This window comes from Glycine soja, chromosome 12 (genome assembly GCF_004193775.1).
Source record: "Glycine soja cultivar W05 chromosome 12, ASM419377v2, whole genome shotgun sequence".
Lineage (NCBI taxonomy): Eukaryota > Viridiplantae > Streptophyta > Magnoliopsida > Fabales > Fabaceae > Glycine > Glycine soja.
In genome coordinates, this window is record NC_041013.1 from 13,304,996 (window position 1) to 13,359,267 (window position 54,272).

Below are 54,272 nucleotides of genomic sequence, written 5' to 3' on the forward strand. Positions count from 1 at the left end.
GTTTTTGTGTAGGACGTCGACTATACGCCGGTGCTCAAGGTTGGTGAGGTCCCAACACTGCTCGGGTTTAGGTTCGAGTTGCAGCTTGACGAGCTTTTCGATGGGTTTTGGGCCTCTGTCAGAGGTGTTGTCGCACAGATTTATATCTAATTCATCTTCCAAGCTTGTTTGGTAGACAGTCAGGGCTTCGATTGGAGACCCTTTGTCTATGCTCATGACTTGAGTACCTTCAACAGTTGTGGGGTGAGGCTTGGCAGGCTCCCTGGTGGAAGGATAGGGTGTTACCTTCAGGCTCTCTACATAGCACTGTCGTGCTTGCTTTTGATCTGCCCTGACGGTTACAATCTCCCTGATCTAAGTAAGGAATTTCATTTTCAAATGCAGCATGGAGACTATGGCTCCAAGCTCTTTAAGTGTCTTCCTGCCGATCAAAGAAAAATATGATGTACCTGCATCAATAAGTAGATATCTTATTACAAAACTCCTAGAGATTTTCCTTGACCGAAAGTGGTCATTAGGTCCACGTAGCCTCTGGTCCATACTCTCTCGCCTGCAAAGCCAAGGAATGGACCGGCATGAGGGTGGATAGTGTTTGGGGAGACCTCAAGCCTCTAGAAAGTTCTCTAATATAGGATATCAGTTGAGCTACCCTAGTCGATGAGGACCTTGGTCACCATAAAGTTTGCAATAATGATGGAGACAACCACGGGGTCGTCCTGGTTGATGGGGTTGATACCCTTGAAGTCCTTATCCGTGAAAGTGATAGGAGGGAGACTTCGTTGTAATGGAACGTCGACAAAATTGATGTCTATGTCCCGAATAAGGTGAAGATGGCATATTTAGGGATGGCTGGACTGTCCTCCATAGGAAAATCTTCTTGCAATAGTGTTGATTACACCTCTAATTTTCTAAGCAGGATCTTGTTTTGGTGGAGGTTATCACTCGCGTCTTTGCTATTGGTGTCTCTGTCTACCTCGATCTTCCGCTCTATCCCTTCTTCTGTTTGCATTGTGATTCCTCTACTGCTCCTCTTGGTGTCCTCCGGGTCTTGCTCCTGCTTGGTAGTTGTACGGCCTTTTAACAAACTAGGCTAAGTACCCATCTTGTATAAGCTCTTCTATCTTGTCCTTTAGGGCTTAGGAGTCTTCTGTGTTATGACCAATACCGTGATGGTACCTGTAGTATTTGGTCACGTCTAACCCTGACCTGGGAGGTTTCATCGGAGATAGCCTGATGGGTACCTCCAAGTTGAAAGCTTCCTCCAAGATTATAGTGCGATTGGTCGTCAGGGGTGTGTAACGCTTGTACCTGGACCCTTTTGGAAAAGGTTGGCACTTGTCTGGCTTATGCCTGTTGTTCGACTTGTGTAAGTCAGTCTAGGTGTTTCCTTCTCACTTGTCACAAATCTATCTGACTTATCTAACTTCATTCCTGAATCTGGACATTTCTTCCATCAGGATGTAGCCTTTAGCTCGTTCACACAACTCATCCATGCTACAAGGGTTTTTTTTTGCACAGACTGTCCCCAAACTTGTTAGGCCGTAGGGCGAGGAGCACAGAATGCAACTCTACCTCTAGGATAAGATTTTGGACCCAGACGACGGTAGGCCTAAATCTGTCCATGAATTTTTTGAGAAACTCATCGTCTACTTATCACAGACTGGCCGAGGTCATGTGGTGAGATTGTTATTTGTCATTTACGACTAACTTTTGTATAGAAAAGTTTTATAAAATGTTTGTCTTTTGCCCAATTTATGGTTCTTTTTGTAAGGTTGTACATATTTTTAGGTTTAGTTAATTTTGTTCATTAGAAATGCCCAACATTGGGAATTTAATGTGTTTCAACTTCAATTTCAGGTAAAAAGGATGAAATTTGTGAAGGCTAGCAACTGGTGTCTCGCTAAGCGAGGCTTGTGCGCTTAGCGAGAATCATGCGCTAAGCAAGGCAGCGCACCCAGCTCGCTCAGTGAATATTCACTAACTCGCGCTAAGCATGAAAATGGCGTTGACCGAGCCTTCAAGGACAGAAAGCCCTTTTTAAGGCTGAAGTTGGAAAAATCAAAGAGAGAGTGTGCATTAGAACGTAGAGAGCAGAACAGAGGCGCAAAACAGAGCAAGGAAGCCAAAAACCTCAGCTTTCAAGAGGAGTTTAGGTTTAGGAGTAATTTCTAGGTTCCTAGAGGTGGAGGAGACATCCCCACCACTGTGCAATATGTTATTTTCTTCTTAAACCCTCATCTTGTAGCTGAAAGGTGTTGCCTTGTGACGGAAGGCTAAGTATCTGTGTTGAAAAATTCTATTGGAACTTGATGTAAATTCTTAACTATTTATTTAAAGTTGTTTTATGTGTTCATTGCTTCTATCTGCACTTAATTATTGCATGTTTTTGGTCTGATCACCCATTGGTGTGTAAAGTTAGGATTTTTAGCATTGGAAACTGTATTAATCCTTAGAACTAGATATAGCAGGACTAGATAACTGCATTGCTAGACATAGAGTGCAGGGTTTTAGTTTTTTATATGCTGTGATTGTAATGTTGTTCGATTAGGCTAAGTTCAACGAGACATCCGACAACGAGGTTTAATTAGAATTAGTCCATTCACGCGAGGAATTGGTGTTTGGTATTTTAGTCCTCAACATAGAACACAAAAATAACATTAAATAGAGAAAATTATTTTAATTACATCAAGCGTTCAGTAAAAGGAACCAACATTTAAATCATCTGTTTTCTCTCCCATTTTGATAAGCGTATTTGTAGTTCTTTTAGATTTACAGCATATACATCTTTTATTTAATTTTGTTTACATGGATTTATATCAATGTCTACTTGTTGAATGAAACTTCACCAAATGACACAAGTTCCCTGAGTTCGATACTCGATTTCTTACCGTTTTATTATTACTTTAACGACTCGATACACTTTCCGATAAAGTTTAGGACTGTCCTAAAGCCTGAACAAAGTTTTTTGGCGCCGTTGCCAGGGAACTTCTTTCCCTCAGTTTGTAGGCATCAATTCTTTATTCATTGATTATTTGTCTGTGTGAATATTTAGTTAGTTTAGAAATTTGTTTTTGTTTTCTCTTGAATTGATTAACCACTCTTCTTGCCAGTGCTTTGTATGTGCCGTAGATATTTTGCAGGTGATTTGGTTGATTTAGACTTGGGGATTGAAGCTACTTGGAGAAGAAATAATGCAGAAAGGTGGAGAAAAATTTTGCAAGAAAGGGCAGTACCAATTCTAAAGGAACCTCGATCTTCTGAGTCGTCTTCCAGTTTTCCAGAAACAAGGGAATCCGAAACTGCAGTGCCTGAAGCCGACATAATGGCTGAAGAGTAACCCTTGAAGACTATTCAAGTTCTACTGTGCCGTAGTTTTTCACTAGCATTGCGCGGCTAGAGGTTCAAGCATAGAATATTACCTATCCTCATTCACTAATCCAGCTGATACAGGGCAACCTATTCCATGGTTTTCCCAATGAAGACCCATATGCACATCTAGCCACTTACATTGAAATTTGTAATACAGTCAGAATTGTTGGTGTGCCGGAAGATGCTGTCAGGTTAAGTCTGTTTTCATTTTCAATCTGGAGAGGTGAAAAAATGGCTTCATTCATTTAAAGGCAACAGTCTAAAGACTTAGGATGAAGTGGTTGAAAAATTCTTGAAGAAATATTTCCCGGAGTCCAAGACTGCAGAAGGAAAGGCTGCCATCTTTTCCTTCCACCAGTTTCCAGATGAATCCTTAAGTGAGGCCTTGGAAAGATTCTGTAGCTTGCTGCAGAAAACCCCTACTCACGGATTTTTAGAACTGATACATCTCAACATATTCGTTGACGGATTGAAGCCACAATCAAAGCAGCTCTTAGATGCTTCTACAGGGGGCAAAATAAAATTGAAGACTCCTGAAGAAGCCATGGAATTAATTGAGAATATGGCTGCAAGTGATTGCGCAATACTGCGTGATAGGACTCATATCCCTACCAAAAGAAGTTTGCTAGAGCTTTCATCCTAGGATGCACTTTTGGCACAGAATAAGTTGCTGTCCAAGCAGCTTGAGACATTGACCGAAACCTTAAGTAAGTTGCCAAACCAGTTTAATGTCAATCAACCTTCACATTCCGTTGTTTTGCAGGTAGGAGGTTGCAGCATTTGTGGTGGAGCTCACGAGTCTGGCCGTTGCATTCCCATTGATAATTATGCACAAGAAGTGAATTACATGGGAGAGAATCAGCCATGGCAAGGTTATAATGCAAGCGGATATTCTGGTTTTCAACATGGTGGACCATCTAATAGGCCTCAGCAACAAGGGCAATAGAGAGCCCACCCTGGCAATCAATTCAAAAAAGAGCAGGGTGGACCATCTAATAGGCCTCAGCAAAAAGGGCTTAGTCTATATGAGAGAACCACAAAGCTAGAGGAGATCCTTGCTCAGTTTATGCAGGTTTCAATGTCCAACCACAAGAGCACGGAGTCAGCCATCAAAAATGTTGAAATCCAGGTGAGGCAGCTGGCCAAACATATTGCAGAAAAATCTTCTAGTACTTTTGGAGCGAACACTGAGCAAAATCCAAAAGAAGAGTGCAAGGCTATGATGACCAGAGGTAGGATGGCCACCATGATTGAGGATGAGGAGAGGACAGTTAAGGAGAACCAGGAACCAGTGTGTGAACTTGGAGAGGAAGAGGAAGAAGAAAAAGATGACTAGCTGAGAGAGACACCAATAATTGTGAATAAGAAAGAAATAAATGAAGAGGAGAATAAAGAAAAACAAAAACAAAAACAAAAAAATGAAAAAAATGAAAAAGAGAAAGAGAAAGAAGAGAGGAGAAAAAATAAAAGTGAGTTGGCTTGTGAAAAGAAGAGAGAGCCTAGTCCATCCACAGGGAAAAAGGTGTTATACCCTTTGGTACCCTCAAAGAAAGATAAGGAGCGGCACCTAGCTTGGTTCCTTGATATCTTCAAGAAACTGGAGATTACTATGCCCTTTGGAGAGGCCTTACAGTAGATGCCACTCTACTCAAAGTTCTTAAAAGATTTGCTAACCAAAAAGAGCAACTACATACATAGTGACACCATTGCTGTGGAGGGAAATTGTAGTGCAGTGATTCAACAAATCCTTCCACCAAAGCACAAAGATCTTGGAAGTGTCACTATACCATGCTCTATTGGTGTTGTGTTTGTTGGCAAAGCTCTCATTGACTTGGGAGCTAGTATAAATTTAATGCCACTCTCTATAGGCAGGAGGTTAGGAGAGTTGGAAATTATGCCAACCAAGATTACACTTCAATTAGCAGATCGTTTTGTTACTAGGACATATGGAGTTATTGAGGATGTTTTGGTTCGAGTAAAGCATTTCACTTTCCTAGTTGATTTCATTGTAATGGACATCAAAGAGGACTCTGAAATCCCTTTGATCTTGGGACGTCCTTCCATGTTAACTACCAGCTATGTGGTAGATATGGGAAAGAAGAAGCTGGAGATGGGTATTGATAATCAGAAGATCAGCTTCAACTTATTTGAGGAAGAAAAGCAGTTGTTAGACCAAAATGTCTGTTCTGAGATGGATGAAGTTGAGGAGGAAAAGGTTCTGAAGGTTGGAACCAAGTTTGACCCTGATCCATAAAGTAAGATGCACCAAGCTAATGACGTTAAACGAGCGCTTGCTGGGAGGCAACCTAATCCTTTTTAATTCTATGTTTACTACATTTAGTTTGAGAATACTTGTTTTTGATTGTTTGAATGATTAATCAACATGTTTTGCATTGTTGAATGGGGTTGATCAAGCTTATCTGGAAGCTATGGATGGAAACACTTAGAAAAAAAAAATTTCAGTCATCCACTCGCTTAGCGCGCCACGTGCACTAAGCGAATGATCCTTCACGCACTGAGCAAGTCACTACTCGTTCTAAGCGCATCAACCCCTGTTCATTGGTTGAAGGGGTCTCGCTGAGTGAGCCGTGTGCGCTAAGCCCAAAAACTTCTCTGGAATTTCATCTTTTTGGAATTGGTCTAAGCGAATCATCTTGCTAAGTGCACAACTGCATCTCGCTAAGCGCCCCCTGTGCACTAAGCTCAATTCCTTCTTTGTTGGACCTTATTTTCGAATTGGGCTGAGCGGGTCATACCCGCTTAGCCCAAATCCCTCTCGGGTTTGGAATTGCGCTAAGTGAGAACCACTCGCTAAGCAAGCCCCATTACTGCATCAGGAAGCATTTTATTTGCTAAGCCGACCCATGGCCCGCTAAGCGAGAGTTGCAAACCAATTAGAGTTGCAGAACTCGCTAAGCGCGACCCTTCGTGCTAAGCCCAATTTCTTCTCTGGAATGTCATATTTTCGAATTGGGCTGAGCAAGTCTACCTGCTAAGCGCGTGAGTTTGAATTCTGAAAACTCAAAAGTCATTGAGTGCTCGTTTAGCGAGTGACCTACGCTAAGCGAGGCAGTCAAAACTGCAAAAAATAAGGCTTAACTGCCTTAGGCAGTTTTCTTTTGTGCAACTACATACACATTTCTCACTCACTCTTGCACTCATCTGCACTGTGCTTGCATTATGCTCTCTGCATCTTGTGCTTCCCTGTTGCTTCTTTTTCTCTGCAATCCAAGTAAGTGTTCTTAACTTTTCATTTTAATTTGGTTTATTATGAACCTTAGGGTAGATGCTTTACTGTAGCTTCTTCAAAGTTTTGATTTTGTGCTTTGCAATGTTGCTGTTAGGTTAGTCTTTAGATGTTATGTTGTTAGGGGTTTATTTTACACAATGTAAATGCTTTTGTGTTGTTTTGATTAGGTTTTAAGGCCTAATAGAGGCCTATGGTAGAGGGCTGAAAAGCCCCAAGTTTTCTGGAAATTTTGATGTGCTCGCTAAGCGCACCTGTGTGCTAAGCGAGTTCATCAATTTCTGTTGATTTTCTGGGTTTTTGGATGAACTCGCTTAGTTGGCCCTGTCCCGCTAAGCGCGTTCATCATTTTTGTACATATGTTTGAATGCTCATATGAACTCGCTAAGCCATTGCACCTTGGGCTTAGGGAGTATTTAAATTTCCAGTTTTTCTTTTCAGTTGGTATGAACTCGCTTAGCCGGCTTGCCGCGCTTAGCAAGTTAGATGCTTAGGTCAGACTCTTAGAGTCTTTTTGTCTTTTGGTTGTGGCTAAGTGAGTCCTCTCGCTAAGCCACTCAGCCCTGTTGGCTGAATAAGCCGGGGCTAAGCAAGTCAATCTCGCTAAGCCCAAGGTATTTGTGTTTTTCTGTGATTTTGTTTATGCGCTAAGTGAGCCCTGCTCGCTAAGCACAATTTCTTCTTTGTTTTATTTATTTTTGGAATTTTGCTTAGCGAGCATGCTCACTAAGCCAATTATGTTCTAGAGGTCTATGTGGGCTAAGCGCCTGCTGGTGCTAAGCCTGTTTAGTGTGTCATGCTAAGCGAGCCTGTCTCGCTAATCACAATTAGCTCTCTGTTAGAGAATAAGGCTTAGCACTGTGTTGTTTCAGCTAAGCGAGTGTGTCTCGCTTAGCCAGAGTCTTTGTTTTTGTGTTGTTGCGCTAGGCTTGCCCTGCGTGCTAAGCGAGTGCTGTTATTTTCATAAGAGGCGTTAAGCGAGTCAGTCTCGCTAAGCGCCCAGTCTGTTTTTCAATTTTATTTTTCTGTTTTCAGTTGAAATAAAAACCTGTCTAACTTGATTCTTGTGCTCCTTTTTGATGCAGATGGCTTCTAGGAAGAGGAAATCCACAGCCTCCCAATCTTGGGAACCCTATGATACCACCCGGTTCATTTCTGAGGTTGCTTGGGAGCGTTATTCTCAAAACGTTCACTCCCGGAACATCCTTTTGGAGAGGAACGTCATCCTTTATGTTAATGATTATGATGAGTTCCACAGAGAACTCGAGAGGCGTTGCTGGCACAAGGCCTTGACCAGGCAGTTGGATGGGCATATTGATGTGACCCTGGTCAAGGAATTCTACTCTAATCTCTATGATCCGAAGGACAAATCTCCGAAGCAGGTTAGAGTGAGGGGCAAATTAATTAAGTTCGATGTTGAGTCCCTCAACACTTTCCTGAAGACCCCAGTAATTCTGGAGCCTGGGGAGCTGTACACCACCTACACCAGATTTTGTCATTCGCGCCCAGACCCTCAAGAGTTTGCTGCCAGACTTTGCATTCCAGGGCATGGATTTGTTCTTAATGATGAAGAAGTGCCCTGGAAGCTCCCGAGGAAGGACTTGATCACCTTAGCCCAGACATGGAGTGTACTCTCATACTCCAACCTCGCCCCTACCTCTCACAGGTCCAACCTTAATATGGACAGGGCGAGGTTAGTCTATGGGTTGGTTATGAAGATGGATATGGACGTGGGCTCACTCATATCACACCAGATCTCACAGATGGCCCAATCCAACTCCTCTAGGCATGGTTTTCCTGCATTGATTACAACATTGTGCATAGCCAGAGGAGTCATCTCAGATTCTTTGAGTTTCGAGTCTCTCGGCCCAGCCATTAATTTGGCATATATAAAGAAGAACTGTTGGAACCTGGATGACCTTTTGGTCACATTTCTAGGGACCCGCAAGGCCCGGGCTAGAGGATCTGAGGGCCCATCTTCAGCTCCTTTTTCCTTTTCTACTCCAACTCCTTCTACTTCAGCACCACCACTTCCACCTTCTCCTTCTCTAGTTCAGACCGACACATCTGCTCCATCATCATCATCATTATAGTGCCGATGCTCTGAGGCCACAGTGCCTATGTTGCAGAGCATCCACCGTGGCTTATGCCTGGTGATGTAGAGTATTCACGCCTCAGATTAGCATAGGCCTATCATTAGTATGGAGGAGTTCATGGCACAGGTGGCCTGGCCAGGAGTCCAACCTTCTCCTTTGGGGGGAGGTGAGGCTTCCACAGCCTAGGAGCCTCAGCCAGAGCCAGAGGTTGCACATGAGGCCACTCCAGAGGCTACTCCACGGACCTCACCAATCACTTCACCTGTTGTAGAGGTCTCTGAGGGTGAAGAAGACGCCGAAGACACAGACTATGCAGCAGATTTACAAGAGGCACAGAGTACCTGGGAACCCTGGCCTACAGCAGCACAGGAGACACCTCAATCAGCCCAGGATACTTCTTCACCTCATGGCTAGCCTGCACTAGCTCAGGACGAGCCCACTGCTACTCAGGATGATTGTTGACAGGACTTTCATTTATTTTTCTGCTTTAGATACATTTTATTTTTAGTTTATGTTTTTAGTAAATTTTTTATGTTCAGTTTATTTAGTTAGTAAATTTTGAAAGCTTGTTGAACAGTTTGCAGTTTGATTAATATTGAAGTGGTTTGGTTTGACTGAAATCTTGTGTTTGTTGAATGAATTGGATTGATCAATGGCATGAATTGAGTGAATTGTAATGCGTAGATTGTATGCTTTGAATAAGTATTCGGTAATTAGAAGTGAAAGAACATGGATTAGATACATGGTTGAAAATGTTAGTTGGTTGACAGATTGATTGCGAAGGTAATCACTAGCCACAACTCGGTGAATATGTGATCTTTAAATGTGAGAGAACGACTAACATTGGGTACTGATTTTTGCATGAATCTTTGATTACTGAATGAATGCATGAGTTTGAAGATGATGAAAACCATGATTGACTGAAATAGCTACTTAGCCAAAAGCTTACCTTGTGCATGAATGAATTATCCTTTACACCCATGTTGAGCTGAAAGTTTGATTGATTGACTAGAACCCTAAGCCTATAAATTGTAATCTCCATCTACCTTGTCTTAGGTTGTAGGAGAGCATCATAGTTCAAGGCAAATTTGTCCCAAATTTGGGGGAGTTTATTGGGTGACAACAATTATGGTAAGAAGATGATAGCACACATAGCAAAATCAATAAACAGCAAGTAAAAGAAGCTAAAAAAAATGGAGAAGAAGAAAGAAATCCCAAAAATAAAAGCTAAGTGTGTGCTATTGTCAAAGCTAAGTGCCTTAAATGAAAAAGGCAAGTAATTGAAGCTGGAATAAAAGAGAAAAGAGGTTGATCTAAGGATGAATGCTCTCCTAGAACTTAAGATTTTTGCATCCTAGAAAAACCACATTTTGTTTGCAGCCCAGCCTTATTACAAGCCAAGAAAAGCCCTTCGAATTCAATTTCTGTGTTTGTGACTGTATGGCATGAGATGAATTGCAAAGATTGAGACTTGTGTTGGTTGTTGATTGAGAAATAGCCTTAAACACTTGTGCTTGAGAGAAACAGTGATCGTGAGGCATTGGCTTGTTGAATCTTCCTTGATATCTGTCTTACCTGCTAGCTTACTTCACTTGTGTGCCTAATTATCATATTCATATCTTTGAAAAGTTTCATATCTTGTGAAAAGTTGTTGATTGAAGCATTGTATGCCACTTCTGTCATGTTATTGAATGCTTGGAAACAAACACAATTTTGAATAACCACTGTGATTTTGTCACTTAAGGACAAGTGAACTGTTCTTTCTTTTGCTTGACGACAAGAAAAACTGTAAATTTGGGGGAGTTTGTTAGTCATCATTTATGACTAACTTTTGTATAGAAAAGTTTTATAAAATGTTTGTCTTTTCCTCAATTTATGGTTCTTTTTGTAGGGTTGTACATATTTTTAGGTTTAGTTAATTTTGTTCAGTAGAAATGCCCAACATTGTGAATTTAATGTATTTCAACTTCAATTTCAAGTAAAAGAATGAAATTTGTGAAGGCTAGCAGCTGGTGTCTCGCTAAGCGAGGCTTGTGCGCTTAGCGAGAATCATGCACTAAGCGAGGCACTCAGCCCGCTTAGCGAGTTGGGAGAATCTGGAGTAGAATCTGAGAAGCATTTGCGCGCTCAGCGCGTCATCAGCTCGCTCAACGAGGTGTTTATCTCTTCCTGCGCTAAGCGCACCCAGCTCACTCAGCAGATATTCACTAACTCGCGCTAAGCATGAAAATGGCGCTAAGTGAGCCTTCGAGGACAGAAAGCCCTTTTTAAGGCTGAAGTTGGAAAAATCAAAGAGAGAGCGTGCATTAGAACGTAGAGAGCAGAACAGAGGCGCAAAACAGAGCAAGGAAGCCAAAAACCTCAGCTTTCAAGAGGATTTTAGGTTTAGGAGTAATTTCTAGGTTCCTAGAGGTGGAGGAGACATCCCCACCACTGTGTAATCTGTTATTTTCTTCTTAAACCCTCATCTTGTAGCTGAAAGGTGTTGCCTTTTGATGGAAGGCTAAGTATCTCTGTTGGGAAATTATGTTGGAACTTGATGTAAATTCTTAACTATTTATTTAAAGTTGTTTTATGTGTTCATTGCTTCTATCTGCACTTAATTATTGCATGTTTTTGGTCTGATCACCAATTGGTGTGTAAAGTTAGGATTTTTAGCATTGGAAACTGTATTAATCCTTAGAACTAGATAGAGCAGGATTAGATAACTGCATTGCTAGACATAGAGTGCAGGGTTTTAGTTTTTGATATGTTGTGATTGAAATGTTGTTCGATTAGGCTAAGTTTGACGAGACATCCGACAACGAGGTTTAATTAGAATTAGTCCATTCACGCGAGGAATCGGTGTTTGATATTTTAGTCCTCAACATAGAATACAAAAATAACATTAAATAGAGAAAAATATTTTAATTACATCAAGCATTTAGTAGAAGGACCCAACGTTTTAATCATCTGTTTTCTCTCCCGTTCCGATAAGCGTATTTGTAGTTCTTTTAGATTTACAACATATAAATCTTTGATTTAATTCTATTTACATGACTTTATATCAATGTCTTCTTGTTGAATGAAACTTCACCAAATGACACAAGTTCCCTGAGTTCGATACTCGATTTCTTACTGTTTTATTATTACTTTAACGACTCGGTACACTTTCCGATAAAGTTCGGGACTGTCCAAGAGCTCGAACAGAGATCTTCTAGTTGCATACTGCGCACTGAAGCATTCGACAAGGGTGTTGAAGCTGTCTATGGATCTTGGTAGGAGTCCACCGTGCTAGGTCAATGCTGCCCCTTTTAGGGACGTTAGGAAGACATGACATAGGTTGACATCGTCATTGGTATATAGATTCGCCTGAGTCATGACGGTGTTTGAATGCTCATTTGGATCTGTGGTCCCATCATACCACTCTAGGTTAAGTTATTTCCACCCCAAGAGTATGTCATCTTCCATAATGCGGTTGACGAAGAGATGCCAATGAGTAGTCCATCCTATTGGATGGTGCATGTGGGACTGTGCATTAGGGGTGTGATTCCACTTGGGTGTGCTCAAGAAATGTGTGAGTCGAGAGCTCGTTGTCCTGGGAATGTCTAACACGAGCCTCTAGTTGATCATGGTCAACCTTTAGCTTTCTCAACTCCTCCTCATGGCGTTGCTCCATCTCCATAATGTGGTTTTGGAGTTGCTGAAGAGTATATGTGTTTGTCATAACTGTTGGTGGAGGGTTGGAGCCTTCAAAAGGGGTCTTGCGTTTGAGGCCAAACCTAGTGCTAACCATGGATGAACAAGAAAGAGATGATGAGAGACCGCGGAGTATGTTTTACCGCAGCCCCACGATGGGCGCCAAATGTACTTACCAAAATTCAGAGCTGGCACACGTTAGGGTGGACACGACTAAGGTAGGCTCTTGGACTTCACACGTTGGCTTTGAGAGACACCTTTGTTAAGAGGACAAGAGGGAAACTTGCAAAACAAAGGACTCCGACGTTCAAGTAAGTATAAGCGTTAGGAGAATAAGAGAGAGTATGAAAACATAAGTATGCAAGCAGGTGTGCATGTGTGTTCGGGATGTGTTGAAGGTTCCACGAAACCTGGTATTTCTAGGAATGGAATAGAGCTGCGGGTCCTTGTTTGTAGGGGTTGTTATAGCCTTTGCAAATAATTATCGACTTATAGATAATAGCCAGTAGCTTTTAGATAATGTTAGAGATAAAAGCTAGTAGATAATTGTACCTTATAGATAATGTGTGACCTTATAGATAATTAACTACATACCAAGAGATAAGAGATAACAAGATATTCAAATAACAAGATATTAGAGATAACTTGTCAGTTAGGGAGCTCGGTTGCTAAGGGTCGAGTGTTCGTGCTCTTGTTCCAGGGCTGAAGTGGAGTGTTGACACGTATCTTTGAGTGCCATGTAGGGTGTCACGTGTATTTTGTGGACCCTGGATAGTACAATACATTTATATGTTATAATTTCTCTCTTACTATTTTTCCCATTTTCTGTTATAATGTCTTTTATCATATTTTTCAATTTTTTTCGCCTTTTACCTCAATTTTTAATATGTTCGAAGTAGAAAGTTTGCTTTTACTTGTTTTATTTGCTTCACACAAAGTTAAGTGCATAGCATTTGACCAATTATTTTGGTAAAAAATCACATTTGACCAATTATAGAAAAAGGGTATAAGAATTTTTGTAATTTCATGTGTTGTCTCTGTTAAAAGGAAAAACCCCTTTTATACAAGGATGTCACAACCAAAAAGAAACTGAAAAATAAAGTGATAAAGAGATGAAATTACATGTGATACCTTTGAGATAACAGTATTTTTTATTTGGTAACCAATTTAATTAGGATCTTAAGCTCCCTAATGGTACCCCTAAGATATCCCCATGAGTAGAGATGTAAACAAGTCGAGCCAAATTAAGTCAAGCTCTTGAAGCTTGGGTTTGACTTGTGAAAAAAATCGATGGTTCAAACTTGATTCATTTATTTAAGGTTAAATTACAATTTTGATCCCTCAAGTTTTAGAAATATTAGGCTTGAGCTTAGCTTGTTTAGTTCATTTATAACATAATTCTTTTCCTTTTATGAATTTTTTCTTAAATAACTTTTTAACTTTATCAATATAATATTTAATAATTATTTAAATACTAGATAATTATCTACTTATAGTAAAATGAGCTTAACCTATGATAAGGGAAATTTAAAAAAAAAATTAACAAAAGATGTACTAGATAATTAATTTAACTTTTTTAAGAGATAAAATTAGATTAATAAAAAAATCATTTACGTAATATATATATGAGCTTACAAAGTTTGAATTCAGCTCATTTAAATAATCAAGCCTAATCTCAAGTTTGGATTTATTTATTTAATTAAACAAATAAGCTTAAAAAATAATTAACAAGTTAAACCCGAATAGTTCACGAAGAACTTAGCTCATTTACACTTAAAACTCAAAAGCTTCGATCCGTTGGACCAGATGAGACTAATTTTTTGTCAGAATTTAATCACACTTAAAATTCTTCGTCCTCCCCAAGAATATTATGTGGGATCAAATTCAGGTTCATCTCTTACAAATTGAGTATGTATTGTCAATTGAGTTACACCTATCAGATTTTGAGATAGGAATATCTAACAACTAATAGAATGCTTTTCACTAATTTCCCAATAACATTTTTCTAGAGAATAACTAGCTTACCGATGTAACTAGTCCTTCTTTATGATGCCCTTTATTTTTTAAGCAATTTCAAACGAAAATGCTAGTCCATCCTTTTTAAAAACACTCAATTATAGTATTACATTTTCAACCATAACACTGGGAAAATAAGCATCATTTTTCATTTCATTTTTACTTTGGTGTTGGTCGTCTATGTGTTTTCTAATGTAAAAAGAACTTTGAGGCCGGGAATAATGCCTTTATCATCAGTTTTCATATTCGAGACACAAGTATTGTCTTGTTATCTATGCTACCTTTTCCTTCAACGTTTACTATTAAAAAGGCACAAGCAAACAAAGCACAAGAGGTTAGCAAAACCCCTATAAGTAAGACACGATAGCAATTGATCGGTGCTTCAAGAAAAGGACAAAAGTACATCTTTGTCAATGGACAATCATGCTGATGTTCAAAGGAATTAATGTTGCACCAGATCTTGGTATATACTCTAGAAAACCAAAAACATAACATTAACAGCTCGTGGACCATGGACACATAATCTAATCAATTTTGGACCACCCTATTCAATTGGACATACATCAACCAAGGGCTAACTTGCTTGAAGCAAAAGCCAAACCAAAGACGATGTTTATGTATCAAGAAAAATAAAAATAAAAAAATCTCAAGATACTGTTTCATTGAGGCACTAATTGATGTTATGTTCACCAAACCAGCTTCCCTCAGTGTTTCATCCATGTCAGTCAAGTAAAACTCATCGATAAAGGGTTCTGTGCACTTATACAATGTAAACAGGACAGGAGATAATTCCTACAAGACAACAAAAAGAAGGTTGATTATGTTCCTATTTGGACAACAATGTACATGTACTATTAAGTTAATGATGTGCGATGGATGATGAAATTTCCAACAAAATTATCCTAGAATTAAATCCCAAGATCAAGCATTTCCCAAAGGGACTTTGTGCTGCTCCTGATCTCATTTACACATATTTTACTTGTTAATAATCACAGGTTTAGCACAATTGAAGAAAAGGCCATTCAAAATAGACTAAGATAGTCCCTTATCTTATTTTTTTGGTTTCAGTTTGATCTAAACTTTGGTCCCTTAAAGCGTCACTATTACACCAAGTTAGTTTAGTCAATTTATCACAGAAATATGGTCAACTTGGTGAAATGTGACAAACTGAGAGATGCCATGTCAGCCAAAATTAATACCGGTTAGTGAAAAAACTGGAATAAAAAAAGAACCAATTTAGTCCAATATACAAGGGGTTAAAGTAAAAAAATTTAAATTTAGGAGACCAAATTGATACCAAAAATTAAGATGAGATATCAAAATTCTATTTAAGCCTACAAAATATTTATGTATTGGTTATAAAGAATAAAGCAGGAAAGCAGGACAATGCAATACCTGAACGACCTTTGACTTCATCTGCAGAAGACAGCAATAATAATATGAGCATTTGTGATAGGAAAATGAAACCAGAAGAGAGAAAAAGGAAAAATATAATGATGATATTATATACCGAAGAATCTATCAAAGCTAGTGTGCCTCCGGGCCAAAGGAGACAGAATGCTTCCCTCACTATATTCACTATAACTCTTGTGACATTCATGAAACTGCATAAAGTCAGGATTCCAAACATTAAAATCCACTAATATCTTATGAAAAATTGTTAGAGCAATCTATCTGTGCTTCTATTAATTGTCATGGAGAACACATTCAAAAGATGTTGGTTAGGACTTGTGAATTGCAAGAGAAGTAGCACCTACAAACTATTGTTCGCTATTTCAGTTGTATGACACCTTTCCTGAAATGTAGCTATAAATCCAAAGACTCCCACTAGAGAAACAAAATTCATGTTTGCATAAAGCTATACTCATCATGAAAAGATTACTCAACTGTGGTAATATGAAATTGGGAAATCCACAATTGATATAATGCAAGAACATTGAAAAATATTAGTTTCTAGATAGAATTCAGTGTTTCAGTTATATGAATCTTCAAAAATCCATATGCCTTTTCGCCTTTTTCGCCTTTGATTACAGTAATCATATCACATATCAAGAAAAGTTTGTTCTCATCAGCACAGAGGAACCTCTTTATGAAACTTCTTTTGGAAAGGTTTCTGACAGGTATAAATCCTGCATGAGGTATGGTCAGACACTAAAGTACTTCTCCCACTGAGGATTTGAACTGTTGTTCACTATATTATGAGAAGAAACCAGCTCATTACTCTAGACCTAACCCTTGTTGGTGAAACAGTGAAACTTTAAAGGAGGATTAAACAGGAAAAGAAAAGGCATACCACAAATGCAATAGAAACAAGATTGAATGATTTAGAAGGCAGGCCTGTGTCTTCCCCATTTGCATGTATCCATCTGATGGGAAATTTTCTTGGCTGTGCTCTCTTTTCCTTATGCTTAGCCACAGCTAGAAAATAGGGTGATAGATCTAGCCCCTGGAACAAACATGTCAATCACAATTCGCAAAACACATCCATACCAAGTATAAGGCTTCTTGTATTCTTGGCAAAATCAAGTTGACCAAGAATAATTTTATGTTATGTTGACTCTCCAATCTCCATCAATATATAGTATTCAGAAAGAAAATTCATTCATCCATTAAAAAGTCACGGTAACTTTGGCTGTGAGGAACTTGTCCGCAAGATATCTTGTGCTTATACCAATAGAGCATCCAATATCTAGAATGTCATTGATCACAGATGATTCTGAATACTGTATATGGTGTTGTTCAATCGCAAGAAGCCAATTGCCACGCAGTATCTTAATTGCTTCCTGTGTTGAAGAAGCATCTGAAGCTGCTCGTCTAGCTATTGACATTGTAGCAGCCTCTGCTTCTTGCTGCCTATAATAATTGAATCCAGATTTTATAATAATTGCTTTTTTTCAGTTTGACAATAAAATAATTACTAATAGATTTCCATTCACATGATGCTTAACAAAAGAGCAAGTCCAGGAGACACCTAGGATTTAAACAATTTCTAAATAACAATAAATCACATAATACATGGGAAAATCTCATAATTTTGTCAATAGAGTGCAAGAACCAGATACTTGTGTTCACAAGCAAGCCACTAAAGTTTCACACATGATAACCTACAAAACAGACTCATTCTTTAACCAAAGCATGTTATTAAGGTGCAATGGTTCCAGCCAAAAGAAAATGTTTCAACAAACATTTGTCAGCTATGTCTGTTGCCATGAATATCATGGATGGGTACCACGTCAGAAGGCACAATCGTATATTTACAACAAGAAGATGGAACTTCTGACACAACTCGTCTAAAATAGAATCAAAACTTTTGTGATGTTTATGCTACGTCTATGTTTCAGTGGATGAAAAATAGCATCATGACTTCAATAAATTTGAACTTATGAAAACAGCACATACTGTATGTATTATGTAACACAAAAGGAAGTGCTGGAAGAAAGAAACACAACCACTTGACCTACCTAACAGGAACATGTTATAACTTATAAGTTATCTTTTTATCAAAAAAACGAGTGGCCAAACTAAACCATCCATTGACATATGGGAAATTTTAGAGTTACGAGTTACCACATACCAGCCATGTAAGATTGCCATCATCATATGCATGGAATGGATTCAAATAATTTGCGAAGTGAATTAAGCAGTCACCCCTTTGTTGATAATGAAATGCACATGTAAAGACAACAATGACTAGAAGGGTAACACAAAAAGTAAAAACAAAAAAGTCAGAAAAATACAATTGTTGGACATTTTAGTGTAATTGATCTCTTTATTATGTTAAAATAAGAGTGCACGCTTGTTTTAATGTAATAACAAGATGTTCGGTTTAGGCAAATTTTGTAAGTTACATGGAAGTTACTAAAACTTCCATCAACGGTTAGAAGTTACATGGAAGTTACTAAAACTTCCATCAACGGCAGTTTTTAAAAGAAAAAAAACTTCCATCAACCGTCAAAAACCACTTGTTCTTTGATCATAAATAATCATTCTGGTTCAGAAAGCATAACGGGTGAAAAAACATACAAGACCAAAACAAAACTCTTGAATTATAATCTTCTGATTTTATCCGATTGAACAATTTTGGTTGAACCCCGAAATTTGATTCAATCTGAAAGTATTATACACGACTTCAGATTTATCCAGTATTATCTCGATTTTCAAATTAATCAACAAAAGATTGAATCAAATCTTTCGAGATGACGAACGATAGTTCGAAGATGACAAGCAAGTTTGCGAAGTTGGACAAGTTTGAAGGGTAGGATTTCAGAAGATGGCAGAAGAAGATGCACTTTCTCTTGACAACATTAAAGGTGGTGTATGTGCTGAGTACACCAATGCTGATGTTTATGGAAGACGAAACTCTGGATCAAATAAGGAAGCGTTCGAAATGGGAGAACGACGATTACATTTGTCGTGGACACATTCTGAACGGTATGTCTGACTCTCTCTTTGATATTTATCAAAATGTTGAGTCTGCTAAGGAATTATGGGACTCTCTTGAATCCAAGTATATGGCAGAAGATGCCTCAAGTAACAAATTCTTAGTTAGTAATTTCTTTAATTACAAAATGATTGATTCAAGACCTGTTATGGAACAATATAATGAACTGCTACGGATTTTGGGTCAGTTTACTCAACATGATTTGAAAATGGATGAATCCATTGCAGTTTCATCTATAATTGATAAACTGCCTTCTTCTTGGAAAGATTTCAAGCATACCTTGAAACATAAGAAGGAAGAGTTGACTCTGGTTCAACTCGGTAGTCATTTCATGATTGAGGAGTCGCTGAGGGCTCAGGAAATTGACAAAGTCAATGATAAAAATGTAGCAGGTTCCTCTTCCGTTAATATGGTAGAGGAAAGTGGAACAGTTAAGCAAAATTACAATGCTAAAGGTAACAAACGAAAATTTCAAGGAAATAAGAACAAAGGTCCAAACAAACAGACAAAATTGTCATGTTGAAAGTGTGGGAAACCTGGTCATTTAAAGAGGGATTGTCGGGTGTTCAAAGGAAAGAACAAGGCTGGTCCAAGTGGGTCTAATGATCTTGAAAAGCAACAAGATCAGATTGTAGTGAATAATTTTAATTCGAATACGAATTCAAATTATGTATCACTAATATCTGATGCATTCTATGTGCAGGATGATGACGTTTGTTGGTGGTTTGATTCGGGAGCAACAAGCCATGTGTGCAAAGATCGTCGTTGGTTCAAGGAATTTAGACCAATCGATGATGGCTCTATTGTGAAGATGGGCAATGTTGCAACTGAACCAATCCTAGGATTAGGTTGTGTGAATTTAGTTTTTATTTCCGGAAAAAGTTTGTATTTGGATAATGTCTTATTTGTACCTGGTATCCGTAAGAACTTATTGTCTGGTATGGTTTTAAATAATTGTGGTTTCAAGCAAGTACTTGAAAGTGACAAGTACATCTTGTCAAGACATGGTTCGTTTGTTGGATTTGGTTATCGTTGTAATGGAATGTTTAAATTAAACATTGATGTTCCTTTTGTTCATGAATCTGTTTGTATGGTCTCGTGTAGTTCTATAACTAATATGACAAAATCAGAAATTTGGCATGCTAGATTAGGACATGTTCATTACAAAAGATTAAAAGATATGTCAAAAACAAGTATGATTCCTCCTTTTAATTTGAACATTGAAAAATGCAAAACTTGCATGTTGACCAAGATCACTAGGAAACCTTTTAAGGATGTTAAAAGTGAGACTAAAGTCTTAGACCTTATTCACAGTTATTTGTGTGATTTGCATGCTACTCCATCATTAGGTCATAAAAAATATCTTGTTATTTTTATTGATGATGCATCAAGGTATTGTTATGTATATTTATTAAATACAAAAGATGAAGCTCTTGATAAATTTAAAATTTATAAGAAAGAGGTAGAACTTCATCAAAATGGGCTAATCAAAACTCTTCGTACGGATAGGGGAGGTGAGTATTATGATCCGATTTATTTTCAATCTACTGGAATAATACATCAAACTATAGCTCCCTATACACCACAACAGAATGGTGTAGCCGAAAGGAAGAATAGAACCTTGAAAGAAATGGTGAATTCCATGTTATCCTATTCGGGTTTAAGTGAAGGATTTTGGGGTGAGGCTATGTTGACAGCCTGTTACTTGTTGAACCGAATTCCTAACAAAAGGAATAAGGTTACCCCATATGAACTTTGGCACAAAAAGACACCAAATTTGAGTTATCTCAAAATTTGGGGATGTAGGGCTGTAGTCAGGCTTACAGAACCTAAAAGGAAAACCATAGGTGAAAGAGGTATAGATTGCATATTTATTGGATATGCTGAACATTCTAAAGCATATAGATTCTATGTGCTAGAATCTAATGATTTTGTTGTTGTGAACTCGGTTATAGAGTCACGGGATGCTATCTTTGATGAATAAAGGTTTACATCTATACCTAGGCCAAAGGACATGAATTCCATGTCGAAAGTCTCAGTTAATATTGAGGATATACCTTCAACTAGTACTGAAACTAGAAAGAGTACGAGAGTAAGAAAGGCTAAGTCATTTGGTGATGACTTTCAACTCTATTTGGTTGAAGGGTCAAGGAATGATATTGAATTTCAATATCAATATTGCCTTAATGTTGAGGAAGACCCAAAGACTTTTAGTGAAGCAATGACTTCAAGGGATGTTGTATTCTGGAAAGAAGCAATCCAAAGTGATATGGATTCCATCATGCAAAATAATACCTGGAAATTGGTTGACTTACCTCCTGGATGTAAGCCATTAGGATGTAAGATGATCTTTAGGAGAAAGATGAAAGTGGATGGTACTGTTGACAAGTACAAAGCCAGATTGGTTATCCAAGGCTTTAGGCAAAAGGAGGGTATTGATTTTTTCGATACATATGCTCCTGTTGCTAGGATATCCACTATTAGACTGTTGTTAGCACTTGCTGCTATCCACAATCTGGTGATTCACCAAATGGATGTGAAAACTACATTCTTAAATGGTGAATTGGATGAAGAGATATACATGAAACAACCTGAAGGGTTTGTTATGCCAGGAAATGAAAATAAGGTGTGTAAACTGATGAAATCTCTTTATGGCTTGAAACAAGCGCCTAAACAATGGCATCAAAAATTTGATGAGGTTGTGTTGTCTAGTGGTTTTGTTCTAAACCAAGCAGATAAATGTCTATACAGCAAGTTTGATACTCATGGCAAAGGAGTTATCATTTGTCTGTATGTAGACGACATGTTGATCTTTGGTACCGACCAAGATCAAGTTGATGAAACTAAGGCATTTTTGTCTTCTAAGTTTGATATGAAAGATATGGGGGAGGCGGATGTGATCTTAGGAATAAAGATCAAACGTGGAAACAATGGCATTTCCATCTCTCAATCACATTATATTGAGAAGATATTGGAGAAATTTAATTTTAAAGATTGTTCTTCGGTAAGTACTCCCATTGATCCTAACCTGAAGCTATTACCTAATAAAGGTGTAGCAGTGTCTCAACTTGAATACTCAAGGGCGATAGGATCACTCATGTATGCAATGATTAGTACTAGGCCTGATATAGCTTATGTTGTTGCTAAACTTAGTAGGTTTACAAGTAATCCCAGTTCTCATCATTGGCAAGCTATGAATAGAGTATTCAAGTACTTAAAGGGAACCATTGACTATGGTTTGACATATACTGGATTTCTTTCGGTTATTGAAGGTTACTCTGATGCAAGTTGGATAACCAATATGGAAGATTATTCATCCACAAGTGGTTGGGTATTCCTCCTTGGAGGAGGTGCTATCTCTTGGGCATCCAAGAAACAGACCTGCATTACAAATTCAACAATGGAATCTGAATTTGTAGCTTTAGCAGTAGCTGGTAAGGAAGCTGAGTGGCTAAGAAATCTGATCTATGAGATTCCATTATGGCCCAAACCTATACCTCCCATGTCTATCAGGTGCGATAGTCAGGCTACTTTGGCTAAGGCATATAGTCAAGTGTATAATGGGAAGTCTAGACACTTGGGTGTTAGACACAACATGGTTCGGGAGTTAATCATGCATGGTATGATATCAGTGGAGTTTGTGAGAACTCAGCATAATTTGGCCGATCATTTAACCAAAGGGTTAAGTAGAGATCTCGTGAAAAGGTCGGTTGTGGGATTAGGATTAAAGTCCATCTGAAATCTCTTATGTTAAGATACCCAATTCCCATCTAATATGACATTAGGTGCTGAATTCAATGTGGAAAGCTTAACATGTAGAGATTGGAACACATCATTGAAAGTATCCCAAAAGGTATGTGTTCGGTTCTGTAAGTTAAGGAGGTTGAAGTATTACTTCTCAATGGTTCTTTTGAAAAATTGCATTTGCAGGTGAAAGAAAGAAAAGGACTACCTATATAAGCATGAAGTTTAGCCGCTTCAAGAAGCTGGGACTTGGCTTTGATATGCTTATGAAGGATAGGGACACGGGCTAGTAAACTAGTGTCGAGCAAGAGTAATGTTATAAACTATTGTGCAGATTATCTTCATGTATTCATTATGAATAGAAAGGGTTCAATCCTTAGTGACACCCTGATATTCGAATATTTGAAACGTGTAATTTGCTAAGATGAAATTCAATCGTTACGATATTTCATCTATGCAGTAGTTTGGTGTATGTTATGACTTTGGTGATTTGATCGGTAATTACACTAAAATGGGGGAGGTTTGTTGGACATTTTAGTGTAATTGATCTCTTTATTATGTTAAAATAAGAGTACACGCTTGTTTTAATGTAATAACGAGATGTTCGGTTTAGGTAAATTTTGGAAGTTACATGGAAGTTACTAAAACTTCCATCAATGGTTGGAAGTTACATGGAAGTTACTAAAACTTCTATCAACGGTTGGAAGTTACATGAAAGTTACTAAAACTTCCATCAACGGCGGTTTTTAAAAGAAAAAAAACTTCCATCAACCGCCAAAAACCACCTGTTCTTTGATCATAAATAATCATTCTGGTTCAGAAAGCATAACGGGTGAAAAAACATACAAGACCAAAACAAAACTCTTGAATTATAATCTTCTGATTTTATCCGATTGAACAATTTTGGTTGAACCCCGAAATTTGATTCAATCTGAAAGTGCTATACACGACTTCAAATTTATCCAGTATTATCTCGATTTTCAAATTAACCAACAACAATCAGGGTACACTAAAGACTGGTTTTGAATGTTGTCCAGCTCCCTATATAAACTTCTGACTCTAAAATCTCTTTCGCCATTTGCCTCCAAGGTATGTTGTTCTTCTTGGCTGTACTGTGCATTCACACGGAAAAACCACATTCACTTTCCGATAAAGACATGTTTGACACAACTTCATTTCATCACCATACCATCAAACATTAGTTCAACGTAACACAACAACAACAAAAATCTTTTCCTACTAGGAGTTGGCTACGTGCATCAAACTAGTGACCTAGCCAATTTGAAATGCCAAGAGCCAACAAAATAAATCAGCTATACAAATGGCAGCACAGTGTACACGGCTCACACCTTGTGGGGTTTGAATTGGTAGATGTACGCAGCCTTACTCTTTTAACTAAAGGCTATTTCCAAAATTTAAACCCTAACCTCAAGTCACTACTCACGCAGCCTTACTCTTTTAACTAAAGGCTATTTCCAAAATTTAAACCCTGACCTCAAGTCACTACTCACTAGGTAGTAACAAGTAAATGGGATGTCTATTGACGTTTGATTTATCTAACATTTCGTATGGATGATCACCATAATATCACATAATTCAACTACTAGATTTGTTATATTCGTATTCTATAAATAGTTATTAAGAAAGATGTGGGAACTTATGAGTGATTTATAACCGTCAAAAACCTAATTATGTGAGAGATGTGAGAGACTAAATAAAAAATGAGAAGAGAAAATTAAAATAGAACAATGGGTGACTTATAGAAAGGGTAAATAGGATTTTAAATAAAATTGGAAATCAGATGTAAGTAAGAATGTTTAAATTATCTAAAATTTGATATGCATAAATAAAAAATGAGAAGAGAAAATTAAGAATGTTTTAATTATCTAAAATTTGATATGCATAATGAATTGATGATTAACATTAAATCAATCATATGATTCAATAGTACTAACAAGTAATTGATTTAAGTAAAAATGAGTATGGATCTCTTAAATAAGGTATGGATTTGACCCATTAGAGGTGATTACTAGATTCTCCGTCAAAAATATTGAATACTTCGCCCAAATTAAATGACATGGTTACCAATTATATGATTCAATAGTTTGATTAATAAATTTACTTTATCATAAAAAGTTACCATCAGATGTGGTCAGTCAAATTCTTCGACAAAGGTGATAAATACTTCACCTAAATGACATGGTTACCCAATTATATGATTCAATAGTTTGATTAGGATTGACATAATGGCCAAGTTGAGCCAGTCCATCAGGCCAAACAGTGAAAATGAACCGACTCAAGCTCGATTAATATTATTTCAAGCTGAAATTTCTTAAGCTTAGTCCAGTCTTATGTCGGATTGTCGAAACATTGAGTCTATCTGGACCAATTTAAAAATAAAAAAAATAAATTTTTGAAAAAAATTAAAGACAAAACTTTATTAATTATGCCTTTTTAAAAAAATTGTGATATAATAAATTATATTAATAAGTTATTATATTTTATTTAATATTTATTATATAGTATTAACCGGGTTAGCAAGTGTCCCATCAAATCAGCCCAACCCAAGTTCATTTGGCTAGCTTGTCGGGATATACAGCCCGGTCAAAAAGGCTCATTGCTGTATAGATTGCCTTTTTTCTAGCCCAGTCTGGTCCTAACTAGGCCAGCCAATCCATCAGACCAAGTCCATTTTGTGGGCCCTGTGTTTATCAATAAAATTTACTTTGTGATAAAAAGTTATTAAGTGTGTAAAAATGAACATAAAATGTCATACAAGGTAGAACGATCTATACATTTCTAGTTTACAAGCAAAAGTTACCATTAGGAAAGTGAAGAATATAGTATGAACCTTATCAAAGCCCTTCTAGAACCATGCTTGAGGACAGAGAACACGGGCTTGAAAGAGATGAGAGCTTGAACGATACGTGAAAGAGGGGTCTCCCCAACCCACTTGGGTCGCTCCAGCTTCCCTTCTTCATACCCACCCATTTGCACCAATGCCGCCACGTGAACCGCCCAGTGCCGCCCTCTCGGTGGCCGGGCCGTGGGGGTGGTGGCATTGCCGCTTGGGGAGATCACTGCAGAGAGGTTCTGAAGTGGCAACGACAGAGCCATTGTTGTGTTGTGTGTGGAACTCGGACAATCGTGGCATGCCAAGTGGCAAACAAAGACATTGCTATTTGCTATGCTTCGTCGCACAATCTCATCTGCGTGTAGTAACATGCCACGTGGAATTTGAATGAAACTATGATATCTTTTAACTGTTCTCTTGAGTAAGGATTTAAAATTTGCTTTGTGTGCCCTTGGAAAATGTATTTTGGAATGTAAAATTCGCCAAATGGTTTTTTTTTTATCTTTTACAAAGTTTAATTTATTTTTTTCGGTTTAATTTTTTTTAAAGTTTATTTTGGTTATTTGTCTTATTTTTTTATTTAGTTGAATTTTTTATTTATTTAAGAATAATGTCCTTAATAATTTAAGAATATTTTTTTATTAAAAATGAAGTGATGGGAAGGGAAGAAAAGTGAACTAAAAAAGTTCATTTTAAATAATTAATAATGTCAATTTTAAATAGACTAAAAGATTAAATTAAAAAAATTAAATTGAACAAACAAGTGATAATTAAATTTTTTAAAAATAAAGAATTAAGTTGAAAAAAAAGATAAATAATCAAATTAAATTTTTTAAAAGATAAAGAACCAAACTAAATCAAGAAAATAAGATAAATGACTTTCGCACTATTAGCATAATACACTAACCAACTAAGCTAATAGGTCAATTATGTTATAAAATAAATAATGTTATTATATATAACAGTAAAAAATTTAATGTATATTTTAATGCACATGTAAATTTAAATAAAAAAATTTGTGAAAATTAATTTTGATATAACTCATACGAATTATATAGTCCGTATATTTTTTATAAATAAAAACATTTACTATTTAAAAAAATTAATTTATAAATAAATTAAAAAACATACAAATTAGTTAATTGTATAAGTTATATCAAATTAATTGTCACAAAACTTATTATATACATTAGAAATTTTACTGTTATATATAGCAATTTTATTTATTTTATAACATAATTGGCATATTAGCTTAGTTGGTTAGATCGTTGTGTTAATACAATTTTTCAAAAATACAAATTTTTAAATAATTATATTATTAATAATAGAGTTTCTTGACTTAATAAATAATATTTTATTTTAAATAATATTATATTTGCATTGAATATATTATAAAATATACCTTAATCTTGATGTATTTTTTCTTTAATTCTACGATTTTGTTAGATATAATGTTAATTAAATACTTGGAGTAACAACTTTGTTATCCATAATGATTCTCATTTAGATCAAATTGAACTTTCCAAATAAATACATGTGATATATACCAAAAAATGTTAAGATTATTAATGCACTGTAACAACAAGTTAGGTTGACCAAATTGTGTCCCAAATATTATCGAATCTTGATTGGGTTAATTCTAGATGGGAGTGGGTATATGAATCAGTTTGACCCATCAAAGGCTCGACCCGCAAAACCTGTGTTTTAGACGGCCTAGATAAGTCCGATTTGTGAAATAAATGGACTCTTTTTCAAGGTTCATATCCGGTCCACAAAAGTCTATGAATAAATGGACTAATCTGTGATCCCAAAAAGTAATTTAAAAAATAATATTTATCATATTTAAAAAAAATGAAAAATGTACAAAATTAGAAGAAGAAAAAATTGATTTCACTTTTTAAAATAAAATCGATCACATTAAAATATTCTAATATTTTAAACATAACAAATTAATTATAACAACCTAATTAAAGAGTGAATTCTTAACGTAACAAAATAATAATATTTGTCCAATAAACTTAGGTAGATTAAATAGGTAGTTTGTGAGTCCACATATAAAACGTGCTAGTTTCTTGAGCGTAAGTACTGGACTAAAAAATTTGATATAAATATGCCAATTAAAAAAAAATTCCTTATCCGCAAGATTGACAAACTTAATGAACCCAGTACATCTAAATCTGTATACCCACCCTTATTTTCAGATCCACAAAATTGGCCACATCAAAACTTGCACCGGGTACATACACAAGTTAACCGGTCCCATCTCATAAACACTCCTATTTTTTAAGTTTATCACAGGAATCTTCATGTTTTTTTTTCACACCATGTTTTCATTGTGTAAACTTTAGTATGTTTGCTGCCACAACTTTAACCTTGATGTTCATTCTTGAATATCTCGTTATAACCCTACATGTATTTATTTACATCGTGTTAGTTATCACTGATTTTAATTCTTAAAAATATTGGTTAGCATTTGTTTAATATGGATTGCTATTTGTTTCAACTTAATTAAACATCTTTATTTTTTTTTTACTTAATTGTTTATATGATAAAATAAGTTTAAATAAAATCTTTGGAAACTTTCTAAAATGTTCTCTTGTGCTATATCTGTATTAAAAATGAAATAGAGAGTGAAAAAAAAAGAACACTAGAAATAAAGTGAAAATAAATTGAATAAATAAAAATAAGAAGAAAAGAAGTTAAGAAATTTCTCAACTCAAATTTGAATGAGTAGAAGGAATAGACATAAATAAAAAAAAACAAAAAATTTGTATACTATTTAAATCAACTTTAACCCATAAAATAAAAAATATATATATATTCTTTTTTTGTAACAAATTTTTTATTATTATTTTATTTTATATTTTGTGAATTATTTATTTAATTTTTAAAACAACTAAAAAAAGCAGGCAAGCGACTCTCCTCCCATACTTTCACACCTGTTGAGGGGGGAGAATTTTTTGAGTTATACACTCTCAATTTCCTTTTCTACTCCTTCTCTTGAACAAGTAGCAATTAGTTTTTTTTCCCTGTTTCATTCCCGTCAGTTTCTATTAATCCAAACATAGTGTTAGTGTTTTGAAAGTGTTGGAATGGAAACACGTTAGTAGTTAAATTAAGAGCTCAATCATTACCACATTTATTCTTTTAATAAAGTTGAACTTTATCCTAAATAAAATGGGCCTGTTGCTCTGATTTATCAAGTACCACAGCATACGCATGCCTCAAATTGAAGGCAAAGTTTGTGAGCTGCTCTTGCTACAGTTAAGAAAAACAGAAAGAAGAGATTCCACATTAAACCAGTACACTGATAAGGATATAGGAACAACCATGCATTATGAATAAATAAAATCCTTTTTAAGCATCTTGACAAATAAAATATCTCAAGAAGATGTGATGTTTCATTGAGGCACTGTTGCTGTAATTGTCACGTGTCTGGGGTCCGTAAGAATTGATGTTATGTTCACAAAACCAGCTTCCCTAAGTGTTTCATCCATATCAGTCAAGTAGTACTCATCCAGAAAGGGTTCCGTGCTCTTAACCAATGTAAAAAGAACCGGAGACAATTCCTACAAGACAACAATGTACATGTAGTAATACTTGTTAATCCCCACAGGTTTAGCACAACAAATGAAAAAGGCATGGAAATATTTAGGATAAAATATGTTTGCATGTTTGCATTCCTTGTACTTTCAATGAAACTTGATTTTAGTCCCCGAACTTCAATTTTGACCCATTTTGGTCCCTGAATTTTACAAAAAAATCAATGGGGTTTTGTCCCTCTTCACGGTGAAAATCATCTGTGATTCGAGAAGAAAACTACTGTTTTCCTAAAGTTCAAGGGCCAATTGATCGAAGTTAGACTAATACCAATTTTTACTCTAAAAACATATTTTAGCCAAATTTATTAATTAGACGAAACAATATAGCAGAAAACAGGATAACACAATACCTGAAGGACCTTTGACTTCAGCTGCAGAAGGCAGAAATATTAATATGAGCATTTGTGATAGGAGCATGAAACCAAAAAAGAAAATAGGAAAAATCTTAATGATGGTATTGTATACCGAAAAATCTGTCAAAGCTAGTGTGCCACCGGGCCGAAGGAGACGGAATGCCTCTCTTACCAAATTCACTATAACTCTTGTAGGACATTCATGAAGCTGCACATAGTCAGGGAATCTAAACATTAAAATCCACTGAATGCTAGTGCTCTCAGTGAAGATTTGAACTGTAGTTCGCAACTTTATTAGAAACTAGTTCATTCTTTTAGATCCAACCTTTGTGGGTGAAACTTTAAATGAGGACTAATACTAAATGGGAAAACAAAAGGCATACCACAAAAGCAATAGAGACAAGATCAAACGATTTAGAAGGCAAGCCTGTGTCTTCCCCATTTGCATGTATCCATTTTATAGGAAATTTTCTAGGCATTGCTCTCTTTTCCTTATGCTGAGCCACAGCTAGAAAATAGGGTGACAGATCAAGTCCCTGGAACAAACATATATATCACAATACGCAAAGCACATCCATACCAAGTATAAGGCTTCTTTTATTCTTGGTAAATTCAAGTTGACCAAGAATGATTTTATGTTATTTTCACTCTCCATTTCCAATCTCCATATTAAGAAAGCAAATTTATTCATCCATTAAAAACTCACTCACGGTGACTTTGGCTGTGGGGAACTTGTCTGCAAGATATCTTGTGCTTATACCTACAGAGCATCCAATATCTAGAATGTCATCGATCACACATGATTCTGAATACTGCATATGGTGTTGTTCAATTGCATGAAGCCAATTGCCACGCAGTATCTGATTTGCTTCCTGTATTGAAGAAGCATCAGGAAGTGCTCGTCTGGCCATTGACATTGTAGCAGCCTCTGCTTCTGCTGCTGCCTATAATCATTGAATCCAGATTTTACAATTTTGTTCTATTTCAGATTGGCAACAAAAAATAATTGCTAATAGATTTCCATACACATGATGTTACACATGATAGTCTGCTTAACAAAAGAGGAAGCCCAGGAGACACCTATTTAAACAATTGCTAAATAACAAAATAACACATAACACATGGAAAATCTCATAATTTTGTCAATAGAGTGCAAGAATAGATACTAATGTTCACAAGCAAGCCACTAAATTTGATCATCTGCAAATATTATAACCTACAGAAGAGACACATGCTTTAACCAAAGCATATTATTAAGGTGGAATTGATCCACCCACCCAAAGAAAAAATGTTGCAACAAACATTAGTCAGCAATGTTTGTTACCATGCATATCTTGTATGGATGCCAGGTGAAAAGGCTGTGGTATTAAAATTTACAACAATAAGGTAGAACTTTGACACAACTCCTCTATAAATAGAATCAAAACTTTAACTGTTGTGGTGTTTCTTCCATGACTACATTTCAGTGGGTGAAAAATAGTAGCTTCAATAGTAATAAATTTGAACTAATGACAGTAATAAAAAAACTGCAAACAATGTGTGTGACATAAAAAGAAGTGTTGGGAGAAGCAACCACAACCAGTTCACCTACAAAACAGGAACATGCTATGTCTGATTATCAAAGAAAGGAGTTGTCAAATTAAACCTTCCATTGACATATGAGAAAATTCAGAATTACCACATACCAGCCATGTAAGATTTCCCTCTTCATATGCATGAAATGGATTCAAATAATCTGTGAAGTGAATTCGGCAGTCACCCCATCATTTACAACAACATGCAAGAGAAATGACAACAATGATTAGAAGGGTAACACAAAAGGTAAATAGAAGAAAGTCAGAAACTTACAATCAGGATACACTAAAGACTGGTTTTGAATGCTCTCCAGCTCCCTATACACTTCTGACTCTAAAATCTCTTGTGCCATTTTCCTCCAAGGTATATTGTTCTTCTCAGCTGTACTGTAAATTTACATCCAAAAACCACTTTCACTTTCTAATAAAGACATCATGCTTAGCAGAACTTCATTTCATAAACACATGGTGTAATATCAATTCAATGTAACCTGGCCATTTTGAAATGTCAAAAGCTGACACAATACGACAATACAAATGGCGGCCCATCTGCTGGAGTTTGGAATTGGTAGATGTATGTTATGCAACCTTACCACTATAAACAAAAGGATGTTTGCAAAATTTAAAAGTTTTAAACCCTGACCACAAGGTCACGTAGTAGTAACAAGTAAATGGCATGTCAACAAAATGAACAAATGTTTGGATTGTCTATAATCTTGTATGCATGATTGTTACGATAATATCACATAATTTCAACTGCTAGATTTATTATATTCAAATTCTATAAATAGTTATTCAGTGGGAGTAAGTGTCCACGACTTACTCCTATAGAGGTAATGGATCCCTTTCATATATTAGATGAATGAGAGAAATGCTAACCACACACTCTTACATTTTCTTTATGACATACCGAGTGTTTCATTCGACATCCACAGGACCGTTGGTGTCAATATCACGTAAATTTTGTAAAATAAGGCAGAAGCAACTATTAGTTGCTTATGGGATGATGGCGTTCATGGTTGTAACCTGTAAGATGCCAATCCAAACACGTTCTCTCTTATTGAGTGAAATTTATGTGAGTTCCACAAAATATGTGGGTCTCATTACTCATTTGGTGGGTCCTATTCTCAAATTAGAAAGACCCACATAAATTTAAAAAAAAAGAAAAATGTGTGTTCAAAAGAGAGCCTTAGAAGGTATATTGTTAACATCTCATACATGGGTCTGTCTACAGCCTGGTGTAATGGTTTGCTTATTGCAATACCGTTATTGGTCCTAGGTTCGAGACATGAAAGTCCCTTTGCTCAACCAACCAAAAACAACACTTCGTATTTAATAAGTTATCAATCCAAATGGTTTCTAAATAAAAGTATAGATTTAAAATTCTTATAAATTAGATGAAGTCAAAACATTTCCATACAATATAATAAAAAAGTGATATTTCATTGCACCTATTTATTATAACCTATAATAAGTTATTAAAATATAAGAAAATTTGATGATGCCAAAAGGCAAACGATTTGATGATGCCAAAAAGCAAACGACATGTAGACAAAAGCAAAATAACATAAAAAATCTCAAACACAAACAAGTCAAGTAATTAGAAGATTCAAGACTTAGGTTGAATTGTTAAAAGGTTTTTACAATAAGAATATTTGACCATTTGATTAATTTAAATTGGAATCAATGTAATCAATTACCACATCTTATAATCGATTACCAAAAGTAATAGTATAAGTTTTTTTTCTTTTTTATTTGAAATTCGGAATTTAAAATTACACCAAAAAGTATGTTTTGAAGAGTTATATCTTTTGGGAATGACCCGATAACTTCTACATATAAATATTCATCATTTTAACACGTTTATATAGATGAAAAACTTTTGAAAAGATCTCATTAATAATCATTCTCATTCATCAAGTTCTTGATCAAAAACTTGGTCAAATGCAATTATTATTGAGAAACCTTCTAGTGCTTCAATTTGTAATATTTTCTCTATATCAAAGAGTGAATTTTTATATTCTTTGTCTAAACTTTTAAAAAGGGTGAGACATCCCTTGTAAGGACAAAAGTATGATATCTCTTGATTATTGAGAGACTCAAACATAAAAGGTGAGACATCCCTTGTAAGAACAAGAATGTGGTATCTCTTGATTCTTGAAAGACTAAAACACAAAGGATGAGGCATCCCAAGGTGTAAGAGTGTTTTGTTGTTGTAAAGAATTTGAAAGATGGTGAAATTCTCAAGCAGGTTGCTTGGGGACTAGAGTAAACACAAGAAGTGACTAAATCAATATAAATCAAGTTCGCAATTATGTCTTCCCTTATCTCTTTATTTTATTGTAAATTTACTTGAGGCATTATCATAATTATCATACAAAAAGGAATTAGAGTGTATTAACAAAAAAAAATTATAAACTCAATTCACCTCCCTCCTTTTTGAGTTCATTGATGTTACTTGCATAACATTATCTATCTCTAGATTTCATATCTCCTTTTTGAGTTCATTGATGTTACTTGCATAACATTATCTATCTCTAGATTTCATATCTACAACTGTTTTTTTTTTAATCATATCTAGAAGGCTTAAATAACTTATTGGTCCCTATAATTTTTTGGTGAATTATTGGTCCCTATAAGATAAAGGGTTATTGATTTTAGTCCTTTTGATGGGCATCTATAAACACAATTTATCCCAAAAAAATTACACATGGCATGATTACTTTGTCGAACTTGTTGGTGATGCGGAAAGTTAATTGGACTGTCAATGTCGCTATTACCTCTTCATCAATGTTGTTACTTGATAATAGGGACTTAAACCACAAATTTTAAATCTTTAAAGGATTAAAATAAAAAACTTACAGGTTGATATACATAATGGTTCATATAATATTTTGATTAATAAAATTTACTTTTGTCGTTAAAATTTATTAAACGTGTACAATTGTACGTAGACCCCTCATCATATATATGTTTCTAATTTTCAAACAAAAATTACTAAAGCAATTGTGCAAAATTTAAAAGTTGAAGGAAAGTGAGGAAGGTAGAAATAAGATGAACCTTATCAAAGCCCTTCTAGCACCAAGCTTGAGGACAGAGAACAAGGGCTTGAAGGAGATGAGAGCTTGAACGAGACGTGAAAGAGGGGTCTCCCCAACCCACTTGGGTCGCTCCAGCTTCCCTTCTTCGTACCTACCCAACTGCGCTTGCGCGGCGGTGGTAGTGTCCGACGACGCCGCGTGAACCGCCCAGGGCCGCCCTCTCGGAGGCCGTGCTGTAGCTGTTGTGGCATTGCCGCTGGCAGAGATCAGTGCAGAGAGGTTCTGAAGTGGCGACGACAGAGCCATGTGTGCAAACTGCAAAGAGGGACACACGCCGTGGCAAGTGACAACCACGAAGGCATTGCTATGCTTCGCGCACAATCTCGTTCACCTATAACCTCTCGCCACGTGGAATTTGAATACTACTGTGATATCTTCTGGCTCCCCACGTGGATAGAGAGAAATTATTAAAAAGGATAACAATTTTTTTATGTCGTAGAAGAATTAATTTTTAATTGTCGGATGGATGAAAATATTTTTAATACATAAAAATTTATTTGTGAATGTTTGTTTTCTATATAAAAAGCAAATTAACTAATATCATTGATAATTATAATTAACTCAATAATAAAAAAAAAGTCCGAGAAACTTATGGAGATTGAGTAATGTTAGAGTCACCTTAGTCACAGCATGGACAACTTCATTTATTTGCCTCACAAAATCAACATGAAATGTTGGATTGACATCTAACAATGATTGACACTGGAATAATAAGTTCATTTTCAGTTTCATCTTGGTTAGTATCATAAAGTATTATTAAATATGAGTTGATATATTTAACTTTCAATTGAATAATATTTTCTTAAATCAATCATTGGAATTAAAATTGTTACCCCATTCATATAAATTAAAATCGACGTAATATAAATTTTTAAAAATATGAATTATTTGATTATTTTTTTATTGTAGTTCAATTTTAATAAAATTTGACACTCAGAATCTTGATAATATCTAAATATAATTCAACGGTTGGATCGATTTTATAATAATTGTTTCAGTTATACTGGTGTAATTTGATTATTCCTCTCTCTCTCTCTCTCTCTCTCTCTCTCTCTCTCTCTCTCTCTCTCTCTCTCTCTCTCTCTCTCTCTCTCTCTCTCTCTATATATATATATATATATATATATATATATATAATATCAAGTAGATTAGAAAATTTGATAAAAATATAAAAGAAATAATTTATGTTACATTCTTTGAAAAAATCTTAATTTTCTTGTTGTATCTAATTTTTTTCTTAATAAAATGAAAATGCATTGAAATTCTTATATGTTCTTAAAATATTATAGATATTTCTTTTTCATTTAATATCCTTTTATATTAGGATTCTTAATTATTTTGATTAGATGCAAACAAATACAGCGGTTAAAAGTTGTGTCTTATACAATATCAGAACATGCTTCACAAATATGCGTATGAAGTAACAAACAATAGTTTAACTAAAGTCCTTATCTAATACAACATTTAAACTTTATTTAATACTCTATGTCTGATATTTGTTTTTGCATAGACATTCTCCCAGGATTTGTCAAATCATATAAAGAATATATGAAGTTCAAGATCTGAAAGTTATTACCAAACTTCATCAAAAGATGCATTATGCTGTGCAAATCTGGTCTGACGCAAAAGGAAGTGGTTTCCTTATGAAGTATTCAACATGATAGTTAAGAAGAGTGATTTTTCAGCATGAGGAAGTGGTTGCATTTAATGAACACTTTCTTCATACATAAACTAAAGTGAAGAAATTCATCCATTTAAAGACAATGAACACTTGTTGAAGAAGACCTATAAATATCAAAAGCTTTGAAGACGTAAACAACTAACCTACCCACTTGTATTCAAATTCTTTTTGTATATATTTCTGTAAATTCTTGTAAAACTCTCAAAAGACAATGAACACTTTGAGAGAAAAAAACTAAATGTTAAGATTGTATATTTGTTTGTAACATGATTGAATGTTAGTTAGTGTACAAGTTAAACAACAAATCTTTTGATTTGTATTAGAGCCAGCTATGACTTGGTAGGACAAAAAATACTAGTAGTAACAAACTTGGTATAAAGCTTGAGTTGTAGAGCTAGGAGTGGCAATGATTAACACTTTAACTTGTTGAAGTTAGTGGAACTTGGTGATTTCTCACGAACTGAAAATAGTATCGGTGGTTGAGACAAACCAATATAAATTCATGTGTCGTATCATTTCTTATCTACCCTTTTGTGTTTTAAACTAACTAAGGGTTTGAATTTGTTTTTTGTTTTTGAAAAACTTTGTTTTTTTTACAAAGTCTAAGGCTATCGTTTGAACTCATCTATGAAAATCTGATATATGTATTTGCATACATTACCATTAGACGATAACATTATTGTTTTAGAAAAATACTTTAAAAATTCTAAAATCATAATTCAATCCATCTTCTTATGATATTTACCTTTACACACCGATATAATTTGATTATTCCTCTCTCTCTCTCTCTCTCTCTATCTATCTATCTATCTATCTATCTATCTATATATATATATATATATATATATATATATATATATATCAAGAAGATTAGAGAATTTTGATAAAAATATAAAAGAAATAATTTTAAGTTACATACTTTGCAAAAATCTTATTTTTCATTTTGTATCTATTTTTTCTTACTATATTGAAATTTTTATATGTTCTTAAAATATTAAATATATTTTATTTTCATTTAATACCCTTTTTCTAAATAATAAGAGAAATGTCAAGTGAACTGAAAATCGAGGATGCCACCATAGGTTTCTGAACGCTTTGGATATACAATTCTTTTCTTGCATGACAAGGATGTCTTCTTTTTCTCATAAATATTTCTTTGATTAAACATATAATTCTTTAAGTTAATTACGATAAATGAAAAACAATCTTATAATAAAATCTTAACCTTAAATATTCCAAGGAGAGTGCTAGTCCATCCTTTTTAAAGACTCGAATATAGTATTACATTTCCGACCGTTAAACTTTGTGGGAAAATAAACAATTTTTTATTTCATTTTTACTTTGGTTGTCTATTTTTTTTTTTATTCTCTGGTTGTCTATGTGTTTTCTAATGTAAAAAGAACTTATTTCAAGCTGGGAAAATTTTTTATGTCCAAAAATCATGATTCTTAGGAGTCAAGATTTTTGGAAATGAAAAAAATTAGTTTGGTTGATCATTAGGAATCTTTAGATAAGTTTTTAAGAATCAAAGAATTACCTGATATTTTTTATCAATATATTTAATTATTTACCACATTAAATAATTTAATAAGAGTAATATAATGTTTTACTATAATAAAACAAAAATTAAACTTGGAAAAGTAGGATTCTCATCCCCTCCATAAGAAAGTTTTTGTGAGAATGTGAGTTAAAAACAATTCCTAAGAATCATAATTTCTTGAGAATACGTTTCTTAAAAATACATATCAAACGTGGGAAACTAGAAGCATTTTAAAGCTAGATCTCATTTTGAGATGGTGAATAATTTTTTGTGAGCCCCACGGTGTCACATAAGATCCAAGATCTTTCTATTTTTTACTCTAGTGATAGATCTCCTTTTGAGATCTTAAGCCAATTATTGTAGGTCTCACAATAGACCCCACCTCTTAAAGTTTCTTTAAATTTTAGTTTAAAATAAATATATGTAATTAATTGTATAAATTTTAATTATCAAAAAATAATATTAAGAGAGAAAATATTATAGTAATTTCAATATTTAATTATGAGCATAATTTAAACTTGTGATTAATAGAAAACATTGATCAGGAGAAGAAAAAAAACACAAACATTGACATTGAGAAAGAAAAATTAAATTTCAACATTTTTGCACCAAAACGTTCCCAAATATATTTCACCAAGTCTACTTGAAGTTATTGATTAATTTCTCTTGTATCCATATAAGGATGACAATGGGTAGAGTCTGACTAGGGTCCTATAGTATCCATTCTCATACCCCTATTCTAAAAAGATCCTTATACCTGTACTCTGTCTCATACGTGTGCACGTAGCAACTTACCTGTTGGGTACATATACCCATACCTGCACCCCGTGGCTCGCACTTTACTTATGTATAAAGTTAATAAATCAATATATAAATTAATCAAAAAAATTACTAAAAATTCAAAATACATTCTTAAATTTAAAAAATACAACATTAAGAACATCGACACATAATATTAAAAACAAGCAACATAACATTGATTCATTCAAACTCAAGTCATAAATAAACAACATTACAAATATAATCATCCAACATAGCATGATTCTTAAAGTTAATGTTTTAATCGCTTAACAAAAACACTAATAAAACTTGGACATCATGTGGTGATAGTATTCTCCAAAACCTGTCAAAAAAGAATATAGTAACACTAATTAGCTTATAATTATATATTATAAATTAAAAAAAGAAAACACAAATGGATAGGATATTTGACCTCATCATTAGAATCAACTTCTGCATATTTTTGCAAGCGTTTATCTCCAAAGTCTATATAAACTAGAACATGACAAGAAGACAAATGCATTAGACTATAAAAAATGATAAATAAAACTACCAATAGAAGATAAAATAATTCTAATTAAATAAAAAAAATAATGTAGTTTTCATTACCTTGTTGTTTATGTTTCAACCAACTTTTTGCATACATAAGTGCCTCCAAAGTAAACTCATGAAGCCTAGAACGATGAGGACTCAATAACTACCTCTGGTGCTAAAAGAAGATTCTAAAGCAATAGTTGAAATTGGGATTGCCAAAACATCCTTAGCAATTTTCAGCATAATTAGATACTTGATCCCATTTGTTTTTCACCATCCAAGAATATCAAAATTAGCACTCCTAGGCAAAACTTTCTCATCCAAGTGGAGATGAGATCTAGTTTAGACTTTATTTGTATCTCAATTGTTTCATTCACAAATGATTCATAGTCAATGAGGAAATTGTTAACATGCAAATTATCCAAATTTGGTTCAATATCATTTTCATGTAAAGTTGAATTTTTCACTATTCCCTTAGCCTTAGCTTGATACTCTTCAAACAATGAGTAACACAACTTCTTGGTATTGTTAATTTCAATTGCAGATGAACTTCCATAAAATTTAGGAAAAAAGTACTCCAACAACTTAAATTTGTATCTTGGATCTAAAATAATAGCAATCCCCACAATTCCATGAATAACATACCAATATTCTGAAATTTGGCAATCATTTTTGAAGTCATATTTCTAATAGCTACAACTGGAAAATTTTCCAACCTACTACAAATCTCTCTTGTAATTTCCCACTCATATAATGTAGGCAAACATGTATAAATGTTCTCTTGTTTTCAAACTATTAAAAACATTTTTGTAAGCCAATGCAACAACAAGCATGTGATAAGTGGAATTTCATCTAGTTTTGCAATCAAGAATAAGTTTCTTTGTGACAAAAACTTTGATTTGACGTGCTGTTTCCCTAAAGGTTTCTTCTCTTTTAGGTGAAGTTGTCCAAAATGCAACATCATTCCTAACCTTCTCTATAACCTCTCCAAGAACATTCAACCCATCTTGAGCTATTAAATTTAGAATATGTACACAACACTTCATGTGAAATACTTAACCATTTAGCATAAGAGAAGAAGAACCAATTTGGTTTAACAACAATCCAACAAGAAAATCATTAGTACTACAATTATCCAAAGTGATAGTGGACAACTTTGTATCAATATTCCATTCCATAATGCATTGTAACAACACCTTACAAAGAATTTCAGTCGTGTGTGGACATGCTACATACACAAACCTATCATGAAAAATAATTAATTAAATAACAATACAATGCAAAATGTCATGTGTATTTGAAGTTTTAAAGTAATAAATAAATTCACACCTTAAGACACAACTTTGCAACTCCCAATTATCATCAATAAAATGACCAGTGATGGCCATATACCATTTCTTTTGATTTTCAGCTGTCCACAAGTTTGTAGTTAAAGCAATCCTACTTCCAATGCTTTCTAAATATCCTATGATGTTCACCTTTTCATACTCATATATCTTCACAATATCACTCTTTACAGTGTTCTAACTTGGAATCTTAAACAAAGACAGAAGGCCTTCAGAATATATTATGAACCCCAAATGTTTCTACCATTGAAAATGGACACTCATGAACTATAATCATGTAAGCAAGGTCTTTTCTTGATTGCTTTGGATCAAAAGTATAGTTACTCATATAAGTACTTGAGCCTACCTTCTTTTTTTCTTTCAATAAAATTGATTGTCTGATATCCCTATATGGTTTTCTTTTACAAGTTGCCAAGTGTTTATGCAAATGAATTGTTCCATTAGATCTCTTGGTTGTTAAATGCTTGTTGCAATAATTGCAACCCGCCTTATCCTCACCATTGATATTTCTTCTCTTGAAGTGGTTCCAAACAACATATATCTCCCTTTTTTGCCATCCTCAATTACTTCATTATCATTAGATTCATTACCCTCACCTACATTAATAATAGGAAGAGGGGTTTCAGCTTCAGATGTAGATTGATCTTTAACACCAGAACTATCCACAGGATTACTACTTGCAAATTCCTTTGAAGGAGACATATCATGTTGAGTTTCCATCTATAATTAACATTATATGAAAAAGGAAACAATAAAAAAATTACAATTTGTGGTCTGCACTAAACAATAAAGAATACAAATTTAGAGCACTAAATTATAACAAATAGTATAAATCTACACTTTGAAGAAATATTATAACAAATAGAATATTGTAACAACAATACAACATGCATCATGGCATTAAATTCCTAAATTTAGCGAACAAAATATTGTTCACAATTAAAGCACCAAACAAAATATTTAGCAAACAAAATATTGGATCACAAATAAAATACCTAAATTCCTCATTTCAACAGGACAACTTTTTTGGGTGAAGATTTATTTGGGACACTAAAATGAAAATAGAAAGAAAGAAAAATCAGTAATGTAAGAATGTATGCATCTTGTCTTTTCATTCTCTATTTTCTCTCACCTCAATATTATTTTTCAAAAGAAGGCTACCCGAAATCACAGTTACTGAGCATTTAGAATGAAAGAAAGGCACTTGAATCTAAGTTGTGTTGGTAGACAGTATCAAGTAAAAAGACACAACAGACATTGTAGGAAGATCAGTACATATATAGTCGTGGCGAGGTGGCACAAGTCATAGTGGTAGAGGTCGCAGTGGCACGAGTCGTGGTGGCATGGTGGCAGAAGTCACAATGGCACAAGATTGCATTGGTACGGGTCACAGTGGCATAGGTCATGATGGTGTGGGTTACGATGATGGTGAAACTCACAATCACAGTTGAGATTTGAGAAGAGCAAAGGCGCAATGATATTGAATACTTGTTCGTGTGTCATGAACGTGAATGACTGAAGGGCAGGCCTGGAGGGATTAGATATTTAGATTTAGGGTTCTGTTACATTTTAGTAGTCATAAAATTAAAAAAATGCATAATTCTCTTTTGTGGGTAATTATCCGTCCCCGTACCCAACCCTAATATACGGGTAAATACCTTCCTTGCTTGCGGATATTTTAGAGGGTCTGGGTAGACGTTGTCATCCCTATATACATATAGCATCTTGTTTGTAGGTATGTAACAAAGTCGGGAAGAGCACCACAAGATACATCTTGAAATCTCTTTGTCTATATGATCATAATTGACATCAACATTACCATTTTTTGTATATCATTCATCTTCAACAATCATGTTCTTGCAATATAACATGTGTCAATATTATATACTTTATCGTATCAATGTGTCAATTACGTGATACACCACATATAATTGCAAATCAAGATTTGAGCACACCAAATACTCTCTCCACATCCTTTCTTGTCAATTCTTAACATTTTGCAAATAAATTTATTTTTTCTCCTTGTTGAATTGAGATGGTCTTCGCAAACGAGGCAAGATAGTATCCCATATTTTATGAGATTCCATTAATTGTAAATTGCACGGAAGGAGTTTGACCTTGCAAAATGTCGTTAGAGATGGGCAGTTGGTTTAACACATTAATGTCATTGTTTGAACCTGTAACTCCATAATATGTATACCAAATCCACAAGTCTTGTGATGAAACACCTTTAAGTATTACTTTGGGTTTGTAATGATCACCTCTACGATATTGGTCTTACCATGAAACTGAGCATTTGTTTCATTCTCAATGCAGGCAATCAATTGAATCCAACATACCTAGAAATCCACTTGCCTTTCAAATTTGTAGTACGCGATTGATGTCATTGTTGTTAGGTCTTCTCAAGTACTCATCCCCAAATATCTCATTCACACCCTTTAAAAAAAAAACTTCTAAGCATTGAATTGTAGTGTATTTTGCAATTCTAATGTACTCATCCACATTATCAGCAGGTAATATGTGTAACAATACACAAATTCCTACAATGCACTTTTGCAATGGTGAAAGATCCCTTCTACCAACTAAATCAGATCACATTCAGAAATAGAAATCATGATTACTGAAAGCGTTTATAATTTGAAGGAAAAAATACTTTCACATTCAAAATATTCTTCAAAACTAATTCTCTGCATATACAGACCTTCGTCAAAACTAACTCTCTGCGTATACAAAATTTTCAAAGAAGTAGTCATTCAACAAGCGATTATGTTTGTCTTCACGATTATGATTTATGACTCTTCTTATTCATTTGGGCCAATTATTATTCTCTGCTTGTTGTTGCATCTCAGTAAGTATCTCATGATTTATTCTTCAGTATTATCTTCAAGTGTTTCATCAATAATTTGTTTCCAAAGTCTATCGAAGTGGGTGAAACTAGAAAAAAATGAAAGAAGAAGATTGTAGAATTTGTAGAAAATTTGTATCACTCAAATAAAATTGAGCGATTAAATAGCATAATTTCCAATGGTTAGTTTCACAACAGCTAGTTTTTAACGACTACTTTAACAATGATTAGTTTTATAATGACTACTTTTATAATGATTAATTTCATCATGACTACCTTTGTAACAACCAATTTTATAACAGCTAGCTACATAATTAATAATTAATATATGAAGACTATTTAAAACTAAGTTAAACATTCAACTAATTAAGAGACAATTACAACATAATGACTAATTAAAATAAACATACAACATAATAACTAATTACTAAATTTGTGCAAAATATAGCTACAAGTGATTTCGTGTTTCTTGAGTTGATCTACAAACATTGTATATGTGTCCTTTATCAGAATTTCGTACAACACCTTTACGTTCTTCATCTCATTTGCCTTTTCTATTCTTTTGTTGACAACATTTTTTCCATGATTGCATCTTCCGTGTCAAACAAGTCCATAATCGATGAAGACATTGTAGTTCTTTTCCCCTTCATCTTCCCTTTTGGTTGTCTTCTGTCCCATTTGGTGGGTGATCTGTGTGGGCTTGTCATTTTCTAAAACCACAATCAGTGTCTCCATATTAAATGATAATGAGTAATCCTCAGTAGCAGAAAGGTTTGTTCTTTTTGAACTAGCATTTGTGCATTGTTCTAACCATTTAGGCTAATCTTTCAATTGTCACCATGCATGCTCTTAAACAAAATCTCTTCTTTCATCTTCCTTCCAAATGACATATGCATCAATCATGACATTGTTCTCCGTGTAACCGGTTTTCTTCAAACCAACGGTTTGCTTGTAATGGCCCTTGAACTCTTGAACACCAACATTAATTTTTTGGCATCGAGATTTCACTTGATTCAATGTTCTCTCTTGTAGATTGCCTTGAAAGTTGTTGTAATTTTCTTTCACCATCAACCAAAAATGATCTCTTCATTGACCATCATCGACAATTGGATCCATTGAGACATCAAGCCTTGAACCAATGAGATGTGTATCCTCTTGAAAAGTAAACTCATGTTTTTTTTTCCGTAGAATTCTCTCCTTCTTCCACTAGTGTTATATCTTCTAGCCCAATTTGGGTAGTGTTAGTCGCTATTCAGGAGTTAATTTTATGTTGAATATTTGCATGGAAATAGCACTTTACCTCCAAATTATGGTTCTTTTTTAGGAATTGTACATATTTTTCTGTTTAGTGTGATTTTATAGGAGTAAATAGGCATTTTGGTCCTTGACTTTTGACCCCTTTTGCAAATTAGTCCCTATATTTTTGAAATGTAAAAAATAGTCCCTATCTTTGCATAATTTTAGTAAAATAGTCCTTGCCGTTAAATTTAAAAGTAACACCATTAGTGAGGTGCATTGTTGGCAATTTTAGTGTTTGTTAGTCGATGAATATGACTAACTTTTGTGTATAAAACTTGTGTATATTGTATCAAACTTTCCCAATTTATGGTTGTTTTGTAATATTATAAGTACTTTTTGTTAAATATAGGTAATAGATAATTTATACTTTTTTTGTGCGTTTAATAATCAATTTCTCTCAATTTTAGGTTAAATAGACAACTTTGGCAAAGTACTGTTTTTCACTCTTTCGCTAAGCCAAGCTGCTGGCTTAGCGAGAATTCGCTAAGCGCAACCTTCAGTGGCTAAGCGTGAGGAAGAATCCAAAAGAAGATGAGCTGTCAAGTTCGCTAAGTGCACCGCTCCAGGTCATCAAGCGCACCGCTTCAGCTCATCCACTAAGCGAAACAAGTTCACTAAGCCAAAAATCACTAATGTGCGCTAAGCGGTCCATACGTGCGTTAAGCGCACGAGCACGAACAAGGCCACCTATTTAAGCCTAAAATCAAATTTTGTGAAAGGAGTTTGGCATTTTTCTTGAAGAAGCCTCTGCATGCACGAGAGTCTGGCCTTGGCTTAAAGCTTTTGCATGTTTAGGAAGTTCTAGAGAGAGAAAGGTCCAAGTTCCAGAGAGTTCTGAGAGATTTTGCTGTGTGAAGATCTGCAGAGAAGCGAGTTCGAAGCGGAAGCCGTTCTAAGAGCTTGAGATGAGTTTGTGAGTGATTGTGAGATCCTAGAGGTGAAGGAGACATCCTTACCACTTGGGTTTTTGCAGTCTTTCATCTTGTTCTTCTCTTTGTTGTAAAGGAGGTTTCCGGACTATGGAAAGTTAAATCCTCTATTGGATCTTTCCTGTAAGTACCTGATGTAAATATATTTCTATCTATGTAATGATGTTTTGTGTGTTCTCTGTACTATCTGTTTTTCATTCCAGTGTGCTTTTACCTTGATCACGTAGATGCATGCTTTGTTAGGGTCATTCAACAGTAGGAACTGGTCTAATTCTAAAGTCCTTGATAGTATGGGACTAAGTTGTTGTGCTATCACGAGGGATTGGGGTACAAGAACTTAGTTGTGTATATGTGTCTTAATGCGGTCTTGGTTGAGTTTAGTCTTACAAGAAGGATCTGCGGACAAGGCTTGATCAGGACTAGGCTAGGCTATCATGAGGAATCGGGGTCTAGCAGTCCAGGAGACAACATAGGAACGCATGAGCATTGTTAAATAGAGAACATCCTTTTAGCATCAGGAACCTATGAGGAAGACCAACGCTTTCTCTACTTGTTTTTACATAGTATTTCTCTTGCGTGATTTTCTTTCTTTTTGCCTAGATAGTTTAAATACTTGTTCATAACCACAGTCATATTTTCATACCAGAAGCCTATTTATCGAAATAGCTTGCCAAATAACACAAGTTCCCCGAGAGTTCGATACTCGATTCTTACCGTTTTATACTACTTGTGTGATCCGGTGCACTTGTAGGCCGCGAACAGTGTCACATAGACTATCCAACGTGGCAAATTGTCCCAGATTATGACACATAGACTAGACTTTGATGCAAAATTTAAAAAGTTGTCAAATATTTTCTTCTTCACTTGCTTCTTCTTCCTCAAATTAGGGTTTCTAATTGATCAATTTTTCGAGAATAAAAACACTATTTAAAATCAAATTTATATTATTTTTAATTTTTTTAACATATAAAAGAAAAATATGATAAATTAACTTATTTTTAAAAAAATAAAGGACCTAATTGAAAAGTCCAAAAATAATAATCTAATTGATTCCTTTTTAAAAATTGAAGAATCTAATTAAATTTTAAAAAAATAATAAGAAAATCAAATTGAATTTTAAAAATAAATTAGAGAAACAAAAAAAATATCAAGTCTTAATTATACTATATTTTAAATAAAAAGTACATGTTTTAATACAATTTTATAGTTAACATTAATTTTGAAGATGATGTATATCTACAATATGTCCTGAATCGATAAATATGTAAATTACTTTTTACTAACTTAAACAAGGTTTACTGTGAATAATTTAATTAGCACTGGGATGGCACAACAAGTGAACAAAACCAAAGGATGAATCAAACGAAGAAAAGATTCAAAGGAAAATAGAACTAAAGAAGGGGTTCTGTGGTCTGCGACACAACAACGACGAACCTCTCTTTCATTCGATTCTGGTAAGTCCCTTTCTCTCTCTTACTTTGCTCGTTGCTTCACAACAATACATTACATCATGGCTTTTGATTTCACTCACTGTTCAGATTCCTGCCTCAAAATACTATGTGTCACACGGCATTTAAAACAAATATGCATTTTTGACTTACTAAATTTCTGCGTTGATGTCAATAACGCGTCATTTTGGGGTTTGTTCAGATGTCTAAAGAAACTGACGTGGAAAGCCCTAGTAATAACCTCACTGTTCAAAAAGGTGTGGATGTGAACGAGGATGCGAATGTGAATGTGAATGTGAGGGAAATTAGTACACTTCATTGGTGCATCAAATTTCAGTGTATGGTGTGGCTGCTAGGTATTGTTTACCTGGATCTTTTCTTTCCATAATCAACAAATGGGCTGTCATGAAATTCCCATACCCTGGTGCCCTAACCGCCTTGCAGTACTACACCAGTGCTGTTGGGGTCCTCCTTTTTGGCCGGCTTAAGCTCCTTCAGAGGAGAGAAGCTTTAAAAACCCTAATTTGAGGAAGAAGAAGCAAGTGAAGAATAAAATATTTGACAACTTTTTAAATTTTGCATCAAAGTCCATTATACGTGTCACAATCTAGGACAATTTGCCATGTTGGATAATCTATGTGACACTAAAATTGTCAACAATGCACCTCACTAACGGTGTTACTTTTAAATTTAACAGCAAGGATTATTTTGCAAAACTTATGCAAAGATAGGAACTATTTTTTACATTTCAAAAAGATAGGGACTAATTTGCAAAAGGGGTCAAAAGTCAGGGACCAAAAGATAAGGACTATTTTATAGAGTAAATACTCTCATTTTGTGAATTAATGTTGAATCCAACTCAGTTTCAAGCCAAAGAAGAGAAGGTTCAAGTAGCTGATGACTCACTCAGCGAGGCAAATCCGCTTAGTGAGTGGCATCTGCTTAGCGGGTTGGGAAACCCTAGAAGAGGATCAGTTAGAGATGTGCTCGCCCAGTGCACAGCCAGCCCACCCAGCAAGGTCGTTGTCTTTTCTCGCACTTAGTGCGCCCAGTCTCACTAAGCCAAAATTCACTTACTCTCGCTTAGCAAGCCAGTCTCGCTAAGCGAGCCTTCGGAAGCTGAAAGGTCCAAGAGCCTTTAAAACATTGAAGTTGGCGAAAATAAAGGAGAAAGAGTTTTGAGAGAGCACAAGAGAAAGCTGAGAAGACAGAAGGAAAACAACTGAGAGAGCTTAGGTTAGAAGGAGTGAAGTCTAGGATTTAGAGGTTGTATGAGACATCCTCAACCATCCTTTGTCATTTTCTTTCACTCAAAACTATTCCTTCCTTGTATTAAGAGATTGCATTACTTGTAATGGAAGGCTAAGCCTCTTGGTTGGGGAGTCCTGCTGAAACCTTGATGTAACACTCTTTCACTATCTATTTAATGTTGTTTTTATGTGTTTATTGCTTCTATCTATGCTTATTTTACATGTTTGTGGCTTGATCACCCATTTGTATGTATAGTTAGGATTTTTAGCATTGGGAAATGCTTTAAAGCCTTAGAACTTGGTAGAGCAAGCTAAAAATTTGTATGTCTAGGAATGGAGTGCAGTGATCTAGTTCGTATTATGTTGTAGACTTAATGCAACTCTTTTAGACTAAGTTTGTTGAGGGATCAAGGATGAAGTTTAAAAAGAGTTAGGCTCATTCACTAGAGGGATCTTGGTTTGAGTAATTTCTCAGCATAAGAACACTAGGATAACGTTAAATAGAGAAAAATACATATTAACATCAAGAGAAATTCAGTAGAATGACCCAACGTTTTTTTTACTTGATAGTTTTCACTCCCATAATTCAAGATATTTAGCTTAAGTTCGAATAGACTTTAGTATAAAGTTAAACTTGATATTTACTTTGCTTTTAATCCATACAAATGTTTGCATACCGGATGTACAGTGTCTGAGTGAAACAAATTCCCTAAGGATACGATACTCGGTCTTACCGTTTTATATTACTTGAGCGAATCGGTACACTTGCCGTACAACACTAACAGGTAGAAAATTGTGTTTGGACTTCATCAGTGGAAGGACGTTGTACACCACTAGAACTATTGGAATGCCTACGAAACATGGTAGATTTGTTTGGTGGAATTGAAGGAAAAGTTTGCGAGCTTTTAGAATTTTCGATTGAAGGGGATTGATTATTTTACATAATTCATTGGAGGTGGTGGCAAGAAAGGAGAAAAAGTAGGAGGATTTTGAGAATTTTCAGGGAGCCATTTGGTAATTTTTCAACAAGTTTTAATAAGTTTGCCAATGAAACTGATTTTGATCCATTAAGAATGAAAATGGTGTGAAAAATATGATCAGCAATGAGTGAATTTATAGAATTTCAAATGTCCAATCTTATAATATTTTAATTTCATGGATCAAATTCTCTGAAAAATGAACAATTATCTTGGTAAATTTTTCACTAGGAAACAGTTAAGTAATAGTAATTTTATAGCAAACGGTTCAAATTGCAGCCACTGGTTTATTGCAAGTGATCATATGGAGATTGTGACAAGCAATAATGGGATTCTTATTTTTTTTTTTTTAAAAAAAAAGCTTTTCAAGGACAACACTCACACCCTTTTTTCCTCCTTCACGCCTAAACACACAAACAACACTCACACCCTCTCTTCTCTCTTACACAACTAACACTCACCCTTGGCTTCCCCTCCCTTCTCCATCCTCAGCTTCCCCTTCATTCTCTTCTTCTTCACGGCTTCCCCATCTTCCTCTGCCCCACCCTCCTCTCGACCTCCACAGCAACCTTTCCCCTCTGCAACCACCATCCTCTCCATGACCATCCTTCCTCTTCGCCCCACCCTCCTCTCGATGTCCATCAACAAGGATCTAGCCGATCTTCAACTAGGAACACCTGATCTCACCTTTATGGTCGTCAATCTCACAAAAATCGCATAGCTCGATGATCTCCATGCTTCTCTTCGCAAAATCGAAGAGGGAGGTGAAAGATCTCGTTGGGGAAGGGGCTCCACCGTCGATAGTTCAAAGTGTCACGGTCGTGACGTGTCGGAGGTGCTCAGTGTGGTGTTCGACACAGAGGGAGGTGAAGGACCTCAGGGTGGTGCCACTTGTGGTGGTTTGAATGCCTACTATCAATGCATTTTTTAATTTATTTTATTTTTTATTTCTTATTTTGAAACTTGTTATTATTCTGGATCTGCTCATATCTTGAAACTTGTTGTTATTCTGGATCTGCTCATATTTTGAAACTTGTTGTTATTGTTCTAGATCTGTTCTAGGCTCTGGACTTGGTTGTTGCTCTTCATCCCATTGTTTTGTTCTTCCTTTTTCTTTCCCTTTTTCCATTTTTGTTGATTCCTGCTTGAAGTTGTTAGGAAACCAGTGCAGAACTTCAGAGTTCTTCCACAAGAACTCATTGAGATCTCAAACTTGTCTACAAGATATCTTGTGCTTGTACCTACAGAGCATCCAATATCTAGAATGTCATTGATCATAAATGATTTTGAATATTGCATATGGTGTTGTTCAATTGCCCGAAGCCAATTGCCACATCGTATCTAATTTTCTTCCTGTGTTGAAGAAGCGTGTAGAATTGCTCCTCTAGCTGTTGACAATGTAACAACCTCTACTTCTGTTGCCGCCTATGATAGTCTGCTTAACAAAAACGCAAGTTCATGATACACCTAGGACTTAAACAATCGATAAATAACAAAAATCACATATTATTGACATATGGGAAAATTAAAAAATTACAAGTTACCGCATACTAGCCATGTAAGATTGCTCTCATATGAAATAACACAAATCACACTAGAAGAAAGGTTGAATAATATGTTAGTCAAAAATATAAAACCTTTCTCAAATGGAAGATATTAAAATATTAGTTTGTAAAACCCACATCCAATGACAGAGGTGGCCTGTCATCCTGGGAGTTCAAAGCTTTTCTTTTAATGGAAAACAATGACTAGGTGTGACAGTGATGGACAATGAAATATCATTAATAATCTAATGAAGAATAGTAAAAATATTTCGTTGTATACTAGTTCACTTAACCTGAGCTACGTCCAGTAGCAATCTAGTAAAGGGTTCCACTAGTCAACCTTGATTAAATAAGTATTTTTTTCCTGTTACTTTTGATTTATAAGTATTCTCAATGCTACTCCTGGCACATCCCTTGAAGTCCTTCTAAATCTAATAACACCCAAGTATTATTTTGTCACTAAGCCACTTTTGGCTTTCACAAATAAAAGTTTGAGATAGAATCAAAGATTCTTTGATAGCATTCAAAGAATGGGTTTACAATAATGTTTTTATCTCTCACTAATACTTTGTATACATAAAGGATAAACTCTCTTAAACTTAGTGTGTCTTTCAATTGTTGTTCTTTTCTTTGTTTCTTAAATCAAATCTTTTTTTTTTCTTTTTTTTGTACATTCGTCTTGGTTTTTCAATCCTTGATGTTGTATTTATAGGTAGAGAGACACTTGCAATTCTAGAAAATATCTTGGGAATTGAATGTTATGACCGTTGTGCTGATTGATCCTTGTTTCCTGAATTAAGCGTTCCTTTTTTATACGACTAGAACTTTCCATTTTTGTCATTCATTACTCAATATGACCATTAATCAAATAAAAATAAATAAGGATGATTTCGTAGATATGTTCCTTTTAAAAATGAGATTATATAAGGTGGAGTAAATATATAATTCAAATAAATGCTTGTCCGCTCGCTGTTTGGATTCATTGGACAAGTGTTTCATGCTTCTAGTAGGCGAGTTATCCATTTATGGATAAGTCTCTTCTAGTGTCATTTCTAATCATCAATCTTGTTGATTTTACATACAACAAAGTAGTTAACATAAATTTATACTGTTATTTTCATCAAAACTGTAAGAGATGTGTTGGTCGTCCAGTATCTAACATCATCATATGCATAGAATGGATTCAAATAATCTGTGAAGCGGATTAAGCAGTCAGCCATTCACCCCATCATTTATAATGCATGCAAGAGTAAAAGACAACAATGAGTGGGAGGATAACACAAAAGGTAAAAACAAAAAAGTCAGAAAATTACAATCAGGGTACACTAAACACTTGTTTTGAATGTTGTCCAGCTCTTTATAAACTTCTAACTCTAAAATGTGTTTCACCATTTTGCCTCCAAGGTATATTGTTCTTCTCAACTGTACTGTGCATTCACATAAAAAAAAACCACATTCACTTTCCAATAAAGACATGCTTGGCACAATTTCATTTCTTCAACAACTAATTTAATATTATTTCAACATAACAGAACAACAACAAAAGTCTTTTCCTACTAGATGATTACATGCATCAAACTAGTAACCTAGCCAGTTTGAAATGTCATAAGCTGACACAATACAACAACAGTACAAATAGCGGCCCAGTGTACAAGGTCCATCTAGTGGGGTCTCCCAGAGTGTTGCTAGGTGCACCCAGCATTATTGTTGGTGCACCCAGCATTCTATAAAAATGGCGAAATTGCCCTTGCTTGATTTTTTAAATGAAGTAATTCATGCTATTCATTCAACGCCAAGGGGTATTGTTGATGTATTCTTTTTTGTAGGGTGGATCACATCAGTCCGAAAGTAGCATCACATGTGGATCCACTAGGATTTTTATAACACATTGTAATTATAGTACCTCTGGTACTCTTTTATTAATATATATATCCTATTTTGCTGATAAAAAAAATGTTAATCAATATATACTATTTGGATAATTCCCTAAAAGAGGATATATCTTTATATATAGAAAAGTTTATCTAAATAGACCCATAAATGCAACCACTGATGTGTGTTTTATTCTATTCATCATATAAGGGGGAGCATCCTAACAAATATGTATGTCTACGAAAAAGGGATATTAGGTGCTAACCGGGACAAGATTTTTTTCTAATGTGTCCAAGAAACAACCAAAAAAAGCTAATTAAAGGGGGAGCATTGTCAGTAATTACAATGTTCAAGTTCAACAATATTGAAACAACCAAAAACAAAATAAGACAAGCAAACCTAATTAAAGTGGGAGCATTGATTTGGTATTTTTTCAATTAAAATGAAACTGTTACTTTTATGGATCAAGTGATCCGTAAACTGTTTGTTAGTATTTACGGATCACCTGATCCGTAAGCCTCTTACGGATCAAGTTGATCCGTAAGAGACTTACGGATCAAGTTGATCCATAAACTACTAACAAACAGTTTACGGATCACTTGATCCGTAAGCCTCTTCCGGATCAACTTGATTCGTAAGAGGCTTACGAATCAAGTGATTCGTAAACAGCCCAGCAACTTTCCGATAGTGGTTTACGCCATCACCGGCAACAATGGTGGAAGAAGTAGAAACGTACCTCGAAGAAGAAGCTTTCCACTTGATCCCAGCAACAATGGCGGCAACGAAGATGAAGAAGAAGCAGAAACGCGAAGAAGAAGCCTTCACTTGGGAAGAAGATGCAGAATCGCGGCGCGAAGAAGAAGAAGAACGAAGAAGATGCATAATCTCGAAGAAGAAGCAGAAGAATGAAGAAGCAGAAGCAGAACCGTCCGAGGAAGGAAGAAGAAGAAGCAGAAGCAGAACCGTCCGAGGAAGGAAGAAGAAGAAGCAGGCGCGGGAAAGAGAGAGGCGAGAGTTATTTTTTTAAAAAATTCCTGAGGGGCTTTTAAGTCTTTTCCCACAAATTGCTGGGTGCACCTAGCAGCACTCGGTCTCCAATTGGTCGATGTATGCAACCTGGCCACAAGGTAAGTGTCCATATCCATTCCATATATTAGATGAATGGGAGAAATGCAAATAACACTTTATTTCTAACACCTTATGTATATTTGTTTCGACGTTTACAAGAACACGTTGGAGATTAGTTAGCCAACTTCCTTACTAAAGATTAGTAATCCACAAAACTGGTAATCACATGGTTAACCAAGCATAAAATTTACTTTGTCGTGAAAAGTTATTAATAGTGTAAAAATGAACATGAAATCTTATACAAGGTAGACCCTCATGATCATATATACGTTTCTAGTTTACAAGCAAAAGTTACATATATTCGCCTAATGGCACCCTCTCGATGGTGGCATTGCCGCTGGTGGCGAAGACAAAGCCATTGTTGTGTTGTGTGTGTGTGTGCAACTGGGACACACCGTGGCAAGTGACAACTAGAAAGACATCGCTATGTTTCACCGCATAATCTCATTCATCTATAGAATTTCGCCACGTGGAATTTGAACACTACTGTGATATCTTTTGATGTTAAAGTTAGATGAAAATAGATATTTACCCGCGGGAGTTGCCCAGGTTTTATAAATAAACTGATAGGTTAAAATATATTTTCATGTTTGATAAATATTTAAATTTTGAATTTATTTTTTGATAAATCTTTTATTTGTATTTGGTTTTTAATAAAGTAATAATTTTGTTTTCAGTTTTTAATATTTTTTAATTATGATAAACTAATAAATTTTATATTTATTTTCTAATAAAAATATCATTTGTTATTATTTCTTTTAACAAATTAAAAATTTATCAGAAAGTAAATATAAAATTTACTAATTTATTATAAATTAAAAAAGAAAGTGTCAAGAACTAAAATAATTATTATTTTATTAGAAATTTAATGTAATAAAAAGTTATCAGAAGTGAATACAAAATTTATTAATTTATTATGGACTTAAAACATATTTAAGTTAAATTTATTTGATATAATTTACTAATATTATAAATGTTTCTCTTAAGAATAGAAATTTTAAATTACAAAAAATATGTCTTGAAA

At 34.9% G+C, this 54,272-nt stretch overlaps 2 protein-coding genes and 1 pseudogene across 2 annotated transcripts; 1 reads left to right on the forward strand and 2 right to left on the reverse strand.

The window, feature by feature from the left end:
• The first annotated feature begins 5,005 nt into the window (after positions 1-5,005).
• Positions 5,006-5,623, forward strand: LOC114378762. Its single transcript, XM_028337388.1, has one exon. The coding sequence runs from the start codon at positions 5,006-5,008 to the stop codon at positions 5,621-5,623; it is 618 nt and encodes a 205-aa protein (XP_028193189.1).
• Positions 5,624-14,784: 9,161 nt separating this feature from the next.
• On the reverse strand, positions 14,785-25,712 carry LOC114379721 (annotated as a pseudogene).
• Positions 25,713-28,614: 2,902 nt separating this feature from the next.
• LOC114378250 lies at positions 28,615-34,366 on the reverse strand. Its single transcript, XM_028336812.1, has 8 exons — positions 34,035-34,366; positions 31,249-31,361; positions 31,086-31,135; positions 30,111-30,344; positions 29,784-29,936; positions 29,513-29,608; positions 29,398-29,418; positions 28,615-29,014 (listed from the first exon to the last, which is right to left on the reverse strand). The coding sequence occupies exons 1-8, from the start codon at positions 34,319-34,321 to the stop codon at positions 28,847-28,849; spliced, it is 1,122 nt and encodes a 373-aa protein (XP_028192613.1). The 5' UTR covers positions 34,322-34,366; the 3' UTR covers positions 28,615-28,846.
• Between the last annotated feature and the right edge of the window lie 19,906 nt (positions 34,367-54,272).

Excerpts from the sequence above, each read along its gene's own strand:
- LOC114378250 (XM_028336812.1), bottom strand. The coding sequence starts at position 34,321 with ATGGCTCTGTCGTCGCCACTTCAGAACCTCTCTGCACTGATCTCTGCC. Across the intron at positions 31,136-31,248 it reads GTCTTTAGTGTATCCTGATT|ATTATTTGAATCCATTTCAT; the intron begins GTAAGTTTCTGA and ends TTCACTTCACAG. Across the intron at positions 29,937-30,110 it reads TCCCCACAGCCAAAGTCACC|GGACTTGATCTGTCACCCTA; the intron begins GTGAGTGAGTTT and ends TGTTTGTTCCAG.
- LOC114378762 (XM_028337388.1), top strand. The coding sequence starts at position 5,006 with ATGCCACTCTACTCAAAGTTCTTAAAAGATTTGCTAACCAAAAAGAGC.